The sequence below is a fragment of the Lagopus muta genome, chromosome 4, assembly GCF_023343835.1.
Source record: "Lagopus muta isolate bLagMut1 chromosome 4, bLagMut1 primary, whole genome shotgun sequence".
NCBI lineage: Eukaryota > Metazoa > Chordata > Aves > Galliformes > Phasianidae > Lagopus > Lagopus muta.
Genome location: NC_064436.1, coordinates 57933506 through 58005594, shown reverse-complemented (window position 1 = coordinate 58005594; position 72089 = coordinate 57933506). Strand labels below are relative to the sequence as shown.

The window sequence follows — 72089 nt, the reverse complement described above, 5'->3', positions numbered from 1 at the left end:
CTGTTGAACTGGCTGTAAACCAAGAAGTAAGACCACACCACCATCACCTTGCAAACTGCTAATTAGACCTCCTGAGGAAGAAGGTTGCTTAGATTGGGCTCAGCTCTGAGCTACACACCTATGTTGCTAGGGCAAAGGCGAGCTACTGCTATCCATGTATAACGGTGCACTGCTGTGATTGTTTGAGTCTTTGCTTGCTGTTCTTCAATGATCCATAACATAAAGTGATTATATTCTGAGATTTAAAACGAGGCTGAAAATGCTTATTTTCTTGAAGAAAGTGCTTTGGGAGGTACTAATGAGACATACCAAAAGCAATATAAACCATATTGCAGGAAACTGTATAGTCAGAAACTGTGGTGTTGAAGGGGGGAGCAAATGCTTTGATGGTTTCAGACAGAGAGTATTTTATTATGGCCCTGGTAAAAACTGATAATATTAACTTGCAGATTTTTTTGCTCATTCTTGAAGTCAATGGAGAGATTCAGCTTGAATTTGAAATTTGTCAGTGCTCATGAAGATTTTAATGAATTTAGCCCATCTCACTTCTATGGTATCTTACTGCTTATAACCTAATTTCATTCCCTGTATGGGAACTACTGAATCACGGCCTGAACCTCTGATTGATCACCTGAGGCGAGCCATGAGTCAGCCAGAGGAGCACAGGTGAAGGCAATTCACCTGTGCTGCTGCAAGGGATGGAGCCAGGCTCCAGCCCTCATAGACCTATTTAAGAGCTGGCTACCAGCGGGGAAGGATTTCATCTGGAGGTCCCTCCTTCTGGTGTTTTGTGGTGAGCCCAACTAAGGGTAAGCCTTCCATTTATTCTCTCTTATTGTCATAATCTACTTCGCCTAACTCTCTTGTTTATTTTGTGATTGTAATATCTTAATATCCATTGATTATGCAATTCCCTTAGCTGGTTTTCTGTAAATCTTACCTATTTGTTAAACTGTTGTGACTGACAGCTGAAATACGCAAAGTTGACTATGCAAATTTGATTTTGATTATGTTACTGTTATTGTATCTATTAAATTGGTACATTTGGATTACAAAGCTGTTTACTTAGCTATTCAGTATAGAGTCTGATTAAATCATTAATGAGTGTATAGTATAGAGGTAAAATGAGGTTTGAGAACATTTTGTAGATACTTGGTACATATAGAAACATATCTTTAGACACTGCTTGAGGACTTTGACAGTAACGTTATAGCAAGCCCTGTTGTTATAGTTTGAGATGGCCTGTTCCTTCTGCCTCTGTTGAATTCTGCCCTCAGAAAAGGGAAAGAAAAAATACTCCTCAACCATTCCAGCTCATCACCAAGCCCACCTCCATGAGCAGCTTAGTTTAAAAAACTGAACTTCATCTTAGGAACCAGAAACCTAGTAATAATCTCTAAGTGAAAGGGGCAGGCATATCATTCAGCATGTTTTATCATGCTTCACCTGCCAAAGTGTATTAAAACTCTTTGTGCCAAAACTGGATAACATTAACATCTGTAAAATGTTGAATAGCTATTAAATTACCATTGATATTTCCCCAATCTAACTTTCCAAGCTTATGCAATGAGATTATTTTCTCTCTCATTACAAGAAATATCATATAAAAAGTTCCCTGACTGCCTGGTTATTGGTTTAAATAAAATAGTACTGCTCACAATAAAACATCATAAACCTCTGAAGCTTGACAGTGCTTAAACAAGGTAATAATAGATGCTGAGTTTACTCTTATTTTTTTCCTTTTGTGTCTGTGCTCAGATTTGCAGTGCAATCAAACATTACATAGTTGGAAGATTCAGGAAGCCCATCCTGATAATTATTCTCTTCTGTGGTACTGAACCATCTCAGAGATAAGCACTATTAACAGTATCTTATGACACTAACTGGTGTTGCTAACATTATAGCATTCTATAGATATTTTTTGCCACTGACATTTGTCAGCAACTAAGGCTTTCTATCACAAATAAAATCTCTGTTATTCTCATAAGCCTGTTCTAGCTTGCTGTAAGACAAGAATCGGCTGTCTGCAGGAAACAGTCTGAGTGGCTTTGGCAGTGGGGAGGAGGGATGTCAAGAGTGTGCAGAAGAGGAATAAGTTCTTGGAGACTAAGGAAAAAAATAGCTATATAAAGAAATACTCTAATAAATGGGAACACAGAAAGAATGGAAAAGAACAATCTAGCAGGGCATAGATAAAAAACCTAGTACATATTTTAGACAAAAACTGTCAGGAAAGAGAATAAAAATGTGCCAAAATGAATATATTGCAGCAGAATGCCAGTTTTACTCTGCTCATTCATCACTACATATGATTTCATACCCTGTAGATAAAGAAAAATAATTCTTTGTGAGTTCAGCGATATTCCTCAAGAGAGAAAGTTGCACTGGGGACAAGGAAAGGATGAATAACCAAAAAAACATGGTAGACAAGAGGCATTCATAAAACACATCTCCTTTGTGCTTGTACACAACAAAGTGCACAGGAATCCACTTTCCAAAACGTTGCTCATAACTCTCTCCAAAGATTTTCCATACAAATAGGCCCTGAGCACAGGAAGAGATGAGGTTGTAAATCCTGTCTTGTCTTGCTCAGTCCAAACATACACCCCCCGCTCCTATTTGTTTTCTTGCGAATACAATCCACTCTCTGAGTCTCACTCTTTCCCCATTAGATCTCATTGCTTTCTACCATCTTTTAGAGAAGCTGCTGTTGTGACTGATAGCTAATGCAGGTCATGAGCTGACCTGAGTTTAAAACCTAGCATACAATGGGAAGTAATCAGGCCAGTGTTTCACATGGCAAACCAAGGGAGAAAATAACACCGAAATGGAGTAGATGGGAAAAAGAGAAAACTCTAAATTATGGAAGTCCAGGAAACATCATCATCTCAGCCATTAGAGGTAACATTACATACAAGAAACTGAAAAAGAAGTGCAGAAAGCTCTTTTCTCTAATTAAGTCTTGATGTTTGGTATTAAAATAGGTGAAAATACCCTGATGATGTTAAGATCTCTGCTCAGCTACAATGGAGTTTGGGAGAAATTAAGTTGAAGATTTTGAAACAGAATAACCTCAGCTTAGATAGGTCTTTATTTCAACGCTTACTTTAATAGTGGAGAATTTCTATTTTTATGAATGTGCAAAACTTCATGCATTCATAATAGAATTGTGAAAATTAGTAGTATGAATTAGTAAAACAAAGTGTGAAATCAATATTAAGAACTCCAAGATCATCAACCATGAGTGCTAGGCAATCTGTCACGGTCTTGAACTCACCCACTTGGTCCACACTTTAAAGTATTATCCCATGGGTTTTGTTAGTTGTCAGGTCTATTCTACCAGTCCTACTAATTCTAATAATATTTCTGGTGTTCTTACAATGTCACTTATCAAATGTGCATTTTAATTTATCTGAAAAGCTAAGGAAAACTATAGACTCTGGTCGGCTTCATCCTAGCTTTTAATGAACTCAATAGCATTCCTTTTTTCCATTTCAGTAGTAAATGTTTAAATCAGAATCTTTTTGTTTTAATGGATTTCTGAGAGGGGAGGTCTTTGGGTTCTCTCCCCAGAAAATTTTAGAAGAGATACTGCTGTTATAGTTAATTAGCAGAATGAGATATCTTTCTGTTTCTTAACCATTCCAGTTGATAACTTATCATTATCTACTACTGATGAACTATTTTTATCAGTATATACCAATAAAACATTTTCATATTTTATTATTTACTTGGCATTCTACTCCTATCTATGCATAGCTGCATAGGTTGCTCCGAAAGTAATGCCTCTTTTTACTTCCCTGGATACTACAATAGAGAAATGCACAATAGCGTTATTTAACAGAGCAAATTCTCAGCTACAGAGCACCACTTTTCAGCATAGTAAACCTCAGTAACTATGTATTTTCTTTAGTGATAAACAAGTGTCTGGCTCCAGTATACAATAATCCAGAGCCATGCACCATATCTCTTGCCCTGAAGGATTGCTGTGACAGATGGAGCCCAATTCATGGACTAAATGAACTCCTAAAAGAATTTAGAAAGACGGTCCACAGACCATGGGAATGATATCTGTGTATCTAATCAAGATACATGGGAATGTGTAGGATCTGAGCATGATGTAAATTTATGGAATGAGGGGTAGATATTGTCCTAGTTTCAATTGAGACAGTGTTTATAGCTCATCAATATTTTAGTTGTTGCTAGGTGATAGGAGCACACCTGGGAAACCAGACCAGGATATTTGGTTGGGAAGTATTTCTGCCCTTATGATAGCAAGTAGTAGGGGGCAGGACAAAGCCAGGACAGCTGACCTGAATTAGGCAAGGGATTATTCCATACCACATGACATCATGTGGAAGGCTATAAAGCTGTGGGGAATGGGATGGTGGTGGCTGGTGCTTGGCTGAGTGTTGGTCAGCAGGTGTTGAGTAGTTGTGTTGCTGAGGGAGGAGTCAGTGGTGAGCAAGTGTATTGCGTAGATGTGTAAATATATGCATGTTATTGGTATTGCATTTTTATTCCTATTTTCTATTTCTGTCTTAGTAAATAATAGTTGCTTGTTTGAGGCTTGCAGTGTGTTGTGGCTGAAATATATTACCTGAAGTACAAGTCCCAAGGTGGACTGGCGTCTTTGCATAATTTTACAGGGGGTTGTTGTTGTTGTTGTCTTGTTGTTGTAATGTTGTAGCAGAAAAAGGCCTTCATGGCTACCAGTACAGCTATGTTTTGACTAATTTTAAGGGAATAACAGAGGTTGTATATGCTGTGTTGACTGCAAATAATAGTAGAGCTGCTGAAAACTAGGATTTATGGCTCAGTAGTTTTTGGTGGTGTTTTTTTCCCCACTATTTTTTAGTGACAATGTATTGAGAAGAAAAAGAATATTCTCCATATGAATTTTGGTTAGTGTTAAGCCAAAGGTGAAAAAGCTTGAAGTGAGCAAAGGCAGCCGTGTGCAATATCCTACCTTTTACAACATCCACTATGAAACATTGAGTTTATGCAACATTGTTATTACAGTTTGTTTTTTTTGTTTTTGTTTTTAATTTTAATGCTTGCCTAAAGCACTATGGCAGCACTATTTTTGCTAACATACCTTTAGGCTACAGAATTAGACTTACAAGTCACAGAGTGCTAAGCTCCACTCCTGGAGATCACTTGACCTCTTGCATACAAGAGTTTTCTCGGTTTTGGTCAGAATATGTGATGCAGTGATAATAATTATTTGTTGTTTGGAAAAGGCCACTTTCAAGGTCCTTTCATCAGATATTGTACAGACACCTGGTAAGAGATGTTGATCTAGGAGTTTTAAAATAAAAGCATGGGATAAAAAAATCACTTATCTTGATCTGTTAGAATTTTTGAGTTTTGTAAATATTTGAGTCCTGTATTTGAGTGAAATGTCAAAATAATTTTAAAAGGCTTATAGTGGAAATTAATCTGTTTGGGTGGTCATTTTAATTTTGACTTTTAAACAAGCTGGTAACGTTTTGGTTATTAACATGTTGAGGCTATCACTTTCTAGTGAAGAGACACAACGTTCTTTGAAACTTGTGCTCTTGAAACAAACATCCAGCAATTTTACATAACAAACAAGTATGAAATTCATAATGTAGAAATTAAAACAACTGCGCAGTTTGATAGATCACAAAATATTTTCTTTGATGGAAAATAACTCAGTTCTTCGTTGCCAATATAATTTTCAGATTTATGCTTCATTTTGTCTATTCAAGCATGTTGGGATGGAAATAAAAATTTAAAAAGCATGCAAATATTTTAGGTGGATCTTTTTCTTACAGTACTGTTTAAATTGAACATTAAACAGAAATTACAGTTTCACATTACTTTAAATGTTAAACTTCAATTCCATTTTGAAAAACAAATGTAGGTGAAACAATAGGATTGCATTTGCCTTGGCAAAACAGTCCTCGAGCAGATTTTCCTAGCTTGCATAGTGTTATTCCTGACCTGAGTCTTGCGCTCTCTGTTTAGAGTACGTGAGTGAAGATTTATAACATGCAAATTGTACTCTGGCAAGTGAGCTGTGTTTGTGTAATTTGTAGCAGGGGTTTGTAACACTGCAAATTGGTCTGGAACCTGGTGTCACCGCTAGTCAGATCCATGGCAGGGTGCTTGTGCAGCAAGATCATTCCTTCTGTGCAAACTCTTTCCTGAATCCCTCATCCCAGGCACACATCTATTTGCCTTTCTACCATCCAAACTTGTTCTGCCCAGCTCAGAAGCAATTAGGTCTCAGATTGGTCACTCCAGCTGTAGAACACTCAGCAAAACCCCCAGGACACAGTGACTCGCCAGGCCACGTTTTTCAACTGTGCACTGCTAATCTCGGAGAAAGAAACCAAGTTCCCAATGTGGCCCTGACATCCCAATTAGCAGCAGGCTGTGGCTGTCTGCAGAAAGGAATTTGGGGTGTCTAGCATCAGTTAACCAAACATCTATTTGAGAAATGCATGGTTTTTGTTGACTGTTGTAAACAAATGAATTTTCTTCACTGGACCCACCTTCTGAATTTTAAAACAGGCCACCTTGGTTGGTCAAAGTTGTAGTATTTCCTAAATCAACATTGCATGATATCACTGAGTGCTTAAATGAGTAGAGTGGCTTTGAATTTTCAGGAAATTAAATAAGATTTATAAGTTGTTTTTTATAGATACATAGGATAAAGTGTTACATATTGCAAATGCTATGATAAGAGTGAAGCCATCCTGCTTTGAAAAGAGCCACTACACAGACAACAAGAGGGAATGACATACTTTGAGGTAACTGATAAAAGGGGAAATAAGTTTTTGGCACTAGCAAGCTGTCCCAGTTTTACTCTGTTATTACTGATAACTAACGCATCTTTAAAGAAAATTATGGCTGTGAAATTTCGTGGAGGTCTTGGTATACCTTCAAGTGTCTGCTCTGTCTCTCCACACTGTATGGCACCCCACAGGAGTGACACAGTCCCTGAAAGTGCAGGTCCCAAAGACTACTAATGGCTGAGCAGATAATATATGCTTTTTTTTAACCTTCGCAGTCTTCATCAGTCTTTCATTTAATGGTATTTTAACAATCTCTTGAGAGACATATCAGCACTCTCAATTGATCCAGGTGATATGTACTTCAAATAGGGTTTCTCTCTGCTCCTTCTGCATTCCAGCTGAAACCAGGGTACTATCCTTCCCTAATAAAGGTTTTGTCTTCTGCAACACTTAATCCTTAAAGGGTTTTTGTAGTATTATAAATACATCTGAAGGGAGTTCAAAGTTAACAAACATCCTTAACTTGAAAATATTTTTTTTGTGAAACAAATATTTTTGTTTCCAAAACAATTGAAAATTAACACAGTTTCTCTGCAAACAACTGTAATGCATTGAATTGTCCCTTTCTCTTCCCTTTGTGGAGCTATTGTAGAAATCTCAGAAATAGTCCAGGAGCTGACAACCAGAACTTTTCTTTACATAATAAATATGTTTATCTTTCCATGTTGCACGTATTAGAAGAGATTTTACTTGCAAATACATGTCCTGACATCTTCAGTGCAGAAAACTATCACAGCACACATCTAGTCAGCTTTTGAAGTGCTTACAAAGTCATTGTTTTGTCTCCTTGAAAATCTCCATAAAGAAGTTGTACATTGGCCTAGACTCCTAGCAACATGCTAAATGTTAAATTAACAAAAATAATCTAAACTGGCTGTAATTCCTTCTACACTAAAAATATGATTAGAGAGAGATTTTAATTAAATACTTTTCCCCCTTTGTTTAGTTGTCAGTTTCCTATTTTTGTGTGAGTTTACAGAGATGGACACACAGATACATTATTTTGAAATTATTTCAGTTCAGCTAAAAGTTTTTTGATCATTATGAGCTCATTTGAAAGCAAATTAACAAACCAAATAGTATAGTGTTTCCCAACAGCTTTTAAGCAGTTTGAAAATCACATTTAGACTGAGCAGGTGGACTTCTGTCTTGTAGATGAGCTCTGTCTGAAAAAGTAAGAAGCACCATTTTCCATGAAACTGGCCCTGGGCACAAATCCTTGAAAATGTTGTCCTTAACATTTATTCTGAAGTTCATTGTAGCTGCAGCATAATACATTTACTGACACACTTTAGTACAGTAAATGCCTTTTAGGCGCTCTCATAACATTTCAAAATAGTTTTCAAGGGAAACCCTTACCATCTCCTTGATTTATGCAATACAGATGGTTGGTAAAACTTGAATTTTTTATTGATGCAGAGTAATATCTTTCTCAGCACCCTTAAAGAAAGTGACATAATTCTTTAAGACATAATATTACGCTTAGGAATTGCTCTAGAGGATCATCAATCTTTTGTGAAACTCTTCCAGCACTCTGCTAGTGTTAAATAAACCATGACTAGAAATGAAATTCAAAATAGTTTGAGTGATTTCTGCAAAACGTTCTCCATTTGCCAATTATGTAACACTATATTTCATCTTATCAGTTATTAATTATTCTTTGCTAAAAATACAGCAATGGCAAGGGATTTTTGTGAGTTCTGGAAGAATTACAGATGACACACTTCACGAAAACCAGAGACCATTTTATTAAAAATGACAAAGCTAATGAACCAAGGGATTATGATGCTCTATTTGTTTATCAATGTTGCGTTTTTGGTTTAAACAAAAAAATGCATTCAGTCCCACTGAGAAGAATGTTTATTCTAAGACGAGACGTAAGATACTGGGTGAGTTATCTCACTTGATGTTTATTCATACCCCATCTTGATAATTCTTAGCTTCCAGAGTTCAAAAAGAGTACTAAGAGTACTCTTAGGTACTAGAGTTCAAAAAGGCGAAGCCCAGAGGGAATAAATATAATCCAAACATGTTTGTCTTCAATATTAGGAAGGCCATGTCCATATTCCTTCTTTCCCCTTCTTTCCTAACCACCATCCTCATCTCTTATTCTTCTCCCTATTTTTTCTTTCAAATTTGCCGTGTTAGTTCAAACTCTAAGACAGGGACCCTTAATCACATTCTGAGTTTACCTTACTAAAGTTCATTTTAAAGCATTCTAGATATTTTCTATGGCCAGGAAGTCATTTATTTACTTTCAAATACAGAATGGAATTTTTCTTCAAGAGTCAGTGATGGCCCCCTTCAGACTGACTGTATATTTTGTCAGACTGAAAGCATCAGCTTGGACTTAGAGTTCTTTGTTCATAGAGAAAGTTGCATAAGGACTGTGTTTAAGGCTTCAATGTAACGTTTAACATGGAAAATACAAGCAAACCCACGGAATACAGTAACAAAGTGGGTGCAGTGAGAAAGCAGGGATTTATCACCAGCTTTTAGCTTTTCTTTCCTGTCCTGTTTTTGTGCCCCACAGATAGCTTTGCCTTGAAGTAATAAGGAGAAAAAGTCTTGATGTTGCCTATAGTTCCTTATATACTATTCCTCTTTCCAATGAAAATCAGTAAATTCTGATCTAGAAGAAGGTTACATTTTGAAATATGTCTGGTTCATTCAAACTTCCTTAACTGTTTGACATTTCATTATTTTCTCTTCAGTAAAAAGAGGTACCAGCTATGAAAAGACCTTTTAGCCCTGATTACCTAGATGGTTATTTTCAGAATCTACCTACATTGTACAGTGGAAATTTGTTTAACATTTTAGAATAACTTTCAGTGTAGTGCAGTGCTTGGTCAGGCTCCTCGTGGGACCAAACTAGCTCTTATGCCTAGAACTGCATCCAGCCGTCCAGCTATGACCTAGATGAGGTTTCTCTAAGATGAGCATCTCCTAGATGCTTTCTCTAATAGCACGGAAAAAGTAGAAGAAAATGTCCTTGACTGGTAGATCTGTTAGACAGTGTCATGGATTCTGGTCTGAGAACGAACAGATCTGATTCTTCTGGAATCCATAGAGAAGACTAAGAGTTTTAAGGTATAGATTCACAGAGATAGTGTTTGACAAGAGATTAATGTGATTCTGACCTGAAACCCTGTAATTTCTTCTGATTTTTCTGGAAGTTGATGCAGTCATATCTGAAATATACCAGGATGGATTAAAAACTGGTTTTAGGGAACTATATTTAAATTGAAGGTGTTTGACCAGCTCTAGCAGTTTGCAGAACTTATGGAGACATAAGAAGTAGATCAAAGTATTTCACCATCTGGTACTTAAAATAAAATCTTTTATTCTAATGATTATAACAAGTAGGGCAGCTGTCATGATGTCCCTAACATTTATTTTAAGTGTCTGGTGCATCTGTAGATCTAAAATATTACTGCAATCCTAACATGTGAGACTTTTTTTTTCAGACCACATGAACAGTGTGCTCTGGGAGTTATACCCTTTGTTCTTACTTTGAATAAAAGAAGATTACATGCCTTGTTGGCCAACAATGCAGAAGAAAAATAATAAAAATATTCATATACTAAAATATCCTAACCAGAGAAAGAATGAGACAGTTTGCCCAATAATGTACTAGCTTATTATTTATGGGTAAGAACCGTTTCTCAAGCCTTGTTTCTTCTCTGTTGAGAAAATTACATGCTTATTTTATGTATTTCCAACTGAAGCTAATTGAGTTGATTTAAATCATAAAATGGCTTAGGTTGGAAGGGACCTGAAGGATCACCTAGTTCTTATCCGTAGACCATGGCCATAGACCAGGTTCCCATCCAAGAAATCAGGCTACGTAGGTCCCCATCCAACTTGACCTTGAATGCTTCCAAGGATGGGGCATCCACAACTTCTCTGGGAAGCCTGTGCCAGTGCCTCACTGCCCTCTAAGGATTTCTGTATGACATCCAACCTAAATCTCCCCTCTTTTATTTTAAAGACATTCCCCCTTGTCTTGTTACTATCAGACCATGTAAAAACTCCTTCTCCCTCCTGTTTATAAGCTCCCCTTAGGTACTGAAAAACTAAATGAGATCTCCCCAGGGCCTTTTCTTTTCCAAGATAAACAAGCCCAACAGTATTAACCTTTCTTCATAAGAGAGGTGTTTCAGCACTCTCATCATCCTTGCAGCCTCCTCTGGACTCACTCCACAAGCTCTATATGCTTCTCATGCTGGTGTATCAGAAGGTCAGAGTAGGAGACAATCACTGCCCTCACCATCCTGGCCACTTTTCTTCAGGGGTTGGCCCTGTTAGGAATTGGATTAGCTACTGCTTTGGAAAAGAATGTAATGAGAAGCTTTTAGAAACTTCTCTCTTGTGTGTGCAAGCAGTTAATCGGCTTCACAAAAGAATAACTGTCCTCCCTCAAACTCATCGCCTACTTAAATTACTGTGTCCTTTCTGGCTACATCTGACTTTTCCCAAATTGTGAGGAACAAAACTGCACTGTGTCTAGAGCTGTGTTTTTTTTTTTCCAATTGAGACTTAGAATCCAGAAGTCTGAGGCATTCATTTCACTAGATGAGTGCTCAAAGTCTATTTGAAATAAGTGAGAGAAAGCCTGCACTTGGTGAATCTGGTTTAATACAAATGTTTTTTTCCTTATAATGTTCTGGATTATTTTTAGCCTGATAATAATTTAGATATTACTCTTTATGAGAAGGTAAAATACTGGGAAATCTTGAAAACTGAAGAAAAATACTGCAAACAGGCAAGTCAGATATACATACAGACATCAGTGATGTTGTTTAAGAACTACATGGAAATTTTCAGGTGAAGACTAATGAACTCATCAGAATTACAACAGATGGCACAGCCCGTTTTCTAGTCTATTAACTTTTATATATCACTGAAGAATTGTCATGGAATAGAGATAATCTAGAAAGCAGGAAAGATTCTGGAACTAAATTTAGGATGGTTTTGCCATTTTGGTTTAATTTATGGGATATCTTAATTTTATTATGCAAAAAAAAAAAAAAGATAAATAAGGTTATATATAAAGAGAGTGAATATTTTATTGAAAGTGGACAAGTCAAATAACAGTGTAATTTGGAAAATATGTATAAGCAGAGCATAAATAGTTCTGAAGTGTGTGCCTTTTACATAATTTATGGAAGTTACAATTTGTTGTTAAATGGGACTGCAGTAACTGAATTTCATCAATAAATCACTGTCTGTTTACTTAAACTACTTTGTACAAATATGTAAACTACCTTTATAATTCTGCTTGAAAAAAAATTCTATATTTCAACTGAATCAAGAAAGGATTGCTAAACCTTCCTTTGAAGTCAAGGAAAGAAAATAACATTTTTCATTTGTGTAAAATAAAATTACTGAGAACAACATGAAACGCTTTCCATAATGTATTTCATTTCAAGTGTCATTCAATGTCTTGTTATCAGTGTTTGACCAAGGGGCTGTTATTTCTACTCAGCTGTTATTAATTCACTCATTGAGTCTCTTCAAGAAGAATTTGCAAAGCTGCACAGGGATGCATCTTTGTATAGTGAATTGCAAAATCATTTCATTTTGGAGACTTCCACTTCATTGTTATCAAGAGGGAGAAAAGTCTATATGCTAGACTGTATGTTACATTTTGAGACAAACATTCAAAAGTAAAAAACTGTTTCTGAAACTAACCACACCCAAATAGAGGAATCATTGTGTAAATAACCAATGATTTTTGTTTTGACTGTCAAAAATGTTTTCCTAATTAGTTGCAATGTTCAGTTACCTATATGCAGAAATTTGCATTCTGTTTAAATAGAACAATTGATCACATTTTCAGGGTCCTTTAGTGAAATTGAAACCATTATTAACAGTAAATTAGAATTACTCATATTTATTTTAAAAAATACTGCAGAATTTCATGTGTACTTCCTACAACTTAAATCACACCTTAATTAGCTAATTGTATAAGTACTTCAAATGATAAAAAGTGCTACAATCCATTTGAAACATGAGTTAAGAGTCAAATGCGTAGTTTTCTTTACCTCCATGTATTTTAAAACTGTATCTGTGTATATAAGAAATATCTGAACCTACACTAAAAAATGGCTCTTCCATGAGTAAATAGATAAATCCAAGTATTTTATTGTGTTAAGAGATCACTTTCTGACTTTTTTTTTTTTTTGTAACTTACTAGTAATACAATCAAGACTGGAGCACTAAGCATCCAATGCTTTTTTTTTGTGCAAAACTTTGACTTTTTTTGAATTCTGTTTGGGTCATACTGCCTACGTACCATACCATTTCATTCTCTTTCGCTTCACTTCAGCAGTGAGTTAAATCTGGAAATAAACTCCAGAAAGCTGAATATTGTACTTCTCAACTGCAGTGACCAATCTGAACAACTTAAAAAACCAAAATGAGTCATACTTTAGGCAGATATTTTCATCAATTCAACAAAGGAAACAGTTGTATTGGGCCATGCTTTGGGTCATAGTGTACTGCAATAGAAGAATGAGAAAAGCAGTAAAGTGCATTCCCCACTGGGCAAAAAAAAAAAAAAGGAAAGTCAGGAAACTAAATTCTGACTTCCCAAAACAAACTAGCATTTTTCTTTCAAAAAAAAAAAGAAAGTCTAAAAGAAATATGCCAGTAACTATGAGCTACTAAAGAAGCTTAGAAAATGACAAGAAAGGACACATAGCATGTTGCCAAAGAGCCATGCCAATGCAATTGATTGAGTGCAGAACAGGCAATGCTAAAACAAATGCAGGTCCTGGAAAACTGCAGACAAATTAGTAAGATGTGATGTAACTAAAAAAACAGTCAGAAAAACTAAAGAATTGCAAAAGAACTACTTCTAAAAACTCAAAGATTTCTTACACTGAGCGTTGAGCAACAGATTGACATACTTTGGTAACGTGGTCAAATTATATAATCTAACAAACAACAGAGAAAGATGTGATGCTCCAGTAGAAATATTTGCATAGAGGAACTGGAGGAGAAAAAAAAAAAAAGAGAGATTAAATAATGTTGGGAAAAAAAATTACCAGGGAAAACTATTATCCACTTACAGTAAAGCAGACTATGGAAGTCATAAACTTTTGACTGGCAAACTTGAAACATGAGTACAATAGGGAAGTGTTTGAATGCTGCTTAGCAAGAAGTTAACTACAGTTGCAAAGAAAAAATGATCTGAAATTATAAAAATTATACTGGTACCTCAGAGGAAGTGTTTGCTGTTTATAAAAATAGTTCAGTTTGCAAAACTGTGTACAAACATTGTTCTAAAGTGGTCTGTAATGTTATGAATGTTGGACAGCCAGAAACAACTCTAAAATGGCAAAGTCAGAGTGTGAGGATATGGCTGGCTAACTTATTCTTGAAATCATTTTCCTCAAATGCTCCTTTCCACCATAGGTGAAGAGCAAGAGAGAGATTACTACTGTAAAAATAATAACTGAAGGACATTTGATCTCATGAACACGTTTTTCAACTGTGCTCACAGTTTAAATATAAGGGCTATCAGATTATTTTTCAGTTTCTGGCTTTTCGCAGTCATGGACTGTGGAAGGTGAAGGTATTTTTAAAAAATACTTGTTTTTATAAATAGTGATGTGTTCTTTGCAACGTTCTGCCTTCAGAATCATAAACCAAATGTTTTCTGCTGTCTCCTGTTGCTTGGATTGCAGCCATAATATTTCAAACTGTTCAGGAGATAAACATCAGAGAGTTGATCAACGTTACAATCCGTAACTGCCATTTAAAATATGAGCATGTGAAGCTTGAACTTGCTGTAATTCCTCTTAAAAATACATATGAATCACTTGTATTTAGAAATGATTACAAGTTTCACAAAGTTGATTTTTCTATTTTTTGCTTTTGCAGTCTAAAAATGCATTGGATTTTGATATGCTAGTACAGAATGAATCAAATTTTGTTTTCACGAATACTTTCAGAGAGGGAGAAAATAATTTCATGATCAACACAGCACTTCCTGCAATTGTTATTGATCCTAGTAAGTGCTGATCAATCACTTTCCCAGCAATGAACTCTGATTTTCTCTGTTTCAAAACAGAATTTTTAACAGCTATGATTTATTTTTCTGTCTTTTTTTCATATGTAATCAAGATCAGATGTCAAGCTCAATAAATAAGTATATAGGCTATTGGCAATGCCAATATTCACTTTTTTTGTAGGACGTAAATATAGTATTGAATGCACTACCTCCTTTACGGAGTAGTAATCTCATTTTCCATGCCAGCAACTGTAAAAGAGGATAAATATGAACCATTTCCTACATTTACTTTTTTAATTCCCATTTTGATCTTGTTGCTAAAATAGAAATTTCCTAAAGTGATTGAGTGATTTAAGTGCCAATTCTGAAAATTACTTCACAGCTTTCAGGGATGAAGTGCAGACAGTGTGAATTATTATTTAAAAATCAAACCCATAAATCTCTCAGTAATTCAGCCTGCTTTATCTTTAATAAATTAATTTTTATCATAATCTGTAATCCAAGTATTCTGAATGCTATAATAAATTGCTTAAAGTACAAACAAACTTTGAACTCATCTACCTTCAGCAAACATAAATCTTCATATTACTCTTCATTATTTTTTTTTTTAGTGAAAAGTGTCCACTGATAACATTCCAAGTATCCCATAGTTAATTGGCATGCAATCACTTTCTTAGATGAATAGTGGTAAATACTTAACATATTTTGTTTCTATTTTCAGGTTTTTTTCTAGCACTCTCCTACAGACTTGTTTAGAAATGTGAAGATTACTCTGTCTGATGGAAATGTGACAAAATGGTGGATTTTTATCTGAAGCATGTGAATATATATATAAAAAGGAAAAAAAAAGTTAAAACCAGTGATCTTAAAATCATAGAAAATCATTGCTTAAATTGCTGCCAGTATATGTCTTGATGATCTTTTGAGTCCCTTCCAACACCTGCAATTCTGGGATTCTGTAATTTGTTTTGTGTGACAGGCACCTGTCACTCTAGGTATACATGAAAGAAACAACCTTAGAAGAATTATAAGCAAGTCAAGAGTTATCACTTTTCTTGAAAACAGAATTGCATTGTATATTCTGCATCTGTCTTTGTTATAGGTCATTTTTTGGCTGCCTGTTGTGTTAATCAACTCCAATCTACCTAAATATTTCTCTGTGATATTGTTAGTTGTGAGGTCGTTGTCATTCTGCAAGTGAACTTCAATACTTCATCATTCTTAAATAGTATGTATCATAGAAATAATTCCATTGTTCTAGTTCAATAAGCTCAACTCTATTGCCTGCTATCTGTTCTTTCAATAAAATTTTTCCAACCAAGCTTTTAGTGTAGAAGATCTGAAAACATATTTTCATCAATATTTTAGTGAAAATGTTCTTTCAATTTTTGAGATGGTTCTGTTCTCTGTAATCTATATACCTGCTGTTATTAATCCTCACAGAGTATACAGGACACCAAAATCACTCTAGCAAGCATTCATTCCACTTTGAGACTTCCATCTAATTTAGATTCCTCTTTAAAGTACATCGTAGTCTCATTTTTTTCTTGTAACCCCAGCTGTATCTGATGTCTTATCAAACCATATTAGTGGACTGAAAACTTGCAAGGCTTGCAATACTAAGTCAAATATGCCCTGAGGAGTTTCCCAGTTTGATACTGTGCTGCCAAATGCAACTGCTTAGAGTTATAAACTTGCTGAAGTTAGAATTAGGCGTTCCAGTTCAATCAGAGATGCTGAGTAAATTCGTGATAGCCAGTAGATATAAGAATGAGATAATGGAGATATGTGAGCTGGATGGAAGTTGTCTTGGAAGCAACATGCTTCCCTTTTACAAAATTTTGAAGAGGGTGTCAGCTAATTGTTTGCCTTTTGAAAAGTAAAAAAAGGAAGAGGTGGATCTTCTGAATGTGAGAGAAAGTTGTAATGCTTGCTCTGCTAAGGAAGAAGCAGGTGGTCATTCTTCCAAGGAAAATAGGTATGAGGCATGAGGTGGGAAAGCATATATAGAAATTAAGGGGACAGGGTGTCAGTGCTTATGCAAGCTGACAAATGTGAACAATAGTGTTGGAAAAATGAGAATGATCCAAATCTCAGTATACTCAAGCAAGATCAGTATACCTCCACTTAGTTAACCATCAGTGCTTTTGAAGTATTTTTCTCTCCTCTTTTTCTCTCCTCTGCTTTTTCATTTGTTTTCAGTTATAAATCGTGGATTCTGCTTCTGTACCTGAGTGAAATGAGGATCTATATGTCTATAAGTGTACATGTGTATAAGTGCCACTACGTTGGTTCATAGAAGTGTAAGAAAAAGAAATCCTAATGAAATAAAACATCAGAGTCCATCAGAGCAGTTCTGATTAGTCATTCCTTGTCATGCATTATTATATTATTATTTTGCAAAATACAAACAAAAGACAAGTATGTTTCGCATCCTCTAGAGTATTTATATATTTCTATATTTATATAGCAGTATTTTACAAATGCCTTGAAAATTATTTTTGAGAAAAGTCCCTCTGAGTGCAAAAGCACAACAATGCAAGGCTTATGCCCTTTCATATTTCTGTTTTCTTCCTATATTTCACAGCCTTTAGGAGTAGTTTGCCACCTTGAGGTTTTAGCTGGCTCTTGGCAGGCTGGCATTTCCCTGCACAGCAGGCACTGGCAGTGACAGGTAGGTGTGCTGACTTTCTGCTGCTATTTACCTGCTGCCTGCTTCTTCAGGAGCGGAGTCTGATCCATACAAATAAAACAAGGGAAAATGATTTGGCAACTCATATTTTAAATCCCTTGCCTTTATTTTAATTATTCTTGTATTTTATTTTTTTTTAAGAAAGTCAGGCTATCATTTTACCAAATTTCCTGCAGTGGTGGAGTGAACGATTTCTCAGGGTAGCATGGATAACGAGTTATGTCACAGTACCTTTACTTGGCACCTTAAAATTCAGCCTTCATTAGCTTACCAAATGCCTTTGTTCAGAAGAACAGATTATCAAGTTGCAATAACATGCATTTCATTTTTCATCTTCCCAGGGAACAATGGGGGGGAAAAAAGTTATTTCCTCGGATTTCCTGCTTTTGCTGAACTGTGACTGGTCGGGACTCTGTATGACTTTGTTCCTCTCCTATTGCCAGTCTTCATTTCTATGATTCGCTCACTCCTTTAGAAGCTTGGTGTCCCCAGATGAATCCTCCTGTTATGAAAGAAAGAGTTTGCCTGAGTACAAGCAACAACAATCGTCCTTTTGTTAGAGGTTTTGGTGGGTGCTTGCTACTTAGGTTCAATGAGTAATGCAAACATCTGCTGCCCATGAGACTGCTGCAAGAACATACAGATTCCTTATTTAAGTCACCAACAAACAAAGAGAGGGAGGAGGTACAAGATCAAATCAAGCCCGTGGGAGACAGTATGATCTTGATTCAATAAGTTGAACCCATTTTGTGCATGTTTCCTTAAGAAGATCAAATAACAATGGTTAGCGTTTAGGAAGGAATTTGGGGAAGAGGATATTTGTGGGAATTTTGTTGTTCTGGTTTGTTTGTTTGTTTGGCTGGTTTGCTGCTGTGGAGGCTGGTTTGTTTGGTGTTTTTTGTCCTTTTCTTGCAATCCTGTCTTCAAATTTTTTGCCTGTTTCTTAAATCAGCATTAGCACAAACTGAGAGGATTGTACTTCTGACTGTTGAGTGCCTGGTCTGGGCCAAAAGAGATGGCTGATCTCCAAGGCCATCTGTGTGGCACTTATGAATTACATGGTCATTTAATATTTCTAAAATCTAGGCAAATTCGTTGTGCTACCTTGTTTAATCTAACTATTATTCACATGAATAGCAGTGATCAAATTCATATCAAGAGATGTAGCAAGACAGAAAATGGTAATCAATGAAATTGTAATCAGAATTCAAGGAAAAAAGCATGTGAAAAGTCAAGATAGTATCAAATAACACTTCTACTTTTTCCATTTTCAGTGGCATTTCAATTTGATTTTACACGAAATAAACAGGCGGGCTGGGAAACAGACGGATGAAAAACAAGCAAAAACAAGAGAAACAGAAGGGTGGGAAAGATATGAAAAGACAGGGCATAAAAATCTATAAATATGAAATGTAATAAAAAGACATGTTACAAGGTAATACAGAGGACACAGTAGGAAAACTGTGACTTTTTCACTGTATTATACAAAATTCCCCACAACAGGTTCTCTATCCCCAAGTGGTAAAACTAATGCTCAGTGTCAAGCAGGTGACACTCCCTAATGCGGACAGCATTTCAGCTACATGCTTGTCCAGCTATCCGTGTTCACATTGTCTATTTTATCTCTGTTGTGCTGTATCTCCTTGTGTGCTATAACAATAATTCTGAACAATATAAATTCAATAGAATTAGTTCCAAATGTTGCTGAAATATCCAGTTTATTCCGCTCTCTCAGCATTATTGCCCTGTCCACAGCTTGCTACCTTTCTAATATCTGATTTGCCCAAATTTGTACGTCCTGTCTCTCTTAATTTCAGAATTTTTGAGTGATTTTCTTATTCTTGGTTCCCAGGCTTTTTCTTCTCCATTCTCTCTGTCAAAGGATGATATGCAGTGCTTGGATTCTTCCCCCTTGCATCTATTCTTGCCTGGCAGCTCATCCCGGGCTTGTGGTTTCTGACCTCAATAGAAGAACTGACAACTCTCTTCTTGGTTTGGGAAAGAGCAGAATTTCTTTATTAGATTCTTCTTCCTAAGGGAACAGGGCTTATATTATTATGTTGTCTGCATCTGTCAAGAGCCATCCCTTCCCCCACCCACTGAATCAATATGCCCATTTCAATCACATTGCCTATTTCAACCAAATCTGACACAGGATAGAAATTAAGTTTTCCTAAGTTTCATGACAGTAGGAATTTAGGTAGGCAAAGCTCATCTTGCAGATGCCTAAATTGAAGGCACCTGTAGCCTCTCTTGTTGCACATAGGAGAATCTCTATTGAAAGTAGTTTAACCAATGGCCGAGCAGTAGACATGCTTATACGACCACAACCAGTTCTTTCTTACATGACCGGGTCAGTCAATTCTGACACAGATCTATGCAGCATCACTGTTATGCTTACGAATGCTCAAAAAAATTCCTACCCATTTTTAATGGAAACAGTAACTCTCCAGCATCAGCTTTTCCCTTTGCCCTGAATGTCACAGGTGGAATTCAGGTAAGAGTCACCCCAGGTCTCTGCTGCAAACTTGGAGAAGATGGCCCATGGTTTCAGAGGATCAGATATAGATCTAGGCTACCTACTCAAATAAAAGTAACAGTGGCTTGCCAGGAAATAATTGTGCACATTGGGAATTTCTTCTTTTTTTATCAGATAAAGTACAAGTAGTTCAGCATATCTGTAAGCAAAACAAATTACAAAGGTTCCCCTGCAGCATATGTTTCACTTTTCCTTTCAAAAAAAGCATAATATGTTTATGAAATTAGGGTACTCCCCCAAAGGGCCTTGAATAATGATAAGATATATTAAATATAACTACTGTATGCTTTGAAACCAATGTTGCAGAGATAAGGATTTAGCAAGAGTGTAGTTCAGTCAAACCTGATTAATTTCTGCCTGGTTGTGCCTAAGCAACCAAAACAGTTCACTGGCAGGCAGAGCAAATGACAAGCACTGTATGTGCCACTGCATTATTAGTCTGGAGGGGATACTTTTTAATATTTATAAAAATGATTTGCAGCCTGATTCACCCTAACTAGGTCTATCTGCATTATCTTATCACATCCTACAGTGATACAAAACCTCAAAACTGAATTAATTGTAATATGACATTTAAAAGAAAAAAAGTAGTAACTGTTGTGCTGTCTTAAGACATTGGAGATAACAAATTGAATTTATGATTGTTGGTTGAGAAGATAACAAAGACATTCTAATAAAGATCTGTCAATAAACATCAAAACATTTTTTAAGATTTCTATGCACTTTTTCTTACAAGCATTTAAAGAATTCAGCCTTCACTGAAAACATGGTATTAGGATCAGACTTACATTTAATAGGAAATGACAAGTTTGGTGACTTTTTAGCAACCTAAGTTAAGAATTGAAATTGGAAACAGAGACGTGACACCAACCATCTCTTGCATCTTTAGAAACTTTTGACGTTACAGTACAAACAGAATCACCAGTGTTGAAAATGACCTCTAAGATCATCCCATACAACTATCCACATATCATCAATATTTCCCACTTTAAACCATGTCCCTTAGTGGAACTTCTAAGCATTTCTTGAGCACTTCCAGGGTCAATGACTCCACCACCTTCCTTGGCAGCCCATTCCAGTACCTGGCCACTCTCTTGGAGAAGTATTTCCCAAAGTCCAATGGAAATCTCCCTTTGTGCAACTTGGGTCATTCCCTCTTGTCCTATTGCTAGTTACGTAGGAAAAGAGTTGCAGAAAACAGGAATTATATTTTTGATTGAAAAGGAACAGTAGAAATCGGATGCTATTCAGGTATAGAGAAGGCACTTGCAACAGCAATAATTTTTCCCATTGTTGAAATATTTAAATCCTTTTTTGTACATCTCTTTATTTTCCCTCATATACAAAGAAGAAGATCAAAGACAGGTTTGTTTAGATCAAACTAGAAGATGATCAAGGACTTAAAGCACTTCCATATGAAAGTTATTTAGAGTACTAGAACTATCCAGGGACATAGAAAAAACTTCAAATACTGAATTGCCATTGGATTGGCTTATATTCATTCCTTATATAAAATCTCCTAAACTTAATACTTTTCAGGAAATACTAAGACTTTCTTGACTTGCAGCTGACTACAAGAAACACGGGGAAAATGCATTTTAGAAAAGCATCAAATGAGAACAGAAAGATTTTGAAGGATATTTCTAAAATAACTTTCACTTGGTACTGTACATCCACTGATAAAACTTGAGATTTTAAGGTTTAAAAGATCTGACCTTGGCTACTGACTGCCAGCTACATAACTGACAGTTGAGTCTACTGGCAAGATTTTCAAAAAGAAATTATGGCAATAAAGTGTTTTTCAGATAGCTGGTACAAAAATATGGTCAGCTTGAGAAGGGAGAAAGGGTAAGGATAACAGCAGTGTTGGATTATTAAGGGATCTGGGATACAGAAGTAAATACTGTATTACAGAAAAGGCTACTGCTCTGAGAATCAAGATGATATTAATCCATCTTATAGTCATAGAAAAATGGAATTTACTGAATTTCAGGGGACAGATCTGGTGAATAGTAGAGTACTCATCCCTGGAGGTATTCCAGAAATGTGTGGACAGGATACTAACGGATGTGGTATAGTGAAAGAACTTGGTGGGTCAGGTTAATGGTTTGACTTGATGATTTTGAAGATCTTTTCCTGCCTAGATTATACTGTGATTGTATAAAATAGTAAATTGACATTAATTTGCATTTGCTGGCTAATCAGAGGTGATAAGGTCTTGAAATTTCAAATGTCAAAATGTACTTGACTTCTTGACTTCTAAACTGTTCCATTTTTAGTGCAAAAATAATTCAAACTTCAGGATTAGACAAAACAGCTTAGATCATGTCTTCACTGAACTAAAGCTCTATGTATTTTCTTTTTTCTTTGGGCTAAAGTATTAGAGCTATCCTGTGTGTGACAGAAGACATGGAACTCAGGTTTTACTGTAGCATAGATTAGGAAAGGTTGAAATGCTGACTGAAGTGATTCAGCACCTTGCAACGTTACAGTGTATTTTTTTTCCTGCATTTTCACCACATTGTTTTCTAACCACAGAATATTTATTATCATTATTACCTCAGGTGAAAAATTTCACATTCCTGAAAAGAGACCACAGGAACTCAGAGAGGTAAGAAGGATCATGGAATCATAGAATCACAAGGTTGGAAAAAACCTATAAGATCATCTAGTCCAACTGTCTCCTCATCACCATTGCCACCACTAGCACTAAACCATATCACGCAGCACATCATCCAGGCACCTCTTGAACACTGCCAGGACGGCGACTCCACCACCTCCCTGGGCAGCCATTCCAGTGCCTGACCACCCTTTGAGAGAAAAAGTTCTTCCTTATGTCCAACCTCAACCTCCTCTGATACAACTTGCAGCCATTGCCCCATGTCCTGCTCATTGCCTGGGAGAAGAGGCCAAATCCCTCTTCACCACAACCTCCCTTCAGGAAGTTGTAAAGTGCAATGAGGTCTCCCCTGAGCCTCCTCTTCTCCAGACTGAGAAGTCATCCTAGTCATACCTAGTCATCTGAAGATTGAGCTAAAGTGCATTCAGTATTCAGTGGGACAATGGCCTCAGTCACAGGGAGGTTTTTTGCAATACTAAAAGGATTGTGAACAAAAGACAGCAAAGGCAGATTGAGCAATGGTTCAGGGAAACTGTGTGGGCAGGAAATACAATGAAGAGAAATTCTAGGTATCCACATGTTTAAGCTTTTGGCTGAAATATGCCTGGAGAATACTTTGTTTGTTTTGAATGTTTAATCTTCAGTTCTATTGAAAGCTCTAACAATAAAAAATATACAACATTTAGATAAAGGCAGGTTAAGTTAATTCATTATTGCAGTTTCAGATATTTCATTCTTTTTTGTTCTGCAAGGCAATTTCTTCTGCACAAGAAATAAAACAAAGCTTAGAATCACTGTACCACTGTAGAAGTTATATATAAGGTTTTATGATAGCAGACCTAAAATCAGATTTGTCCTTCTCATGATACTGCCACTATAGACTTCTCAGAGCCCATTATTTTGAGAGCCACAGAATCACAGAATAGGTGAGGTTGGCAGGGACCTCTGGGTCCAGCTGCCCAACCCCTGCCTGTGCAGGAGCACCCAGAGCTCACATTAAGGCACCTTCTGAAGAACTGTAACTCCACAACCTCAATGGGAATCCTGTTCCAGTGTTCAGTCCTCCTCGCAGAGAGAAAGTACTTCCTATCTTTTATTCTCTGAAAAGACCAGATCACCAGGAATTTGCTAAATTTTTGCAATATTTCAATATTATTATCACAAATAAACTACCAAGTTTGCCTAATTGTCCATTTTAATATGGCTTAATAATATCAGGAGCAGAAGGGCCTTCCTCCACAGGCACAGTTGATAAAACCTCTCCAAGAACAGCACCTTGGTGTCCTGAGCCTAAACTCATCCATGTGTTGCAACTTGCTGTGTTGTATTCCATCTGTAGGCAACAGTGACTTTTGCCAACATCAAAGCACAGGTGAGCCCAAATTTTTCTCCAGGCTTATTCACAGATTCATACTATTTAGCCACAGTCTGAAATCGGGATTTCTGGTGAAATACAAAGCTAGGAGTATTTCACAGGATGTCAGTTTCTCCTGAAAGCATTACTCTTGGCTCTCATAAGCATATTATGAATCAATATTTTCAGGGCTTGGGCAAACTGTACTGATAATACTGCAAATAAACAAATCTCTCTAACATTAATTTTTAATACATGAACATAAACAGAACCACCTACTCCAGCTCTTGCAAGCCCACCCTTTCCACAGGGACGCTGAAGAATCACAGATTTTAAAAGTGTCCTACTGCTGCCATCTGGCCGCCAGCCTCCTGCTGATCCCAATTGGCACTTACAGCAGCAGTCAGTCAGGAAAGGAGCAGCTTCCACAAGCACTGATTTAGTGCCTTAGGAGACAGATTGGTAGTGACTGAAGGTAAAAGGGTTTTAAAACACAGTAGAAGAAAAGGGAAGGGAAGGGAAGGGAAGGGAAGGGAAGGGAAGGGAAGGGAAGGGAAGGGAAGGGAAGGGAAGGGAAGGGAAGGGAAGGGAAGGGAAGGGAAGGGAAGGGAAGGGAAGGGAAGGGAAGGGAAGGGAAGGGAAGGGAAGGGAAGGGAAGGGAAGGGAAGCTGCAGACAATAGACAAGCTGGATGAAGAGGATAAATGAGAGAAACTAGGCTGAAAAGAGGAACTTGAGAGGACTCTAGAATGGTACCAATATTATCATAGAATGGAAACAGCAGCAGGCAAAATCTAAATTTCATTTTTTTCTCATTTTCTCTGATTATGAAATAGTAATGTCTATATCCTTCCACGAAATTTTATAGAACAACTGTGCTTTAAGAGCAATACATAAATCTTCTACCTGATCTGGGAAATAGTTTCAAACTGAAAAAAAGGGAATTTGGATTAGATTTAAAAAAGGCATTTTTTACAATAAAGGTGATGAGGCACTAGAGCAGGTATGCTAGGACGGTGATAGAAGCCCTATCCCTGCAGACATGCGAAGTCAGGCTGAATGGGACTCTGAGCACCTGATATAGTTGTAAGTGTCCCTCTTGATGGCATGGGAGTTGGAAAGGTGACCTCTAAGGGTGCCTTCCCTCTCAAACAGTTCTAAGATTTTATCGTTCTGTAGAAATGAATTATTTGCTTTTATATAAACTCTGCTTTAATTGGATGGTTTTGATCTCACATATTTGTACTTCCATCATGAGTGATATTTAGAGAAGATGGCAGCTAAGAAGCAGTGAGATTAACCAAAGCCCAGCCTTGGAACAGTGGCTTCCACAGACGCGTGCATTTGTGCAAATGAATTCAGGGCTACATCTTCTACATGTAAGTCATACCATTTGCCCCAAATGATGCAGGTGAAGCTGCGCATGCCCAGAGGGGACTTTGAAACTGTGGGTTCTCATCTAGTTTAATTTAGGTCATTGGTGGAAGTCATTTACAACTGTCAACCAGTGAGAGCTATGTGAAAGCCACCCCACAACGTGACATTGTTAGTTATTTCTTCTAAGAGGAAAAGTCTTATTAAAACAGCAGGAATGCTGCAGTGTAATCAGATGTGGAGTGCACCTTGCTGGTGTAGTGTCAGCAGACTTGCTCTGTGCTATACCAGGCAGAGCTCTGCCTTCCATGTCTGGTCTGGTGTCATTTCTCTCTGCATGAAGCCTTGTGTCTAGCTGAGGGATTGCTGACATCATGGCACTCAGGAAAGTTAAGTTAAAACACAGTAAACCCCTGTGTGGATGCTTTCTCTTAGAAGCAAGGATGATCCTGTTCCCTGCAGTTTAATCTGTGGGCTTGAAGCCACAGTGCTTCATCCTGAAAGGGTCCAAAAAAAAAAAAAGTCACTTCTTGGCTCAATTAGCCTTAACTTTTTGGAGGCTGTCACCCTATAAGAGCTTAAGCAGTAACATTAACATGAGGATTTCCTATATGCTGTTCCTACCTGCTTCTTTCTGGCTAAGATCACAGAATTTTGCCCTCTCCTCTGTGACATATGAACAGCTGTCATATCTGCTGACACGATATGACACATCTGTGCCTCTCAAACTCCAACTTAGGAAGGGCCATGAACTGCACTTCCCTTGGTTTCAAATCTGCTTGTGCAAGGGCTAAATAAAAAACAAGGGAGAGCCTTATCCATGTTCTCGTCAGCTTTTTTAGAAAAAAAGACCCTGAAAGAACAATTTCACATTCCAGAAAAATCAGTAGAAAAATGCAGGAGAATTTAACCTGCCAGATCACCATTCTGTTGTGACCAGACTGCTTGTGGTAGAAAAGCTTGTTTACAGTTAGCTTGGGTTTCTCTGCTTAACACCATAGACTGCAGCATACTTACATCAATAGCAATTACTGAAAAAAACATTGTCCTCAAACATACCTCTAAATAGATGTTTACTTGGTTTTGTCCCAGTTTTTTGGTTTGGACTACCTCCTTTGGTCTTTGGAAAGTTAGCTTAGATTCTGGGTATGAACACTTCCAATTTGAGTAATGAAAGTAAGCAAAATTGAACTGAAGATTCCTGATCCCTGCCTACCTTGAAAACATGGTGAGTGTTGAGGTATACCCTCCCTCTGAGCACTTTGAGCTGCCTGACTTGAAGAAACTTCCTTCTCTGCTGGAATCCAGGGCCTTGTGCAATGTGCCGGGCTCTGCCTGTGTGCTGTATAAGAAAGCCAAGAGAGAACTGAACAGTCTTTTATTCTGCTTGGAATTCAAAGCATTTTTCTAAATCTCACCAAAAATAAAGGTAGGTTTAGCTATTTTGTTACTGTTGCTGTTTGCAACATCTTATTTACTTATAATTTTGTAACAAGTGCTTTAGAGCTGTATTTCATAATATTAACGATGAACTGAGTACAGAAAACAGCCAAACTATATGCTTTGTCAGCAACCTGGAAAGTGAATAACGTATATTAAGAAAAGTCACATTGGGTTAATAACACTGTGAACAATTGCTTTAAACTGAAAAGAATTTACCACATCATTCTCTGGAACCCTTTAAAACATCAAGCAATAGGCAACCCCCTTCTCAATGTTCAGACTTCATGGTTAGGTATGCTAAGGTGCTCCATTCTCAGGAGATCAATGTGCTAGATTGTCTACAGAACAGGACAAAAAAAAAAAAAAAAAAAAAAAAGGAAAAAAAAAAGAAAAAAGGATGTCATTCTAGGGACGAGCTTGTGACCTACATTGCAATCCCTAGATTCAAATCCCTTTTCACTAAAAAATACAGAATAATAGATTCTTAATGGGCAATTGGATCAGCCCTCATTCTCATTTTTTGCCTTATTGTTTGATACCTTTCTCTGTCTCCTTATGCCCATGCCTCTACTCTTCTGTATGATTGCCCCTAAAACCAAATCATTGCCTCTTGTGAATTTTAGGCCCTTTTTTTCCAAAAAGTAGTTGCAACGGATGTATTGTTGTCATATGCGAGTTAAAAATCTGCCACAGATACACGTATTTGCAGAAGACAAATATGACAACAGTGTAACACTTTTGTGTATGTAGTCCTCTAGCTTCTTGTTTTTGAAGTAACTGGAGACTTAGTACTCACAGAATCACAGAATCATAGGGGTTAGAAGGGACCTCCAGAGATCATCGAGTCCAACCCCCTGCCAAAGCAGGTTCCCTACACCAGGTTGCACAAGTAGCTGTCCAGGTGGGTCTTGAACATCTCCAGAGAAGGAGACTCCACGACCTCCCTGGGCAGCCTGTTCCAGTGCTCCATCACCCTCGCATTTGTGCGGAACTTCCTATGCTGCACTTTCTGGCAGTTTCCCCTTGTCCTGTCTCCACACACTGCTGAAAAGAGTCTGGCCTTGCCGCTTTGCCCCCTGCATCTTAGATATTTATAGACCTGGATCATGTCCCCTCTCAGTCTTCTTTTCTCAAGGCTAAACAGACCCAGTTCACTCAGCCTTTCCTCATAGAAGAGATGCTCCAGGCCCTTCATCATCTTTGTGGCCCTCCGCTGGACTCTTTCCAAGAGATCCCTGTTGTTTTTGTACTGGAGAGCCCAGAACTGGACGCAGTACTCCAGATGAGGTCTTACCAGGGCAGAGTAGAGGGGGAAGATCACCTCCCTCAACCTGCTGGCCGTGCTCTTTTTAATGCATCCCAGAATGCCATTGGCCTTTTTGGCCACAAGGGCACACTGCTGGTTCATGGCCAACCTGTCATCCACCAGGACACCCAGGTCCCTCCCTGCAGAGCTCCTCTCCAGCAGCTCATTCCCCAGCCTGTATTGGTGCATGCAATTATTCCTCCCTAGGTGCAAGACTCTACACTTGCTTTTGTTAAACCTCCTCTGGTTTCTTACTGCCCAGCTCTCCAGCCTGTCCAGGTCTCACTGAATGGCAGCACAGCCTTCAGGCGTGTCAGCCAATCCTCCCAACTTTGTGTCATCAGCAAACTTGCTGAGGGTGGCCACCATCCCCTCATCAAGGTCATTGATGAAGATGTTGAACAAGACCGGACCCAGCACAGACCCCTGAGAAGCACCTCTAGTTACAGGTCTCTAACCAGACTGCACCACCAACGACAACCCTCTGTGCTCTGCCAGTCAGCCAGTTCTCAACCCACCTCACTGTCCACTCATCTATCCCACACTTCCTCAGCTTTGTTATCAGGTCACCCAGCCAGTGACAACATCATAGAAGGCTACCAGTTTGGTTGAGAATGACCTCCCCCTGGTGAACCCATGCTGACTACTCCTGATAACCTCCTTTTCTTCCAGTTGTCTGGAGATGGCATCCAGTACAAGCTGTTCCATCACCTTTCCAGAGACAGAGGTGAGGCTGACTGGCCTGTAATTACCTGGATCTTCCTTCTTGCCCTTTCTGAAGACCAGAGTGACATTGGCTACCCTCCAGTCTTCAGGCACCTCCCCCATTCTCCAAGACTTCTCAAAGATGACAGAGAGCAGTTCAGCAATCACCTCTGCCAGCTCCCTCAGCACCCATGGATGCATCCCATGGGGTCCCATGGATTTATGAACATTGGTGTTGCCTAGGCACTCTTGGACCGCGTCTTCCCTGACTAAAGGGAATTCTTCCGTTCCCCAGACCCTCTCACCAACCTCCAGGGTCTGGGATTCCCAAGGGAGAGCTTTTTCACTGAAGACAGAAGCAAAGAAGGCATTCAGTATCTCCACCTTCTCAGCATCCCCCATTACTAGAACACCCCCCTCACTTAGTAGGGGAGCCACATTCTCCCTAGTCTTCTTTTTACTGTTAACATACTTTAAAAAGTCTTTTTTATTATCCTTTATCACCTTTGCCAGATTCAATTCCAGGCAGGCTTTAGCCTTCCTAGTCGCATCCCTGCAGGCCCTGACAACATTTCTACATTCTTCCCAAGTGCTCAGACCCTTTTTCCACATTTCATGGACCTTCTTCCCTTTGAGTTTGTGCATGAGCTTCTTGCTCATCCACACAGGTCTCCTACCACCCTTTCCTGATTTCTTGCTCACAGGGACGCACAGCTTGGAAGAAGAGCTGTTTAAAAGCTGACCAGCTCTCACAAGCCCCCTTACTTTCTAACACCCTAGCCCACGGGATAGCTTCAGGTATGTATTACAGTGCTATGCCTTGCAGACATTAATTATGAATCCTCATCATTATTTCAAACATATGCTCTGGGTGCCCAACTATTTGGCAGCACCTACCTGAGTGCAGTTCTCATCATCATTGTCACGTTACAGTTTCTGAAATTGCTTTTGTATAAAGCCATCCATCTGGTACTCTGTTTTATTTTATTCTTTGCTTATTTAGATCATAATTACAGTTGTGAGGTATCATGGTAACTATTTACTTGATATTGATCTTATGTGTAACATCTGTTGGAAGTGCCTGATCTGAATGTAATTAGGCAGCATTTTTTTTGTTTTATTCTGAATCAGAGAATGTTCTTGTGCAAGAGCAATTTCATGTTTCTCAGGTGGCTGGTGTTTTAGCTCTGAGAATGGAACATAGAGGTGGAAACATTAGCCAAAATTTTAGAGTTGGTTGTGCATTTCTTAACTATTCTACTTTTAGACTCTATAGACTGTTGTGAAATTAGAATTAATTTTGTCTTATGACTTTTTAGACTTTAGAAGTCTTTGTATCTGGATGTGGAATAGTACTTTTTTGTGTGTTTGAATGCTTTGGCTATTCTCAGCCCCTAAAGAGCTGAAGTGGTATTTTACCATCTAGAAGTGAAACAAAATTCAGGCCCATGAGAGACAGAGGTAATGCTGGTCATCAGGTCTGATTTCTGATTTGCAGTTTGCTTTTTCTTACTGCAGTAATAAGTACCGGGAATACTTCTTCCATTTAAGTGGCAGTGCATTGAAGCATTTTAGCCCAAATGAGTTTTCAGCAGAGGGACAGAGAGAAGGGGGAATTAAGAGTTTTATCCATTTAAGACTTCTTTCTTACAAGACAAACCTGTCATAGAGAAGGTAGGGACTTACGGAGTTTAAAACAGATTTATAATCTCCAGCACCACCAATTATAAGGAGCTTTCTTGGAAATCTTATTCCCCGTGTTCTTGAAACTTCACTCTTTATTCAGTGTATACAACAATATATATTATAATTGGATTGCGTTGCTGCAGTGGAAAACCAGAAATTTAAGAAGAGGACAATAATATATGGCATTAAGTTTGTGGCTCAGAGCAGGAAAAAAATAGGAATTTTTATGTCATACCAGCTTTTTTTATGCTCATCCTTTACCAATGTTCAACTCTGAAATCCTTTTATTTTATAGACAGCTTATACACAGCACATGAACCTCATGTTTCAGATATCAGCCCTCAAGATCAGATGAAAATGCCTTGTGACCTTGTGGATTAGCCATAAAAGTGATACACACACATATCTCATTGACTAGGAATAAGCAAATTTTATTGTAATATTCATTCATTCTTTAAAAAGAGCTACTTTCATGAGATCTACTTTATTAGTCTCACTGAAAACAAACAGCCTGCAAAATCTTGAAAAAGCTCTGTGATAGGTCTTGAACTAAAGCTATTTTCAAGCTACTTCTCTTACATCTTGAGTCTAACCGTTTGCTCTATTACATGGCTCAGCTGTTTAGCTTACACATCAGAATGATATGACTGCAGACATCAAAGCCACAGCTGCTGAATAATGAAACAGTTTTTCACAGTCATCAACATTCTGTGAATAAACCCCGAAATTTCATGATTCCTTATACATGTATACTATACATGTTGTAAGCAACTCACATAGGTTATGTCTAGACTTATATATATATTTGTCTTCCATCTGAGAAATGTCCTCTTAGCACTTAGGAGAACTGAAGGTAGTTCTCAGCTTTCCCACAGACCGTCTGTGCCTTGCAGGAAGAGATGAAGAACCATATCCTGCTAGCTGTGAACTGGCCTGCCTTCAAAAGGTTAATAAGAATTTAAAGCCAACTACTCTCCACATTTCTCAGATGTGTTTCAGAGTCAAAGAAGAGAGGAAGTTATGATATCTAATCCAAACAATAGCAGTAGATGGCCTGCTGATAATAGACTCCCCTTCTCAGGAGATCTCTTTCTTGAGGTGTGTGCATTTCTAAGTCCTAAGCCAAGAGAAACGGTGTATGTGTATACAGTGCAGATGGATTTGGGGGCTCTTCCCTCAGCTGAAACATAGCTGACAACAATCATTTCTACAGACTAATATTTGACATTTTGGTTTATTATACAAAAAATGCAATTGAGATTAATGAATTTGAAGAAATGTGGAAAAATCTGTTTCATAAAGCTCATTTGATTAGTGTTTCTATATCATGAGATTGTGACAGCATGTTACTTCTGGTGCATGTGGCATTTTGTAAGAGTGTGCCCTTTCTTCAGATGATTGTTTTTTATGTTTTTCTTTTCCCAGGTCTTCCTGTTTCTCTTTTGCTGTCTATTAGAGTAAATATATTCAATACAAGAAGATTAATTGAACAAGGGGAAATGTTATAAGTCTGGGCAATATTTGGCCATTTGTCAGTGAGACAAGAAATTGTCTTTTTTAACCTATAAAGGAAAATGATTGATTTGGAAAAAGAAACTTCAGTCATCCTTCATTGTTTTAGTTGTGCAGTGATCCAAAGTTCTCTATTGGACTAAAAATGCCTAAAATGTTGTTCCCTCTATTCATTAGCTCACTTGGCATTTTTTGGCTTTTTTTTTTCTTGTTTGCTTTCAAGTGAAACAGAAGCTTGAGAAGCAACTAATCACATTCCTTTTGTGCAGTTACTTTTATTCCAGAATAAACAGAATCAGAAGAGCAGGAAAACTGGAGGATGCACCATGCAACTCAGCACCCTTTGCTTGCCATTGGGATGTCTATTTCAGTGAAGGTAATCCAGATATATTTTCATGTAAATTGCATTCATGACTAACCCACTACATTTCTAATAAATCCCATTTTTACTTAGTAGGATTAAATGGAAAAAATCATCTGATAACAATTGCAGTGAATAGAGACATTCACAACAATTAGGTCATTTTACCATATGCTAATTAATCTACTTTCTGAGGAAGCAAAGGCAGACAGTGTTTTTTCCTTTCTATTTTGTTTTCTTTATTGACTTCAGTGAAATGGAGGTGGCATCCATCACTGCTGCAGATGACTTGGACTGACTCACATGTAACTCATGTGAGATTTTGAATAGATTCAGTTTAATTTTTCTGGAAAGACATTTAGGAGTTTGTTGTAACTGCTGAAGGTCCCATATGTTTTGGATGTCCCATATTCTTTTAGATGGATTTTATCCCATAGTTGATACCTGGTCAGTTTCTCAAGTGGTGGATACTCGATTATTCCTTTGCCATCTGTTGTCAATAAGTACTTAAAAACAAAGAAGTACTTTGCATGAACTGTAGAAAAGCAATAATAATCTACAGATACACAAAGGAAACACATTTTTCAGCTTCCCGTAGGGGAATTCAGGGGACAAAAAAATTATGAAAAGATGTTAGATTCTGACAAATGGATCTGAATAAGTTGTAACACAGGACAACAATTTCAAAGCAGAGTAATTAGAAATAAACTGTTTAATATAAAACAGAGCTTCCCCACGTATTTGACTCAATGGTAACATAGTATGAGAATTTAGAGAGTTATAATAAAGCGCTATAAAAATATTCTGGCATAAGACATTTGCTGTTTTACTGAAAGTATGGGCAAGATTCACAATGAATAAAATATAAGTAATGTACAATTTAGTTACTGAAACTGTACTAAAGTGTTTGCAAAAAAGAGAATTAAATTTTCTCCTATATCAAATTGTCTAATAATAATAGCATCCTTCTTTTAAATGCTACAAATCAACCTGTCACTTCCTATCATGCAATTTGATTGTTACATTTCCTTTTACTTTTGAAGAGCCTCGTGGGATGAGGGTAGAACAAGAGCTGTCAATTTATGACAAAAAACATTTCATATTTGAAGTCACAAAACTCAGAGTAGGTGATGAGATCTGGAAAAAAGCCCTCAGTAGTTTTCCCCATGAGATTAACAAACAGTCAAAATTGTTGATATTCCCTACATAAAAATTTATATGGCAAGGACAGTTCATGGTATTAGAGAAAAACTGGAGTTTTCCAATAGTTTTATTATGTTGAAACCAAATTCCCTCACCTCAGCTGTAAAAGAGCCAGAGTGATTTGGGACTGTGTCCTTTTTTATGCATGAGAGCAAATAAAGATGCAGCTCTTCTAAAGAATATCTGGAGAAATTAAATAAATTTTTAAACACTGAACTACTCGTGCCTTTTTGACATCAACTTTACTTAAGAGTTCTTTGAGATCTTCAGACAAAGAGCATAATTCATAATTATCATAAAATAATTTAGGTCGGAAGGAAGCTCTGGAGATCATACAGTCCAACCTCCTACTTGAAGCTAGACTGAACTTCAAGGAGTCCCTAAATATTTTCATTAGGATAGTTGGATGTTGTTGTCCTTTCCCATTTAAACAGATTTGCATTAAAAAAGCAACTCTGCAGTAGAGGATCAAACTAGAAGTTAAAATATCTGTATTATCAATGATCTTTAGGTAGGAGATAGAATATTCACATTGATATGTTATTTTCTAATTTACTCATAAGATTTACTGTTCCATAACTGCAGTTGCTAGGGAAATAAATTCTGCATAACTGAAAGAAACCAGGAAGAAAATGAGCAGAGTGTTTTCAAACAGTCTGTGAGACTTTGGCCACCATACATCAGTGTTGATTATTTATTTCCTCTACAAGAAACATACATTAGTGTAACAACTCTTTTTGTTATGGTGGTGACGAGCAGTGTTTGTTTCCCTGCATGTTTATTCTAATTTATTTTTATTTCTGAAGTAGTTACCTTTGTACCACAATGACAATGAATTCATATCTGATTTTAGAAATATTGTTTTATTTTTCTGAAAAACATTATTGACTAGAAATGTCAGCCACCATGAGTCCCACTCTGTATGGATCAGAGTTATTTTAGCTACACATTGTTTTGGAAATATGGAGGCCTATTGACTGCATTCAAAATAAAACTGCAGTACTGCTGCAAGCACTCAGTGAATCACTTATAGTAAATTTGTTTGTGGAAGCAGTTTAACTATAGTATCAGAAAAAAAAAAAAAGAACATAATGGCATGTGCTAGTTGAACTTTAAGTTAGCATCTGTAAAAAAATAAATCTTGGTGTAGTAACTGTAGTCTTTGTATAACACAACAAATGTTGTTCCTGAAGCCATTAATGAATGCATTCTACTATTTATGAATATCAACATCCAAAAAAATTTCAGCAAGATCTCAAGTCTTGAAATTCCTTCTCAGTGCAGTGACTCACAGCATGAAGTCCAAGACTTAGTCTACAAGCCAGTTGTTTCAGGTCAGTGAGCCAAGTAACAGCACAGATTGTGATGCAGTTCAATACAACAATTCATTGGGAATTTGAACTCTTGGTATGGATGTGGTGTTTATTTTCTCCATTTTAGCTGCTCAAAAAATCCAAATCTATCACTGCATATATAAATACACATTACTGAAATATTGTTTTGTTTTTAAAAATATATTAAACCTTCGTTAACATGCTTAGAAACTGGGGCAAAAAAAAGAGCATCTCATGGATTTACATGCAAGTCCTCTTGGAGCTAATCTCAGAAATCCTTAGGCCCTCTCCAGAGTGGCAATACAGCCGTAAACTATCTTAACCAGCCTTGTGAGAATGCTCTTACACAAGAGATTTGTCAAACAGGCAGCAGAGAGCTGACACAGCAGCTCTTGCAAAAAAAATGCAGACCTAGGCTTTCACTGCCTAAGATGTTTCCTGGCCATTTTCACATAGTAACAGTTTTAGCTTCTAGGTGCGCCTAACATCTGAAATAAACTAAAACAACATTCAATTTGCTCCAAAGAGATAATGATCCCTACGGGCAGTGAAGCCAAACTGTGATTCTGAGGTACCCCCAAACCACATGTGTGTAAATGAACGTATACAAGAAAGAAGAAGCATACAGTGCTTTAAAATACCATTATTTCTGTTATTTATTTTTATATGTAGAACAGATGCAAGAATATGTTATCTCTGTGCAAGTAGAGGTACATGCTGTGATTTTTAATGTATAGTTTCAGTTGTGTGACAAACATAGCTGCATCCGTCCACCTTAAAAACTTGCACTGTTCTTTGCTGATGCAGCACTAACCCTTAACATAATTCCCACATCTATTTTGTCAGGGAAAGTGGTTCTTTCCTTGCATTGTTCTGAAAGGAAAAACCATTAGTACCAAATTAAGGGAATGTCAACAAATATTGTAACAAAATATTTCAATATTATAATTCATTCTTGTGTGGACAGTAGCTTAGGAAAGGGGAACAATCTGTTCAAGAGAGGTCTTGTTGATAAATGGAACTAATGTCACTCACAGATTCCTGTTTTAACTCATAATGATTTACTGTGTTTTATATTAGGAAGCTGAATTTTTTTGTAAAATCTGTCCAACAGAAGTCAAACATCCTGTTTTCTTCAGGGCAGACAATCTCCACTAATTCGATGTGGAATATTTACTGGAGGTATTTATTGATATGTCCACCACTTGAGAGAAGGTAAACCTCTAGGGTGGAATGTGGTGGATAATCCATTTCATGACAGTTACCTAAACAACGTGACCTGAGACCTTAGCTGCTAGCAAGCACCAGGGGAGCCTGATAAGCTAAGAAAAAAACATGTAGTTCAAAGCAGGGTGGAGGTCTTATGGCTAAACTGCATGAACAGCCTTGCAGGGATATGAACTTAATGATAGTATTAGGACTAATAAACTATCTTGGGGTTTTTTTTGGTTGTTTTCTTTTTTTTTTTTTTTTTTTGAGCCAGCCCTGAGCTAGCAGTTTTCCACCTTTCTGTCAAAAACATGTTTTTGAGTGAACGTGGCAAAACAAAGATACATTTGACTATAGTCACTCAAGCTCCACCTGAAATTAAGAAAAGAGAATAAAAATGGCTGAAGAGAGAAGGAATTTCAGGGGAAGATACCACTGCAGACAAGGGAGGAAGATACCATCTCAAACAAGTCAGGAGGACACTGCTGACCTCCAGGACTGGTCAGTGGGCTGAGCGTCTCGTTCCACTCCCATATTGGAATACCTACTGAGTAAGATTCACAAACTCAGTTATACTGAGTGAGTCCCTGGGAAACTCAGAAATCTCTATAGAGTTGTTCTATGACTGAATGCAATTGTAGTCGGCCATATTATTCATGTCCTTGGTTAACCCCACATGCTTTGAAGACAGTGCATTTATAACTGAGAATCCAAAAGATTCTGTAATCTGTTGCTTTAATAAAGTCTGCTATTCACTAATCTAGCTGCAAGAGTTCTCATAGGGTACTGGCAGATTCTTTAAGAGTGGTCATAAGAGCACATCTGAACATGACAGGATGAATTCGGCAGTGTACAATTTTTGAATCCGTAATCATGCTAGTTCATACATTGAATGAGACTGGACTCAAAGCATCAAATTGGGCATCACTCAGAATCTAAGCTCAGCTGCCTACAGCCCCTCTGATATTTGAGGATAAGGTGAAACATGAGGAGGTTTATTTTCTGTCAAACTTCTCTGCCTTTTTCACGTCACTTCTCTGCCTCTTTCACATGTACAAGAAAAAAGACCGTGTACATCATGTGAGTGATGCAAATCTAACAGTAAGTTTGAGCAGGTAAAGGTGGGAACATCCTGACACTATTCCAGTCATAGTTACCATGTTTCAGTGATAATTTGATAATTTGCTTTTACCACTGAAGGCTGAAAATGTTTATGATATGATATGATACCTGAAGTACCAAAACATTTGGCTGAACCACAAGCTTGTAGATATATACATTGTTTAACTGTAATGCTCTACTGGTTGTTCATGAAACCATTTGATTAGAAGCTAGGTTAAATTCTCCTTAATTGATCTAAGTACATAGTGCTGATCAAGAGAATACTTCTCAGCCTTTTGAGTTGCTATCAATCCCATTGCCTTTTCATAAGAAAGATGGAAATCAATGCATAGAAAGGGATATTTGTATCTCAATACTGAGTCTTTGAACTTCAAAGTCTGTGCCTCCTCTAGGAAGTAATAATAGCCTCCTTTTTTTACAGTGCTCCTTAGAAGCTGCTCTGAAAACAGTACAACAGAAGGCAGTATTTTTAGTCCCACCAAAAAGATAAAGCTTCTAAGGCAAATAAAGGAAAAGAAATACCCAATTCAATAGTACCTACCAAGCCAGTACTAGAATCTTCAGCAGATAGCAGTCCTTAACTTTCCAGCTCCAGCATATTTCTTACCTGCTAAACACACTGCTTGATGTTGAAAAGCAATCACCATTCTGTTGGAAACGTGAGTGACGACAATGTCAGTATAAAGAATATGCATCCTATGGGCTTAGGTTATGTTACAGAAATGTGTATTTACAGCAGAGTGATGTAAAATCCTACTGGAGAAAAGACAGGTAGTTTGTACTTCAGTATTTTTGGACACATTTAAATCTGGTCATCAGTGAAGGTCTTGAGTAGTTGCAGCTTGTTTAACTGTGTTGTGTACTGAGGGCATTTTCCTTTAGGATATGCATTTGTGAGAACTAAATTGAGATTGTGATTGGTATTCTAAAAAAAAAAATCATGCATTGTTTTCTGTCAAATAAAAACTCAGCATTCTAGATTAGCTTTGGAATACAGCCAGTGGATGAAAACATAAACCTGCTGTCAGCCAGTTGTGATATATCACAACAGTTTCAAAGAGGTGAAATTATATTAGAACTGTAGTGTTAGCTCCCCCTCTCTGTTACACCTCCTTCTAAAACCACTGAAAATATATTTTAAAATTAGGAATGCAGAAAACTAATTTTCACCTAAAACTGAGGCTTTGAACTTAAGCCCCATGATATGTAACCCTACTTCAAATGCTAATTTTTACCTTCACTCATTTACAGGCTTAGAAATTCTGCCTGCAGGAGAACATGTGAAAAGCTGTAAATAAAGAGATAAATCAATTTCAAATGGGATTCCTAAAGCGTGTAATGTGCTCAGACACAAGGCATGACCTGCAAAGGCACATGGATGAAGGAATGCCAGCTCCACAGTGTTTTTGAAAGCCAGGACAAAAGAAGAGAGATAAACGTCTCATATTTTTAATTCAGGTTATTTACTATTTGTCCTGCAACGGATTATAAAGGCAGCAACACTGGAAAAATATGAATGCCACAGGTTATGTACCTTTCATTCCACACTTCTTAAATCCAGTAACCGCACTGCACTTTTTATGAAATGTGTACCTGCAGATCTAATTGTGCAGTTCTAGCCTTAAATTAAATTAGTGATGGAAAACTACAAACCAATACATCCAGGAATGAAAAAATGAAATACACTTTCATGTTGTTGAGTTCTAAACAGAGTACAGTAAACTAGGAAAAGACCTAAGGGTCACTGCAGACAGCAGTCCCAATAGGTAACGAAGCACTGAAAAAGGACAGGTTTTAGTACTGTGCATTTCTCTATTTATTAGTGGCACAATGCCATGTGTTCTCTAAGGCTTAAGATCACTAGTTTGTCTCATAATCATATTTGTAATAAATCTTTAGCAAATATAGAAAGTGGCAGTTAATATTCAGTGTAATTGGGGAAAATAGGGAAAATATAGTCTCTATACTTCTATATTTGAAGGACAACTGAAAGAAACTGTCCAATTTAATCTAAATGAGAGCTGAATAAATTTGAGGTTCATGTTCTTATTTTAGAGCAAATGAATGAGTTTCCAAAATGCTTTAAACTAAACAGGAACAAATCTCTTTTCCTCCCAAACAAGACTGGTCACACAATGAGGATGGCAATACCATATTCAGAAATAACAAACCGAGAAAACTTGATATATATAGACTAAACCTTGATCTACTAGCTCTTTTTTCCTACAATCTGTTTCTGTAAAAAACATTAATCTTAGCAACTTCCAGTCCCTGAGGACAGCTATTGCCATTCCTGTAAGTACTTTTAAATGATTTTCTTCCAATTTCATCATGAGTGAAACTATAAATACACAATTAAGGATTAACAGCACCATTCATTAGACATGACATAGAAGCCTTATGTGCTGTTGTTAGAAAGAGACAGTCAATATTGCTGCCTATTTAAAATAGACTAAAAAAATCCTAGGTCTTGTAAGCAGAAATACTTGGGGTACAAAAGCTAATGAGTCATATGTAAATCTGTAGTTGACACCCTTGTTAGATCTAAAAATACTTTGAAATGTTTTAGATTAAATAAGATTTAAAGGGTTAGTACTCTTTTTAAGAGGTGTGGGGAAAAAAAAGAACACTTTTTTTAACACAACCAATGTCCAAGAAAAGAAGAAAACCTATGTAGTAAAAATTCTGCTCTTACTGTTTTCCTGATGCTAAAAAAAAATAGAAAAAAAAAAAAAGGCTCTATTGTTCTGCAAAATTACTAGATAAGCCACCAAACAGTTTTGGTTAGGGAATAGTTGCTTGGGATTTAAATTATGTGACAAATGAAAAAACTGTCTGCAGTACTGCTGTCCCAGTATCCCTGCATGGCCTTCTGCGTAATATCCACAGCTTCAGTGTCTTCACACCATCTTCAGGGAACACGATGAAGCTTCACAAGTGAGATCTCCTCATCTAATTACTTAGAAAGCAAGTGTTGATCACACATGCTGATGAACACAAGATTAGGCTCCCTTTATAAAACTTCAATAAATCATGTAGAATTCTTATTATTCTGAAATGTCAGCTATGACTGGATGTGATCCACAAGAAGTTTTCTTCCTTTCCTTCAATGTTTCTGCAGTGCCAATTCAAATAGACTGCAAAAACCATCATGCCAGCAAAGAAAACGTCAGTATGTTGGTCTTACAAGACTATGGATTATATATACACAGCTTTCATTTCTTGAGCAAATCCTGTCGTCTATGGAGAAAAGATGAATGGATTTTCCCCATTCCACCCTGTTGTGGACCTGACGGGATACAAACATACAGCTTAGTACTGTGGCCCTGAAGGCAGGGCTGGTTCAGAGGTCATTTTGAGAGATAAATTCACAGTGTGTTTCCTCCAGAGGAGAAAATAAGTAGCAGTATTAGCAGGTTGTCAGTATTGCTTGCAAAACACATGGCTGCTAAATGGTAATTGCCACAGCATCAAGGTTCAGGGAAGATTTTAAGAATGATCAGTGTCTGAGCTCACTTTTTGAAGACATTTTAAAGGTTATTTATGGCAATAATAACCATAAACTGAGTCTGGGGAAGAGTTTATACTATGCACTGGTTCTGATTTTTTCTAGGTAACATCATCTGCAGGAAATAACTGTCAGCAATACTGTCCATCTGCAACAGAGCCACACTTGGTCCTACCTAGTCAAGGACACAGGTATGCTCAAAGAATGTGAAGGAAGTGTTCATGAATCCTGCCAAATGCAGGAAGTGCCATGGTCACCTCATTAGAGAAAATGGATTTTTTGTCTCTGCCTTCAGTGGGGTATAGATTTTGTCCCAGGTATAATTCCATTCTCAGCTTTTAATGGGCACTGCAGTATGTGGATCTGCACATTTTTTTCTCCCTTTCTGCCTGCATCCTGTACGGAGCTGCTGTAGTTTGTCTTTCTGTTAGGCACATGCTCTATGAAATACAGGAATTTATTAAACCACCCAATCCATCAGTTGAAAAATAAAAAAGAGTTCATAATTTTTTTTCCGTGATGAATTACAGAGCTTGCTGTGTCTTCACCAGCTACTAGTGTACTGGATTTCCAGCTAGCTGTGCTTTGTTTAATATTTATGAGCAAAGTGTCTGTACTGGGTTAAGTCTGTAATGGGAAAGCGTATTTCATTTTTGCTTAAAGTAGAATGCCTGTGATAATCTGTATGCTAAATGTGATAGCTACCTGCCATAATGTTACCTACACCATTCTGTTATAGACCTGCAGTGTTAGTCCTTCATGAATCACATTTACTATCTGCTGCTTATTAATAATGCAGAAAACTAAAGTGAAGAACTAGTGCAAGTAAACTATCCACTGGTAACAGTTTTTTCTCCTAATGAGAATTCTGCAGCTATAAGCAAAACTAACAACCGTCTGTGTAAGCTTTCCCTTCTCATTCAAATTGGAAATGAAATTCAAGCTCACCCTGGGTGGCTGCAGTTTCACTGAAGCAATCCTAACAGCTTTTTGAAATGGGACATTTATGGCAGGTTTAGCTTGTTCAAAAATTGTTTAAAATTTTGAATTACAAATATTTTGCTTCAGAATTTCTACATTTCATTCTGCAATTACTCAAATATTATTTAATAATTTATAGCATAATGTTTACATGAACAATTTTAATACTGTGGGTAGTATCATGCTATCAGTTTTCCACCTCTACTAAACAAAAATGGAGGCATTTCTGATCCTGGCTTGTATGAATATGCATGAATATCAGTAAAATCCCAGCTTGATTTCTCTCAATGTCTTTTTCAGAGAAACTGATAGCAGATTATAAAATAGATACATAAAAAATCACATGGCAATGACACCAAAACTAAATGTTAGTTTTTCTTATATTCTTTAACAATAAAACATTTTATTCTGTGCACTACATTTTAAACACAATTCTGTTACTATGTGCATGGCATGAAATACGGAAGTAAAAAAATTAAGAATGAAGCATTCCCTTCCCTAAGGATTGTTTTAAAAGCAATGTCAATTCAGCTTTAGTTACTCAGAGTGATTATTCTCTGACTTCTGTTTATGCATCTATAATACCTACAGCTCAAATGAGAGATTAAACTGTGCTATGCATCATGTCTGATAAAGCAACATAAATGTGACAGATCTATCCCAAGAATCTCCCGATCTCAAATCTTGAGAGCAGACAAAAAAATGCTCACTCTAGTGGTCAAAAATCTGTATGTAACCAATGAGGAAACTTGTGTATCCAGAAAGTATGCAGCCATTAAACAGCTTGAACTTTCTCAGTTTTCATCCAGAAGCCTTTCAAATTTTGGCAGTTTTGATCTATAGCTCAGTGATCTATCTATAGATTTCAGAAATGAATAGGCAGAGATGCTAGTATAAGGTTAAACTGTTACCACAGTAAATTTTACTGTGATATAAGATTCCTGTGAATCACTAAAGTCACTTATATTTTTTAATAAAATTACAGGCATTTTAAAATTTCTGCTTTCTAAACAAGGATGGCAAATTATTGGGAGTGCCCTTTTTAACTTATCTACTTTTAGAACAGCTTAGAATAACAGTTGAAGTACTGCAGCCAGTGGAGAAAATTAAAATTCTGGCTCTACTTTCCAGTTTTCAGGTATTGAATTTTTAGAAAAGTTCCGATTTTTTAAGTTGTCAGCAGATTCCCTTCAGGGGCATATAAATCTTCATTTCTAAGTTGAAGAAAGGAAGCAGCAGGAATTGCTAACAAATGATCTGAATAAAGCTTTTATCATGCTAAATAGATGAAGATGATATACTATGAATCAATGTATCTTTGAGCAAGCAGTCCAACTGAGGATTCCAGGGACTAAAATAGTCCTTTGGAAAGAAAAAGAAAAATACTACTTGTCCATCCAGGATGTAACGAATAAAGATAAAGAATAAAAAAGCACTTTTAATCACACCTTCTATAAAAAAACACTTTTTGGAAGCTGCTTTGACTTCATACAGTGTCAAAAATTATAATAGGTTGGTAAGTCTTGAATTTAAATATTGAAAAACCCCATAAATCATGGTGTGCCAGGTTTAAGCCTTTCTTCCAATTGTCTTTTCACAGAGAATATTAGTTGAATGAGTCACAACAGTATATTGTAATTGTACTATTACAAATTGCCATATCTTCATCTTTGACATTCTATCATTCCTCTGCAATAGGTAAAAACGAAGCTTAATAGCCCAGTATTTAAACTAGGTATCCACAACCTTGTCATTATTTTGGGTACAATAGCAAGCCTCTCTGGAACCAGTCAACCAAACCATGGGGAATCTTGGAGTTAATTACATCACCTTAGACAATAATTTGCTCTTTGTAGTGGTACCTATCTCTTTCCACAGTTGGTTCTCTTTTTTGTTGAGTTGTGATGTCCCATTAATCACAGTTACATTTGCTCTGTGTCATGTTATTCATCATCCTTTATCCCTGCAGCTGTTTCCATCCTTTTGGACTCAGATAAACTGCTAATTTAAGCTAGTGATGTCCAACCTTGAATATCACAATGGCTTGTACCACAATGCTGAAGGTCAGCTACTGCATTCACACAGTCCAAGATTTTTAGTCACTATAATTACTCCACATCTCCTGCTCATTTGCTTGGATAGAGATCATGCTCATCTCAAATAAGTAGGTAGCTTTTTTGATGGATACCTGACACACCAGATCATAAAAACACACCAAGTTTTTTTCTAACATCAAGCTATGCAGCTCCTCTTCTTCTCTTTTTTCCTTCCTTGTCTTTAATTCTTTCAATTTTCTTTCTAACATGACATTAACTATATTTAGTGGACTGTGGGGAGTTAAGAAGAAGGAAGAAAGTTTTTGCTATTTTGCTGCTCCTTCAAGCATTTTTCCTTTGTCTCAAGTCACCTTACCTGATTATATGTGTTAACAGGGTCACAGGGGAGATAAATATTTGCATAAAATTAAAATGAGGTATAAAGTATATATAACTAATACCATACTTTACCAAATAAAAGAATTTCAAATATTAATTTCACTTGATATCTGTTTTACACAAAACAATTTACGTAAAATATTAATTATTCACTACTATTTTTCCAGACAACAACAGACTGTTTCCTTCATTTGATGAGAACCAATAATTTTTTTTAGTGAGATGTGTATGAGAGGAATGTATGACAGTGCCAGAGAAAAAGTACTGTTAGATCTATTTATTTATTTATGGCTGTGTGAGAGATTGTCCGAGGGCCCGTAACTCACCCTTGCCTCTCTTGTGAAAATCATGGTTCACAATGGCCTTAGAGTAAGACTGGCTACAACAGCCTGAATGTTTTCTAAGGAACAGTAAATGCTTTACTTGTCTCTTGTTTTCCACAGGTGGAAGATTATTTGAGAGACAACAACAGAAAACCTCATGATTTGGTATTCACAGGAAAGTGAGATTACCAAACTTTCAATTGATGTGTTGTTACAAATAACCTCCAGCTAAAACTTCATCTGAGTTACACAAAGGAGCACAGCACAGAGAAGAGGTGCTGATATGCATGTAGGAATGCCCTTTCATTACTAGAGCTTGCTGAAGCTCATGGCATATCATGTGTGAAGGCAACTCTGTTCATTAATCATTAAAGTTGGAAAAGACCACCATACAGTGATTGAGCACCTGGTGGAAGGCAGGGCCAATCCAGAAGATCTCAGGTTCATGCAATGAACCTGAAGGTGGAGCCAGGATCCATCCCTTCCCAGACTTCATTTAAAGGTTGGCAGGGAAGGCAAGGGTATCTTGGAGGTGCATGTGTACCTGAGGCCTTCTGAAGGTAAGTAGAATATTTCCTTTGCTTCCGTGCTCTTAGGTGTTGCAGTTGCACAAGTCCTCAATTGCTGCAGCATAGGGTCTTGCTACACTTCTGCTGTTGCTGTGCCTTCTACTGTGTTACAGCCACTAAGATAATCTAGTCCAACCATAGACCTATTGCCAACTTGTCTACTAACCTGTGTCCCTAACTAAAAAACCTTATTCTGGCTGGAAGCTGCCCACTGAGATTCAAGAATTGTATTTTTCCATTGCTGTGAAAACCAGAAGTGGTCAACTATGTGAATAACGTGCTGAGTTAAGGCTGGAAGGGATTCTATTTGGAATCCCTATGTCAGGTGCTGTGGTCAGTGATGTTGCTGTGCACTGTTAAATGCTCTTGTAATGCAAAAGTTTGTGTTATTGTCAGCCTTGTTTGCACTATTCCTTCTTCTTCTGTCCTACATTGTTCTTGCCTTTCCTAGATGAAGCTACTAGTTCTCGCCACAGGTACCAACTATAGGATTTTCAGGTAGAAACACTAAGAGCTTCCAAAGAGCATATGAAAGATGCATTATATACAGAAATCTTACAAACCCTTTGGTCTTGTCAAAATGGAGTTTAATGTGTGATTAAAAGTATGTGTTAATTACATTTTGATAAATCTGCTCATGGAGAGATTTTGGGTCCAACTTTGATAGCTTAGCAGATGCGTGAAGCAGAATATTTTGCCTTCTTAGATCTAAAGGCTCTTAGTCAGCATGTTAGCTAACGTGTTTTAATACTAGCTCTATAAAGTCTAGTCCAGACAAGACTTCAGAAACTGTCTTTTGAATATATTTTGTTTTGTTTTTATTGGAAGGTACCTTAAATTTCAGTGAAACTAGTGTTTTTCTGATGGTTATCAAAAAGAATGAACTCCCAAAGAGGGTGGAGTTTCCACCATTCAGTCATCCACTCACTCAGGAAAACAGTTAACAGCCCTCCTTTACCCCTTTTTGACTTGGCGTATGGGCAACATGCTCATAAAGCCTTCACACTGTAGCAGCTGTGCTTTGTGAAGAATCATCTCATTAGGAGCTTTAACACTTGCACATCAAGAAATGCCATTCACACAACTAGTGTATTTATTGCTAACTACACCTTTGGGACTGAACATTAAATGAAAGAGAGGATATCACTTAAAGATTAAACAGACGCTTTGCCATAATATCATCTTTAGTGACAAATACTGATTGAGAAACACATACTTCATACATGGGAAGCACATCACATGCGTTATCTGCTGCAGGTTGTTGAAATCTGTTTTATATCATAGAATTGTAGAATTACAGAATCACTGAGATTGGAGAAGATCACAGAGATCACCTAGTCCAACCATTACCAACATGCCCTCTAAACCACGTTGATCACATTTACAAGTGACACCGCTTAGTTCACTTCTCTTTGAGTAGGGCATGCTGTCTCACCTATCTTATCAAACGATGAGGGTGCAGAAACAATACTGTTGGGTGGGAAATTTCCCCTTTAATTTCTCCAATCCATTGTAAACTGACAGAGTTGCAGGAGACACAGTTATGTTTCCCGCTAACCCCTTGACTTAATTATTTCTCCTGATAAGATGCTGTCTTAGGTTAAAATCATTTTACTTGCTTTTTTTACTGTATGATAGAGGGAAGCCAGAATATATGGATAGTAGTAAAGAACTGATTTCAGGCAAAGCCTGAAAGCCATCGTCTGCATTATTGTGTACCTCACTCTCTTTGAGAGCACTTTTTGGGACATTTTGGAGATGCAGGGAAGATGATTCTCAAAATCATCATGGCATTTCAGCCTTCAGCAGGACCTTTTCCAGATAGAATGGACAGACTGACTTTACCTATACATTTAGTTTCAGATGCTGTTTCAGATCCTTTAACTTATTTTGTTGGAAATGATTCCTGAAAATCCACAAGTTCCTTGCCACTTGCAGAAGAGCTTGGGCTCCGTGTACAAGCCTTCCTTGTACTTCACATGGCCTTCCTGGCTGCCCTGAAGTCCTGCTTGAGTTTCTGCAGGGAAACATTTGGAAATCCTCTTGTTTTACAACAGTGTAGCACAGCTGGCAATAGCTCTGAACATCAAGGCACATATTATCCAAGGCTTCTCCTGAAATCAAGGCTCTCATATATATATAGAGTATATATATAGACTTATATATATACTTATATATATATATATAAGTATATATATATAAGTATATATATATACTTATACTATATACTATATATAGACTTATATATATATATATATATATATAAGTCTTTTGAAAGTGAGTATATATATATATATATATATATATATATATATATACTCACTTTCAAAAGACTTATGCCAATGTGGAAATTTTTGTTTTAATAATTTAATTTCATCTTAGTCTCCCTCACTTAAAAGAGGATATGTACAGATGCAAAATATTTAATAAAGATTAATTATTTACTTTCTTGATATTAGAGCTAATAGAAAGTCCTACAATTATATTTTTTACAAGTTTATTGATTCTTTGTGCAAAAGACTAAAACTGTATGCAGTATAGAAAAATGTCATCAGGTATTTCTGTGAGAATTCCATTATTTTAAAGATGTAAAAGGAAGAAATTCAATAAATATGAAAGTGTAGATAAAGGCTGACATCACATGACATGTTCCCCTAGTTACATAGGATGACTGACCCAAGCTGCACATCTTGAGGACCAACCACAAATGCTAAGCATCCTCCTAAAATGTACATTCACCCCCACTCACACCCCTACTTGCAATAGATCAAAAGAAACAGGTGCACTTCAAGACACTCCCCTGCACTGTAGGATCCTGGCAGCTCTCCGTGGTTAATGCTATGTTTGTAAATGAGACGTCTACTTTAAAATCTATGTCGTTGGCAAATTAAGAATTTGTATTGAAAGTCAAGGACAAAGGTAATATAAATTGACAACAGTCTCCACCACAGTTGCTGCTCATTAATTTGCATAATTTGTTTACTGTTAGGTGTTTCCTTTTTAGAATGTCTATTCAAGCCAGACCCTCAAGGCATAAACTGTAATGGTCTAATCTCTCCAAGGACATAATTTATGCTTTTAAAGTCTCGTGGTGAATAGCAGTAGGAAACCGACTAAATTAGATGTGCACTGGAATTTCCAGGATTGATGGAGATTATGAGCAAGTTTATGTCACCAAGAACTGCACAGTTAACATATTTCCTCCACTGATTATATCAAAAAGAGGAAAGGAGGGAGGAAGAAAGGAATAAAGGAAGCTACTGTCAATAAAATCCAATGAGGGAAACTTTAATATTAATATATTAAAATAATAAACTATTACTAAAAACAAATTTAAAAAATACAGGTTTAGGAGCCTATCAATTTACATACTTAGGGTTTGATTTCTGCATCTGTTTTCTATGATCCAGACCAACAGTAAAGTATAAATTTAATTGAAAGTGTGTTCATAATCCTGTCCTCTTACTGCAAACACCAGGGGACAGCTCTTGGATCTGATGTGAAGTCACAAGCCTTCCATGTTGTGCTTAGAGAGGCCCAGAGTACTGAGTACCTAGCAGGAATGAGCCCTCGATTACTGTTTCTTCTTCTCATTACGAATACTGACACAAAAAAAAGTCAGCACTTAGTTATAAGGTCAATGTACTTTTGTTGCTAATTGCATTAGCAAGAGGGAAAAAAAAAAAAAAAAGTGGTTAGATTGTCGTATAGGAGTCATAATATTTCATGATACTCACAAATTTGTCACTTGAGACTTACTTTTAGTACTATGCTTTTCATTTTGTTTTTGATTAAGATAATTTCTGCTGCACAGCTGTCTCTAAGTCAATCAGAATGCATTTAGGATTTCCATCCCCTGAGGACTAAGTTTTATACTAACAATCACATCGATATACAGTTATAATTGTCATGTGTTATTCATCTTTAAATGCCAAGATGTGGATGCTTTGAGAGAGCTGGATACCAACTTCAAAATAGAATTACTGCAAATTTTCTTTCATTTTTCAATTATGGCAGAGAAAAAATAGATTTTGTTGAGTTAGCTGAAAGTTGACTGTATCACGAGAACTCACTGTGTGCAGTTAATGCAAATGTGGCGTATGTGAACTAGATGCAGGTGAGATTATACTGGGATTCCTTTCAGTCATTCTGATAATGACATGCACAACTCAGCTCCTTAGTTATTTTTGTTAACAGTCAATGACAACATATTACTGAATTATACATTTTGTTCATACTGCCTGCATTATTGCTTAAAATACCAAACCTGAGGAATTCTTCCAGGTAACGTGTAATTGCTGTTATCATACATATTGTGTCCATTGAAGGGTAGGGCCATGATACTGACAGATAATTTTCATAAAGAATGATATGGTGTGATAAAAAGAAGCTGACAAAATTTCATTTTTTTTTCTTGAATCTAAATATTCAATAGCTGGCTCCACAATGAAGCCATGTATTGCTGTGTGAATATTGAAACTGATGTTCAAAGGCAGTGAGTGCTTGAAGGGTTAGGACATAAGAGATGAATTATTAACATCCTGAAATGAACAAAAGATGCTCTTTCATGAGCAGTAATAAGCATTAAATAATGAAGATGTCTGCGAGTCTCCATGCAGAGTTACAGTTAATGACCAGTATTGATACAGCCTACTCCCAAGGCCTCCCTGAAATGTTTGCAAGACTGAGTTCACCATGTGTGCCTCGTGCTTTACATCCAGGCTGTGCCTGACCTTTACAAAAAATTCTTAAAACTCTGGAGTGGACTTTGTAACTACGACAAACTGTGTAGAGGACTTAAGCAAAACAACTTTAAGGGATAGTGGAAAATGTAGGATGCTGACAAATTAGTACAACTGTGTTTAAGCTCTGGGGCTACTGACATGCGGTTATATTAATACTGCAGGTGCTGAGCTAATTTTAAGCATGCCTCAGAAATGCATGGGTAAGAGAAAACCAGTGTGAGTTTCTCCTTTCTCCTTTTTGGGGGGGGAGAGGGTGGGGACAAGATGACAAAAGAGGAGGGAAGGAGAGAGATTGTAATTGATGGCTCCTTTTGCCACTCAGATGCAACTGTTTTATAATAAGGGTTTATTATAATAAAGTTCTGTGCAGGTGCATTTTTCCCCTCACAATCAAGTTTCAGCATATTCCCTCCAGATATGAAAGTCAGTGTGCCAAGGTCTGTGAGAGCTACTTTTGGATCTGTATCTAACAGTTCTGCCCTGGAAGCTAAGCTCCTATCTGGTCAGCCTGCCTTGGGAGAACGTTTATTTTTCACTGCCATTTTCTCAGCCTGGAAGGTCTGGACTTCTGTGAGTGGAAAAAAGAGATTCTGTTGGCAAAGCCACATAAAGCAGATGGAAAATGTCCTTCCTATTGCCTAGGCAACAGTCACCTCCATTGCAAGAGGTTTCAGTCTCATGCCTTTGCACTTGGATTTACAGCACAATCTTCAAAGGCGTTTCATAACGGTTATTTTCAGCCATTATACCCAGTGGAAGTCATAAATGACATAATTACTCATTATAAGTTTGTCCTTTTGTATTCATAGGTGCCTTATACACTTCAATGCCCACGAAATAATAATACAAGAGAAATATTGTATGAAAGTCAAACCATGCTCTGGGTCATCTATTACTGATTTTCATACACTTATGCACAGAACTCTACCTCATTTAGGACATTGTTTATCACTGAAATGTTCTCATCTCTTCTATTCTATTTGAGAAGGAAAAAGAATTATCAAAATGTCTTTTAGCAGTAATTTCCTTATCTTATCCTGCATGCTCCTGGCACAAGATAGTGAAGATAGAAACCTAACTATTAAAATATTATTCTTACAGCTATATTTTAAAGTAATAATGATAATATTGATGGAATATCTCACAAATTATTATTGTCTTACACTTGAAGCAGGACTTCAAAGGATAATTCAGGACTGTTTGAAGCAGCCTATGAGTTCAACATCGGTAGCTACTCTCAAAAAAAGCAAACAAACACATAAACAAAGCATCAATGAGGGCCATCCTGGAACTCATAACAAGTATCATCTTGGATTGAGATGTTGTGTTAGGCAGGGTGTGTCAGCTTTTACAATGCTGCCCTTTAAGTTTCTTGATTTAGATCTGCTGTATAGTGGAATGGTGTACTAAGAACACCACAAACACCCAAAAAAATCTTTCTTAGGAAAAGCCCATAGGGGAATCTCCAGCAGAGATTCAGGTTGAGCATTAGGAAATGCTACTTCTCCAGGAGAGTGGCCAGATGCTGAAACAGGCTGCCCAGGGAGGTGGCGGAGTCACTGGCTGGAGGAATGCTTAGATGAGGGACATGGTTTAGTGGGAAATATTGGTCTGGATTATTTTAGAGGTCTTTTCCAACCGTGGTGATTCTATGGAAATTCTAACAATACTTTTGAAAGACCTTTACAATGCAGCCCGTTGTGTTGATAATCCATGTACTAATCAGTCCCTAATTGTTGACACCATAGAGCGCAGCAGCTCTGAAGGGAAATTACTGGCACATAAGTTACTTCTGCTGGAAGCAGACTTAGCATTTAGAATGTTTTCTTCACCACTTTCCAGCTCATTAACCTTTTTGTATCAGGAAAAAAATACTGACATCCAGCCAGGATGAACTCATGAATCATTTAATTTGTTTCAAGTCTGCCCCAATAAGATCAGGAGAAAAAAAGAATGGAGTCTCTCAGATGTTTATTTTTAACTGGCTATCTTTAACACATCTAATGATGACTTTGTTTTTGAGTTAATTTTAGTTTGCATTCACAAACTGGTCTAATAAATAGAGGCAAAGGCTTTACACAGATAATACTATATCTTGTTTCCTGATAATGGTCCAGGGATTCATCCTGGGCAATAGTGGGGGGGGGGAGGGAGGGAATACACCTGAACAAAACCCTCCATTCAGATGGCAGAAGCCTGGAGCTGGTGTGCAGCATTCGAAGACATGCTCCTGGCTATAAGGAAGATTATTCACTCTGTCTTGTGGCTGGGAAGTACAATTCTCATGAAAGAATTCTGCTAGCATGTAAAGACAATGCAGGAGTCAGAGTGCCAAGAAACCTGATAAATTTTTACCTAGGAAAACACTGCTAAAGTCCAGTGTGAAATGGCATGGCAGCTTTCTGCTATATGTGATTTTTCAAGAAGCTTTAGAAATTGTAGGTCCCAACCTTTACAGTTCACTTAAATACTCCTAAACATATAAGCCTTGCTGTTAAAATTGAAATGCTGTCTCCTAGACAGAGAGTGCATGAAGCTGGGCACTAGAAAAAAACTTTCAAAACATGCAATGGTAAGTGGTTAAATTCTCACAGCATGTGTATCTAAGCCAGTGTTTTTCCTGTTATTTGGTAGAGGCAACGTCTCTTCGGCTTAGTCTCAGCCATATATACTGTCATAGAATGATTGAAGTTGGAAAAGACCAGTAAGACATTCTAGTCCAACCATCAGCCCATCACCACAGTGCCTGCTAAACCATGTCCCAAGGTCTCATATCTCTGTTTCTTGAAAGCCTCCAGGGATGGTGACTTCAATTCCTCTCTGGGCAGCTTCTTCCAGTGTATTAATTGCACAAATGATTTTTCCAGCATGAACTGCCCCTGGTGCAACTTGAGGCCATTTCACCTCCAGTCGCTAATTACCCAGGAGAAGAGGCTGATCCTTGCAGAGGGCAATTAAGGTCTCCCCTGAGCCTCCTTTTTTCTGGACAAAACAATCCAATTTTCCTCTGTTGCTCCCCACAAGACTTGTGTTGCAGACCTCTCACTAGCTTTGTTGCTCTTCTCTGGATATACTTCAGGGCCTCAATGTCTTTCTTGTAGTGAGGGGCACAAAACTGTACTTGAGATACAGCCTCACCAGAGCTGAGTACAGAGGGATGATCTTTGCTCCTGATGACTACACTATTTCTGATACAAGTCAGAAAGCCGTTAGCTTTCTTGGCCACCTGGACACACTGCTGGCTCAATGTTATAATTAATATGTTCTGAGAATATCTACGTAGTCAAGCTGTGGACTGACAGATAAGAATGGACCTTGGGTTGTGACGGTGATTTAACAGCAGCAAAGCACTACAGTGCAGGTCTTTGTAGATATTTAAACACTTAGGAAGCTGACGATCAAAAACGTCCAGGAAAGTACCTAGTACCTACATGTTCCCAATATATAACTCTCTTCTTGATTCAGAGCATTTAAGCCCTCTACTACAGGGTCACATGTCACTCTGAGCTTGCACTTTTTCCCATGGAACTCTCACTGCCAGTGGTGGTAGGAAAGGACAAAAGGTGACAGCAAGACTGCTGGGTGGAATAACATGAAAAATCCCTCCTACATTTCACATACGTTAATGTAGAAATATTACCTAGCCACAGAGAATTGACAGGATTCACTGCCTGCAGGTTTTAATTTACAGCATTGCCACCAACTTGTCTTTTCCTTTTCTTCAGACTTGACACAAGGAAATCTTTTTTGTTTTTTTGGTTGTGTTTTTTTTTTTTTTTTTGTAAGTAGTATCAAGCTTGAAAGTTAAAGAAAAGTACTTCAATATTGAGAAGTGAAGTATGCTTATATGTTAGGAAACATGACCAAATTTCAGTTTATTGATCTTGTAGTAAAAAACATTTTGTTTTGAGTCAATAAAGGAATTCACTGAGTTTCAGAAAGTGTAAAATATTTAGAGTATTATTCTGCTTTTTGTCAGGAGGGTTTTATTCTGCATTTATAGCAAGAAGAGGCAGAGGAGTTGGACGGATGCGACAGGAAAATACACTGAATAAGGTTTAATGTTATGGGGCTTTAGGTACCTAATTCCCACAGGCTTCTCAGAAAACTGTTTATTCAATAAATGCATTCAGTAAGTTCAGACCTCCACACTAATATATTTTAAAACTATGGACCATTAGATCATCTACCCTGTCTGCTTGTATTATACCAGCTATAAAACTTCATCTAGTAGTTCCTTCAGTAAACTCAATAGCTTGTGCTTTGCTGATACACCGATTTTTGGGAAAAAGTCCTTTCTGAAGGCATCAAGTGACTGAAGATCTAACAGTTGCCTTGATATGTATTCTGCTTATTAATCATTTCAATTGCTCATTTACACCCTTTGTTTCTCAATTGAATTTGTGCAGTGTCAGTATTCAGGCTTCAGCTCTTTTTTGCCTTTTTCTACCATTATACTAAACAACTTTTGGACACTAAGCTTTGTCTTGAAGATATTGTGTGATTTTAATAGTTTCTTTAAAAAATGTATGTATATATATATATATATATAATTATTTTTAATTATTCTCACCTTTTTGCTTGAATGATTCTTTTACTGTATTTTAAGAATAGAAGATTTATAAAAGGTGATCTTACCCTGCACTTTCTTCAGAATGCGTTCAGAAAAGCCAATAGTTCCTGGTAACATGTTTATCAGCAACTTGCTTATCACTTCTGGATAAGCAACTTTGGAACACACAAGCACTGAAAATGATGTGTGCAAACACTCCTGGAGCAACTCTTACCAAGTGGCTTTTCACCGATGTAGTCAAAATACTTCAGGAATATTCTTAAAATTTAAAAAAACAAACAAAAAAGCACAGGGAAGCACTATGGATGCTCTCAAAATAGCATGTGGCACTTTTTCTAATGCTTTCTGGACTGTTTAAATGCTCCATTTGCTTATTTTGTCCTGAAGATTTTTTCCAGCCATAAGAAGGAAAGCACTGAGATGGCATTCAAAGAGCTCATTCAGACTTGAGATACTACTGCCACTATTGTGCTCTGAAATGAGATATTCTGTGACAGTCCTGTCATTTGGTAACAAGAGCATCCTAACTTCATCAGCAAGGAGTACTGTCAGAGGAAGACTTCCTGGGAGTGCTTTAGAAAGGGGGAAATGTCACTACTGGTTTTGATGATTGTTTCCCCTCTGTAGTGATGCCTTCATACCCTCTATTTTAATTTTGTGCAGGACATGTTTTGAGAGTTACCACAGGGAAAGCCCAGAGCAAGTTGAAGAAATCATAAAACCACATTGCAAGCAAGTTTTTTTTTTTTTTTTTAATAATTTCAGAACAGTATGATTTCCAGTTTCAGAAAGAGCTTAAACCATGTGAAAAAACAAAATTTGAACGTGTGACAGTAAAACTGCACTTCAGCAGAAATTCCATGCTAAGCTGCAAACTAAGCATGAATTAGATGATGATGCATGTATGCTTCTACTAAGTTACATTTGTCAGAAAGATTCTTTTATTTCCATCCTCTACAAACTATCAGGTCTTTAAGTGCTATGGAAAATAATGTGCATGATGGAAGAATTTCTGCCACAGGCTTCTCTAGTTACTGCTTTTTTAGTTCTTTTCTCTGCTCTTTCCCATCCTTAGCTGCCACCTGGCACTCTTCCGTTAGCGCTGGAAAAGCATACCTAGCTTGCCAATAACATTGCTTGAGTGACAGGCTGAGAAAATTTAGGCACTCCAGAAAAACATCCTTTTCCTCTGGAGGGGGGAAAAAAAAAAAAAAAGAATTTAACATCTCTATATTTCTTGGGTTTCTGATGTAAGCTCTTTTCTATGGAGCATAAGGCTATGGGGAGTGATTTACTCTGGCAGTTCTGAGCAGGTTTTATTCGTGCTTTCTGAAGCAAAAGTGTTAGTTTTCCTTTTTCTTTTTTTTTTTTCTTTTTTTCCAAATACTACTCCTCTGCTTTTCCAAGGCAAGATTAGAATTTTGGCTTTCACATGTCAGTGAAGTTTTCTATTCACAAAAGATTAAATACACGGAACTCCTGGCATTAATAAAAAATAATCATTATTCTTTAACCAAAGAATTTGTCTTCAACTACTAGATACCTACATTTGTACATTATAGCTTGGCAACTTAGGTAGAGATGATCCTTGGCATTTTTTAAAAAAAATTTTATTGAAAATTGTCATTTCGTAAAGTTTTTATATTTGCCAAAATACATCAAGGACAAGAAATTATTTCTTAAGGTGATACTGATCAGTTTTGGACACCTCAGTACAGAAAGGACATTGAGGTGCTGAAGCAAGTTCAAAGAAGGGCAACAAGGGTTGGAGAATGTGCACTATGAGGAGACACCGAAGGATTTGGGGCTGTTTAGTCTGGGGAAAAGGAGGCTGAGGGAAGACCTTATTGCTCTCTTCAAACATCTGAAAGGTGATTATAGCAAGAGCAGGGCTGGTCTATTCTCACAGGTGACAGGATGAGGGGAAATGACCTCATGTTGAGCCAGGGGAGGTTTACATTGAGTATCAGGAAAAACTTCTTTATGGAAAGGGTTGTTAACCATTGGAATAAGCTACCGAGGGAGGTAGTTGAGTCACCATGCCTGAATATGTTTAATAACCATTTGGATGTGGTGCTCAGAGACATGATTTAGTGGAGGGTTGTTAGAGTTAGGGTAGTATGGTAAGATTGTGGTTGGACTTGATGATCTTTAAGGTCTTTTCCAACCTGAACAATTCTCTGGTTCTATGATCAAATCCAGAATAAGCTATTTTTTTTTTTTTAATCAAAAATCAGGAAGTCTGTAGCCAAATTTTTACATACATCATGTAGATAGAAAACTATATCCCAAACTCCTGGTTTGTTTCATTCAGGACAAGGCTTAGAGGCCAAGTTTCCCACCTCAGAGTCTTGTATTTTCAACTAGAGAGTACCTTCTGACATTTTTTTAGAGATTTTTTTTTTCCCCTCAAATTATTTTAACCTCATCTTCATGCATAATGGAAAGAAATTTTAAATATCTTCACTTTTTGTTGAAAGAATAACTGCTTTCTGGATTATTCTTGGGGAAATAAAAATCCATGATAGCAATCCAAAAAGATGTCCTTGTAAAAGGTAGTTCTATGCCTCTATGAGAATTGACTGTACTTGCTGTACATTGCTGTAAACCAAAAGCCCATTGCTTTTGCTATGTTCTGCACTTTCATGATAGTTACTGAATGTGTTAAAGCCAGAAAGTCCTCACTCCTGTTTCTCACAAAAATTTTGCAAGATTATGTTGGGTTTTATAAAATATCTGCTCCTCAAAAGCTATTATAACTATAAAAAACTCCAATGGAATTGACAGTCTTTTGTGAAGAAAAAAAAAGTGCCATTTCTAGATTTCATTATCTCTGCTGTATTAGCTTCTTTTAATACCAAAGTACGCAGGCTTCATTCTTGATGCTGTCATGCAAAATTCAAGGTGATCTTCCTAGATTCAAGGGAATCAACGTAGATTTGTACTGATACACTTTTTTTTTTCTCTTGTACTCTGATTAAAAGCTATTCTGAAGTTGCTTCTACCTCTTCCACTGACTTCATTCCGTTCAGCAGTTGTGTGAATCTGTCAGTAGTTTTCATAGATCTAGTTTGTAAACAGACTGCTCAGGTTAACAACAGAGGAATTAGAAAAATGGATAAAAAAGAAAAAAAGGGAAAGCAAGGGAAGTGAAGGCAAAGCAAGGGACAGATACTGAGCTCATGTATACCAGCATAAATCAGTCTAGAATAATTTGAGGCAGAGGCTAGTCTGCAATCCCCAGGTGCTAAGTACCCATTTCCATGTGGCACTTAGCTTCTAAACAGTTCAGAATGAGGTGTTGCTGCCTTGAAAGCAAGGTCAGTGTTGTGGGAGTTCAATATTTTTCTTATAATAAATAGCTATTTGGGGGGATAAAGACATCACTCCAAAACTGCTGAAGACAAGTGGAGGATTTCTACTGGCTTCCATAAGTACTAGGCACAGCCCATCTCTCTACGGGTATGTGCACCTTGAAGAGAAACTGCTGTACTATATCTTCTGCATGAAATGCTTTTTTTTTTTTTTTTTTTTTGGCCATTAACTCGAGTTTTGGGGCAGTTGCCCTGGTACTGGCTGGTCTAGTTTAATAAGACCCTGCAGTGTTTAGCTGAGAGAAACAGTTATGTCTCCAGCATTCCTGGGGGTTTGTTTTGCCAGGAATTCCTGCTCACACAACTGATTTCAACATTCCTCTTTTAAGACAGGAACAAACAACCGAACCTTCTGAGAGTACCCTTTGTCAGAGCTTGGTAGTGCTTTTTGAATAAAACACAGATGATTTATAGTATGTCCACATGGGAGACATATTTGGCATATAAAGCAGTTGCAGTGCAATGTTCTTGGGTGCCAGAAAGAGGTTTCTTGTGATTTCACAACAAAGATCTTCTGTTACTGCTCTGAGCATTCAGGGAACTTTTCTGTGCAGTGCCAGACAGTAAGATATTCTCATTGGTGAATAGCCACAGCTTGTTTCTTGGGGTGTACAGCAAACCCACAGTAACTCCAACTGTAATGCCATGATCCCCTACAACTGCTGGCACTCCAAAGAGCAACAGGGTACCAACAGCCACATCCATGCTGTGTCTCAGTAGCTGTATAATTAAGACCTGGGACTATGTTTTGGGAGCCACTAAGTCTTACTTGTTCAGTGGAGGTATCGCCAGGAAAGTAGTGACTGCCATAGTTCTCCAGGAAGGCACAGCTTTCAGCACCACCAAATCTGCTGGGCAACTGCCTATGACAGGCACTGAGCAATCTCTTTCTATCCCAGTCTTACTCTTATCCAACCATTAGGTAACCCATTGATTTTTAAGTCTTTCTATGCTCCCATCATGCAGATTAACTGCAGAGGAGCCAATAGCTTGATGCAGACTCCCTCATAATCAGAGGGAGGAGCAACCACCACAGAAGGAGCAATCCTCAAACATGCAGTATGAAGGACCTAGAATAAGAATTACTTCTTAATTATCGGTTTGTTTGTTGTTGTTGTTTTTTGCCATACTTCAAATTCTACAGCATTAGTTCCCCCAATCATATTTTCATATTTTAACTCTTTCTTTATCCTGATTGAAACCAAATTTCTGATGATCAGAAGGTGAACAACATCCAGTTGAACAGTTAATTCTACTGATTGTTTAGGCAACTGCTGTCCACAACAGCGTCTGGTGGAATTAATAACTGTAAATACATATGTATCTATATTTGTATGTTTGACCTCACTGAGGTCTTTTTCATCTTTACTTTGTTTTCTTATCCTTTCTTCAGTCACAAGAGTTTAGTTGCAACACAAAACGTTTCCAATAGGAGCAGACCTGAAAACTGGAAGAACCATGCATCAGTCATTCCCTGTACTAAAATCCATTTGAAATGAGCTTGAGGGAAAACATTTGCAATGCAGGAGAGTCACATTTCTTAAGTAAAACACAGGCACACAGGCTTTATGACAGATAAGAACTCCTGCTGACAAAAGTGCTTTTACTGTGTTCACCCAAGAGAATGAGAAAAAAACAATCCTGTGGGAAAAACAACACTGATCACTTTAGCCAGTTTCATAAGCTGTGTCTTTCATGTGCTATATGTGTTGCTCTCTTTTCCCTATTTACATAGAGAATTTACACAGAAAAAAAATAGTTATTCCAGCTTTCTAAGAAGGAATAGACAGGCCACACATTTTAAACATGAAGCTCACATAAGTGATGTTCACTTCTGATGACTACAGGGCTGAATATATTTTGCATAGCATTTCAAAGTATGGCAACAAACCATCAGAAACAAGCCAATTACAAAACTTGCAACATAGATTAATTCAGAATAATAGGAAATAATACATTACAGTCCATTTAAATTCTAATTACATCAAAACTGTCCTTTGTTACTCATCAGTACTTGAATAGGAGCAGTTTATTTCCCTACTTACAGCAAAACCACAATGAAAGGAAAACATCAGTCCAGGTGAAAGAGTACTCGCAGTTGGCAGAATAACAGCTCAACACAGGCAAGTCCCACAAGTCTCAGGTAAAATATGGTAGTGCAACACAGAGGCACCTTCAAATGAATCCTGCTTCCACTTGTTAATCAAACTTGGGTGTACTCATCACTTCCCACCCAAATCAATCAAGCATTTCATCAATCAATCCAGCTCGTTCCCAGCTCTCTGCATAAAACAAGTGTCAGTGTTTGTTTTCCCTTATGGGCTCAAATGAGCCCAAGCAATCACTTATTGTCCTTAGGTGACTCTGACATCCTTTAGCTAATCAGGCTATAGCAAGAGTTCCACTTTCAACAAATTAAATGTATGAAGGATGCAGAATACATGTGATTCTATTTATAATACCTGCAACAGCTAAGAAATGGTTGTACACCAGCAATTACAAAAATAAAATGCTGGGCTTTATCAATTTGCTTCGTACACCTTTATTACCTGTCAGAGACTCACAATGTCTTACTCACATGACAATTAAAAGTACAACTGACACTGAAATATTTCAGCTACTGTCTTAATTCAAATATTTGCTACAAATATTTGCTGTATAAGAAGCCAAATACTGTCCAGAGAATAAGGGTTTTACACAAGCAAATTCACAGTGAGATTTCTGTATAGAATATTTTAGGTATAAAAAGGGAAATAAAAAATACCTATTGTGACCAGATTAGAATATAGTCATGAGTTCTTGAGTCTGTTTCCAAATGCCTTTAAATTTGAGCTGTCAGTAAAACAGAGGAAACATTTTATGAGAGATTTAGGAGATGCTGCTTCATGGACAATTTTATTGCTTTGCTTTTTACTTTAAATGTGCTTCTTTTATTTATACATGTAAGGAACATCTTAAAGCAGGTCTTTCATCATATTTATTTGAAAAATAGTGCTCTGAGACAATAAGGGGAAGGTAGCATGAGTAATAAAGTTTTAATGTAATTATATTGGCAAGTTTTGAAGTAGGAAAGTTTTATTTGAAAAATACACATTCCTGCTGATAATTTCTCTTGTAAGAAGATGTACTCAATTCCACTGCTTATTTTTAACGAACACTAAAGTTAAAATAGTTTTGTAACTCACCATTTCAACATTTAGTGCTGCTACCTGAAATACATGCCCCTGAAATAAATCATAGATTTATTAAGGTTTGAAAAGACCATTAAGATCATCTAGTCCAACCATCAACCCATTACCATCATGCCCACTAAAGAATGTCCCTCATTGCCACATCCACACATTTCATGAGAGCCTTTGAACTGAGAATTTGGGATAGGTATTTTTTTGTTGTTGTATTTTTTTGCACAACACTAATAGGAAATGCTCTTTCCTAAGTTGTTTCAAATACAGGCAAGTCTGCAGAAGATATAACATATCTGTTAGGTGTTGGCAAAATTTTAGGACGCTTCTGTAATGCAGTAACTTGCTGAATTTTGTCTCAATTTCCCATAGAACATCTCCAACTTTGGCTGAAATTCATTCTGAAGAATGCTTATTTGGCTTCAAAAATGTACTAAATGGCACTTAAATTTGCATCTTTTAAACAAATATTCTCAGTGTGCATAGCACCCTTCCTAAAATTCTACAAAAGACTAATAGGAGAATCTTGGGGATTTAAAAGAGATAAATTTTAGATGATCTTCTAATGCAGACAATTCAAAGCAGCGGCCTCAACACAGGGATATTTCTCAATAACTGGGGGCTCAAAATTTCCTTTAGTAGAGATTTAGCTTGTCAATATGGTAGATATCGCTGAAAGAAACGGTAATTTAAGCTGCATTTCTTGTTAGTATCCTAATGTCCCCAGAGATTTTAAATCCTAAACTCTTTCTGTCAATTGCCAGAAGCCCATCAAGTTGTTTCACATACAAGAGGAGCCATTAGTCAATAGTTCAGCAGTGGGATCACTCACTGGGAGCACAGGAGCAGAAAGCTGCATGTTGTAGCTGAGCAGCATCTTAGTATGGAAAATTTCTCTCACACACTTCTCAGAGATATCCCACATCACCCAGAAAATTGACTACAAAAGTTCCTTACCATTGTTTGCACTTGACACTGCAATACAGCTAGCTCTCCTCCATCATAGCAAATAGAAACAAAACTTCCATCATTTCTGCCTTTCCTTTTTTGGTCCCTGTCCCCCAAATGTAGTTCCCTTAGGTTAGAAAATACTGATTTAGTGGTCAGAACAGAAAATTAATTGACATAGAGGTGGGAAACCAGCTCTCATTCCTTCAAGCAATTATCCTACATAAAACACAGCAGCCTAAGTAGGATTACGCTCTTGTTCCAGGCTGTATTTCGTGTCTAAGCATATATTTTGGTTTAGGACCTTTGACTAAACTAGGAGAATGTTTTGTGAACCTTGGCAGGTCTTAGGCCTTAGTCATCTGTCAAGTATCTCAATACTTCGAAAACTTCATTGGCTATAGCAAAGCACCAACAGCCTTTCCAGAGAAAAGATAGTGCAGAGGAAGTTTTATGCACCTGCAATTAGCTACTAATTTTATTCATGACAGTGGTGTCTACAAAATTAACTAGCTGACCTGTCAATCTGCTCCAAACGTCTCAATCAAGTACTTACAAATGAGAGAGCAGAACACTACTACTGCAATTTGTGCACGTGAAAGCTTCATATTCATTTAAATGCCTAAACATAACTGAAGAATGTTACTGTTTGACTTCTTCCCTGAAGATCCACATGATAGCGTTCTTCATTGCATAATTTGCCTGCACTTCTCCAGTGACTGATGCAGGAGATGTCTGTGCCCAAGACATGCTCCTCCAAGCGAGGCTGCACTGTTTGGCAGTGATTGAGATGTCTGGAATAAGAAAAAAAGACTGTCAGCAATACAATACTCATGACACGTTCTGTCTTCACAGCATCCCCCTTCCCCCCCCCCACCAAAGTCTCACAGTGAGCAATGCAATTAAAATTCTGGAATTGCAGAGGTGGTGATTGAATGCTCAACTTCTCATTTTCTCTGGCAGCTACTCAACTCCTTTGTCCAATTATGGCAGGAACCAAATGAATTGCAACTGAATAAATTTCCCCCAGAGCATTTCCGTTTTATCAATACATGTTTCAGGTTCTGAGAACACATTAGCAGCATTGCATCTTTCATGGCCATTATTTCAAATCATTATTTTCTTTTGAAAAAGAGATTACACTCAAAGAAACATGAAAAATAAGTAGCTTTGAACAACCTGTTTCTATCTCTCACAAATGAAAATTTAGCAAGATCAACAGAATCACAAAAGTTTTGGACATTTGCTTACACTTTTAATAAATCTTACATAAATCATATTCACTGCTTTCTCACTGTTTTGAAAATAGTTTAAATTGAGGTTTTTTTTGACAAAACAACTAATATAATTACTGAAAAAATCACAATCATTTTCATGAGTAGGTTGTTTATTTTTGAAGCATCATCCATAATTTTTCAATATTTGTAGGAAAGATATTTTTGTATCTTCAATGTGTGCACATACAGACACAATGTCTGAGAAGCTGGCAAAGAAACCTGGATTTAAGTCCTGTTAGAAAGAATCAGAAATAATAATCTTATGTGCTTTACTGAACAGAAAGGAGATACATCTATGCTTTTACACATGAGCAGATACTGTGGACCTGGAGCAAAAGCAGAATATATCAATTACTTAGAGTATCATCATTATACACACGGAGAAGTGGCGTCTTGGTCCATCAAATTCAGTTCACTATGGTTAATTACTTGTAATACAATCTGTTATAAACCTGCAAAGGTCTGTCCTAAAGTGATTTAGAATTTTTAGCCACAATATCTGTACTAAAAATGTGGTCTATAGTTTCTTTTCAGAGATGGATAGAAACTTTCTTCCAATTTCCACAATAGATGCATGATGGTAAATCAAATTCAGTTTGATTTTATGTTATTATGCCTTTTTTTTTTCAGTTATCCTCTCGTTTTTCTTTTAAATGTATTATCAAGAACAAGCATATGATTACAGCTACACAACAGCTGCTCCGAAAGTAATGCCTCCTATTTTACTGTCTTGGCCCATGATGTTAGAGGTGGATGTTGGTAGCATGGCAGTAAAGGTTTTACCTTCTTAATATTCCATTACATTTTGTTGTTGCTGTGCAGTGGATGGCAGCAGAAGGGCAGACTGACAAATATGGTGTCTGACACAAAAGTGCAGATGAAGTAAAGATGTATCACTGAATTCCTCCATGTGGAAAAAATGGCACCCATTGACATTCATCAGTGCTTGCTGAATGTTTATGGAGAATAAAGAGTGGGTGTGATCATAGTGAGGCAGTGGGTGATGTATTTCAGCAGTGGTGACATGGATAGCACTTCACCTCTGCTGGGGCAGATTTTTACATCCACAACATGCAAGCTTTAATTCGTGGCTGGCAAAAATACAGTTAATGGCAATGACTATGTTAAAAAATATTTTTCTGTAGCCGAGAATGTTTTTCTATCAGACGGTATTATTGTGCTCTTTGTATCTATTGTTGTTTCCATGTAAATAAAGAAATGAATTTGGCTAGTTAATTGATGTACTTATTAATTAATCAGATAGAAACTAATGATACTTACTTCATTCCTCAATCTAGTAGTCCCTCTCAGTATTTCCTCCATTTCAGTATTTCAGCCCTTAAGGCCAACTTTGTCAGCCCAGAAGGCCAACTGTGTTCTGGGTTGCATTCAAAAAGGGGTGGCCAGCAGGGAGGTGATTATCCCCCTCTACTCAGCTTTTGTGAGGCCCCATCTGGAGTACTGCAACCAGGCCTGGGTCCCCCAGTACAGAAAGGACGTGGAGCTCTTAGAGCAGGTCCAGAGGAGGACCACTAAGATGGTCAGAGGGCTGAGCACCTCTCCTATGAGGAAAGGTTGAATAACCTGGGCTTGTTTAGTTTGGAGAAGAGAAGGCTCCAGGGAGACCTTACTGTGGCCTTCCAGTACTTGAACGGAGCATATAAATACAAGGGGGATCGGCTGTTTATGGAGATAGTGACAGGACAAGGGACAATGGTCTCAAACTGAGACAGCAGAGGTTTAGGTTAGATATTAGGAGGAAGTTTTTCACACAGAGGGTGGTGATGCAGTGGAACAGGTTGCCCAAGGAGGTTGTGGATGCTGCATCCCTGGAGGCATTCAATGCCAGGCTGGATGTGGCTCTGGGCAGCCTGGTCAAGTGGTTGGTGACCCTGCACATAGCAGGGGGTTGAAACTAGGGGTTGTAATGATCATTATGGTCCTTTTCAAACCAGGCCATTCTGTGATTTTATGATAATGCATACCTCAGTACATGAAAATAAGAATATACATTATAGATTTTGTCTCCAAGGCCTCAATCACAGAATTCTATACATATTTTGCTTAATATTTTGTGGCATAAAATCTCTTTTTGTGTCTACATGACTAATGCTCATATTCACACAGTTTTCAACTAAAAAAAAAAAAAAAAAAGATTTTTTGTCTGTCTTATGTGATTCAGGAGCCCTGAGTTTAAATCATATCCTGCTGGCCCTCTGCTGGGCTTCATCTTCCAGTCTTAAATATCATCAATATTCCAGTTCTGCTTGTAGCTCAGATGAATCCTGAACATCAACAAGTTTAATTAAACTTACTTGTTGTGCCACTTTCATTTTCAAAAAAAATAGCATAAAATCAGTACTAAAGATTATCTTAAAAGGACTCCATGAGCCTAATGGTTCCTTGGTGTCAGAATTAATTCTTTTCCTTGTTTTTCTGCTAATCTGTGCCTTCATGCTTTCCTCAATCATTTATTTTTTATTACTGTATGAAGCTCAGGCTTAAGTTCAAATCAGCATTTCTCTAGAGCAGAAAATCATTTTTACCAAGGATACTCATCAGCTTAACCTGGTAAATCTGTAATGCATTTTATCTCCATATTTTCATTTATATCCATAGCCTTAATGATTCTCTCATTTCAAGCGTAGACTGTATTTACTGAGTTAGACTAATGGATCTGTAGTGCCTTGATGGCTTGCTTATCTTGCTTTTAACACAAATGTTCTATTTGTTACTCTTCAGTCACATGGTAGCAATTTAAATAAATGGCTAGGGTAATTTAAATCCTTTATAGCTTGACTTGTGGTTTCATGTGCTAAATCTTTCAGTATCCTAGGACAGAGATGTCTAATCACCAATTCTCTGTTTAAGTACCTAAATTCCTGAGCCTTAGTTCCTCCTCAAGGTTTTCCTTTTCACTTCCCCAGCCATCCTGCTTTTACACCATTTCTATCATCACCTTTAATGTCAGACAAATTATTACTCCACTCCCGGGGTTAGCATTCGGTTGTTTCCAACCTCGGCTTTATCTTCATTGTTGAGTTTTCCACTTCTTTTTTTTGTTCTCATTTAAACTCGGAGGATTAAGGATCTCTGGATGCTTATTTTCACTTCCTGGAAAAGCCTAAAGAAGATTTTGTTTCTTAGTTTGCTTTCAACATTTTTTTAGATAGCTCAGTACCTCCTTATCCCAAAGACATGACTTTGCAAACCAGCTCTGTTCCCCTTTGTTCCCTGGCTCACTGTCATTTGAATTATTTTAATGCTTAGAAATTATTCATTGGTCTTAGCTCTTCCTAATAGAACATCACTGCTAAAGTCATTACTGAAGTTTCTCACCTGAAAATGAAACATTAAATAATGTAATGACTTTTTGAAAGAGTTCTAAAATAATTTAGATGGCTAGGAAGAAAGCAATAGAGATTCACTAGAAATTCTACCACAGTATGTCTCCTTAAGCCACAGCTAAGAGCAAAATAAATGGATATGATTTCTAAATTTTGCATCTAGATTTGGATTCGATGTTTCAGTGTGGCCTGCATAAGGGTGTTTTTTTGGTGTTTTTTTTTTTTTTGGGGGGGGGGGGGGGGGGGGATGTTTTTGGATACTATGCTCCTAATAAGTAGCAGTCAGGTAGCATGAACAGATAGCTTCCCTAAATTATGAAGAAAAAAAAAGGCACAGAATTTTTTAATTCATGGTATGCTTTGGAGGTCTCTCCACTAGCACACAAATGAATACATTCAATATGTTTTCTTCTGTGTTAATCCTTAGTAGCTTTGTTGTGCCAAAAAATCCCTCTGGTCTCTGCTGAAGGAGCCTGGATCTTATATTCCCAGCTACAACTGTTTATTGCAACTCAGAACCACAAGAGGTTAGAGATGTTTGCATAGTGAGGTCTTTTTCATTGAATACTAACTGTAACAAGTTTTTTGTACTCTATTTTACAAGAGTTCGGGGAGGTTTAGTTACCTCACACAAAATGTGGTAGGAAAGTACTGAATTAAATGGTATCTTTTGCAAATAAAAGTCAGTTCTAGAAATATTCCAGGGTCAGAAAGGAAATTACTCTTTCTTTTTTTCAATTTCTTCATTTTTTGTTATAAACTGTTAGATAAAGTAGCAATATTCTGACATGGACAGCATACACTTAAATTGTATGTTGTGTTCTTTTCAGATAAGATTAAAAAAATCTTTATCAAATGTTAATGAATAAATTGCATTCTTGCACACTATTAATGAGTTCCAAAATGAAACAGTTTATTTCTATTCGTAATTGCAGTTCCAATAAAAATACGGGAATTTGAGAAGTGTGCCCTGTTCTGTTCTCATTCATATGAACAGATTTAATTTAAATTGGGATTAACAGCAGAAATCACAAGTGAAGTACTGTCATAGCACTTCATAACTGGGAAAAGTATTTAAAGTGCCTGATATTTGTTATTCAGTGCACAATTTATAAAGGCCAAACTTAATGCTTACATACTTCTTTATATACACAAACACCATATCTTTAATATAATTGTGTCTAAATAAAATTTTACAGTCAGTGTAATACAGAAACCATACTGGCTTTTTTTTTTTTTTTTTTTCTCTCTATCCAATAAATGCAGGTAAAGAAACAGAATAGATATGTGATGATGTTATATTAATTTTTGAATAGAAGTATTTTGATCAATATTTTACATCCATATTGCCAGCACAAGACCACATTTTACAGCACCTTTTTTCCTTTTCTAAGTAGATTTCAATTACTTTCAGAAGGTGGAGTCCTTAAATATGTAAAAGACATTTAAAACATCAGTAACAAATATTGAGCTGGCGTAGCTTTCTGATCCTGTATTAAAAGTCATTATAATCCTAATTTTTAAAAAAGGGGGGAAAAGGTGATTTTATATATATGCTTATTTAATGGTTTTAGAGCCATTTCATTTTGTCACTGCTGGATTAAGGGATACAAACTGCCAAGAAGTTTGTTCTGAGTATTTCAAGAAGCTATTTCCTGAGTTCTCTGAAACAGCAAGAAGTTAGTGCCATCTATAGGCAGCATATAATATTGAGAGGAAAAAGGATACCAATGCATGGAATCAATAATACCAAACAAAGCAAAGGTCGTTTTATAATTTCATGTATTATATTATAGAATAATATCCGATATCTAATGCCTTATATATTGTAATTTAAATCTTGTATTACATTAATGGCAGAAAAAATGAATTGGAAAAAAAATCCTCTCATCTCTTCCTGCATCTCATTTTTTCTAAGAAAGCTGAAAACAATTTAGAAAAGGACTGTAACCTGCAGAGCATTTTAATATTCATTTTTATAATTCTATGAGCTCCCTTTAGTGCACCCTTATTTAAAGTAACCCTGCAGTGGTCATGGGTTTAATACGCTGCATAATAAACACCATAACTGAGTCGTTCATTTTTTATTGTTTCACTTCTCTGCTGAGCTGCCTCCAGTAGTTACTATAATGGTTATTTTAACTGGCAAATCACTGGCAAAGCTTAAGCACCTAGGTTACTTTAATTATATGAATAAGCCAATTAACTTCAGAAATTATTCACATTTTGTCTTGCAGAAACATGCTCTTCAATTATAAAACTGTTGTATGCATCTTGTTTCTCTTAATTGCAAAGTTTCTGGCCTGATTTACCACAAGACTTAAAAAACATGTATTTAATATAAAAATAGTATATAAAAGAAAAGGTATGCTGGTAACTAAAAATACATATAAACATCTAGTGACTATGAGTAAATTACTAGCAGAGTGCAAAAACTATTAACCCTTATGAATGCAAGATCTTGTGTTCTCTAAGTTTTCATCTAGTGAAAAATGGACCATGAGTCCAATCCAACTTTGACTTTTTAATTAACTTGGGTTTTAAATCAACATACTGCCACATAGTCCCAGTGCTAGAAATAAAATGCGAACACAATTTGTTGAACCTATGCAGTAGAAAAACAACAGCATCAACTGTTATTGACCTTAAAGCACATTTTCAAAGGGACAACCCTTTCAAGCAGCTTTGGGGCAATTTCTTTTCATTAAATCCCTATTTCTATCCAGAGAGTGGAATGTGGGGCTGCAGACACCTGCTGGACTCTGAGCTCATGGCAGTGATGCGCAGAGCAGCAGCAGGAATTCAGCACACAAAACGTTCTGCAGCCTGTAGAAATAACTACAAGCTCCCTCGCTGTCTAAAGTACATTATGTCAAGATGTCTAAATGACATGCTCAGAGTTGAAAGGCTGGAAATACAGTCAGAAAACTGCTTTCACGTTTAAAGTGGTAAAATCAAATATGCTATAGAAGTAAATAGAGCCTTACTTTTAAAAGTAATTGTATAATTGCCATCCCTATGCCGAAGTTGTATGATACTGCTGAATTAATTTTGGCAACTTTAAAGGGCGTGTCTGTTTATTAGTGCATTCAATTTCATCACTGGTCAGCTAGCATATTTCAATTCTGCATTGAAAACACACATCCATACACATTCACACATATATAAATATATATAAAATGTTAAGAATAAAATTGCTTTGAAATGTCTTTGTATTTTTGCTGCTGTAACAATGATGTTTGTGCTAGTAAAATATGAGGCACTATAGCACACATTCAAATTCTTCAGTAGAAGCAAAATAATTTTGCAAAGTTTTCTTTATGTCCAGTTCAGCAAAATTGCAACTTGTGGTAAAGGGTTTCTAAAAAGAATTCTCTTGATTTGAATTTGTGTGAATGTCAAGCTTATATATTCTCTCTCTCCATCTCTTTCCATTTCTCTCAAATTCTCGGACAGATCTCATTCTTTACTAACATACCCAAAAGGCATATTTTTCCATAAAAGTACTAGACTGAATTTTACTCATCTTATTCAAGTTGAAGAAAATGTCACGCTGTCTACCTGGATGTTAACAGATGCATGTAATGCAGTACTGTATGGGTAGTGTGACAAAACTCAGCAAGATGGAGGTAAAAACAAAAAAATAGAATGAATAAAAGTGTAACTACAGGAGAAGCTAGAGTTAGCATCAAAGAGAAATAAAACCTCCAGAGAATATGTTGATTTTATTTAATATTTTGTCCAAAGTTTTTATGTTATTCACATGCATTTGATAAAATCATGAACAACCTTTTTTTCCAGGTGCTTCAGAAAATACACTTTAAAGACAGCACTTGAAGAGGCTTAGCTGGAGTTTGGGCAGCATGATGAGCAAAATAAAACAATGGAGATTTTTAAGAAGCATAAATTAAAATGAGTGAAAGATACTGGGGTAGTTGATACATTTGATGCTTCCAGACAAAGAAATGTCTGTTTTACCCCTCACTCCACAGCTCTGTTTTAGGAACGTTTAGAAAGAATAACAGGAGTCCTGGAATTTTTACAACCCTTCTGCCTCAGATTAATAAATCAAAAGACAAACCACATTTTATCTGGGTGATTTAGACAACTGCTTCCATACATTTCATTTGCCTCTCCTTTTTTCAGGTTTGGGAGATGTACTCATGAAGAATATTTGTCAAAGAATTTTCAGATATTTTCACCAGATTTGAAAATCTGAAACTGATATAAATAACTTCCGCCATTTTTTCTTGCGTAGCTCATACAGTGAGAATACTCCTCACCAGTGTTTCATTTCATTTCCTTTAAAATGAAAAATTGTAAATAGATAACTTTTTGGTATGATTTCATTCAAAAACAATTATTATTACCCTCAATTATTCAGGCAGAAGGCAACAAATTATCAAATTACACACATGTGGGATCTGGAAGAAAAAGGAGACTGTGGGGCTTATCTGTTTTAAAATGGCTCAATTAAACAAAATTACAGCTTGACTCCAGGCTGCTTTATGAAGTCTGAAAACAAGGAGCTGAAGACCATGATCCATGCTTGTTCAGACTAACAAGAGTCTTTTCATTACCACTTTGGGCATGGGATCAGGCCACAAAATGTCACGTGTTTCTTACACACAGCTCTAAAGTGAGTCAACAAGAAAAAAAAATCCAGTTTTCTCATATTTAGGAGGCCTTTTCTAAGAACGCAGTAACTTGGAATACAAAGAATAGCAGAATAGCCAAAATGAACACAAAGGAGAATATATCTCATATGAGCCAGCCTGTGGATGATGGTTATGAAAAAATGTTCAGAAAAACAAAGTGATAGAAATTTTTCAACTATCCTTCAAATATATTAAAATTTATAACTGAATTTATGTTTTTTAACAGATGTCATAACAAGCAGACCACCCAGCACCAACTGAACCACTGAAAATAAACATAAAGATAATTCAGTAATATATATGTATAATAAATATGATCATAAGACAAAGATTTTCTTTCAGCATCACTTGAATAATTCCCATAAATTATTTGCAGACCAGTAGAGCCGAAGTATGTACCATTCTAAATAATATGCTTTATAGCATATCTGTTGCACTATAAAACCAATTTGAGATCTACTTAAATATGTGTGTATAAGTAATAATGTTAAACGAGGGGAAAAATAATATAATGAAGATATCAAGAAAAAGCTTGGGAACTCACTCAGTGAAGTAATTGAATATACCCAAATTTCTATGTTTTAGGGAAGCTGGCAAAAAAAGGAAGAAAAAAAATAATTTTTAAAGGTTCAGATATTTCCCTGTTCTTGCAATATAAGTTTATTGACTCTTGTGCTGTTTTGAATTTGTATGAGGCCATTTATATCATTTATGAAATCTCATATATTACTGTGAAGCACATAATGCGGTTATGTAAAATGTGGTTAGCTGCCAAGGAAAATAGAGAAGAAGGAAAAAAACTTTGGTGTCTTTCGGAGATTTTAGTATGCGCTGAGCTTTAGAGGATAAATATGAAGCCAAAT

The 72089-nt window shown here is 36.9% G+C and overlaps 1 long non-coding RNA gene across 1 annotated transcript; it reads left to right on the top strand.

Moving 5' to 3' along the window:
* Positions 1–39537: 39537 nt before the first annotated feature.
* LOC125692071 (uncharacterized) lies at positions 39538–45020 on the top strand. Its single transcript, XR_007376436.1, has 3 exons — positions 39538–39601; positions 40920–41005; positions 44674–45020. It is a non-coding gene; the product is annotated as an uncharacterized LOC125692071 (long non-coding RNA).
* The last annotated feature ends 27069 nt before the right edge of the window (positions 45021–72089 follow it).